The 72,089-nt window shown below is 37.3% G+C and overlaps 1 protein-coding gene and 2 non-coding genes across 3 annotated transcripts; 2 read left to right on the top strand and 1 right to left on the bottom strand.

The window, feature by feature from the left end:
* The first annotated feature begins 32,161 nt into the window (after positions 1-32,161).
* LOC141624605 (small nucleolar RNA R71) lies at positions 32,162-32,268 on the top strand. Its single transcript, XR_012534410.1, has one exon. It is a non-coding gene; the product is annotated as a small nucleolar RNA R71 (small nucleolar RNA).
* Positions 32,269-38,082: 5,814 nt separating this feature from the next.
* LOC141617635 (rhamnogalacturonan I rhamnosyltransferase 1-like) lies at positions 38,083-53,131 on the top strand. Its single transcript, XM_074434808.1, has 5 exons — positions 38,083-38,394; positions 51,933-52,034; positions 52,171-52,256; positions 52,347-52,515; positions 52,608-53,131. Exons 1-5 carry the CDS (start codon positions 38,083-38,085, stop codon positions 52,899-52,901), a joined length of 963 nt encoding a protein of 320 aa, XP_074290909.1. The 3' UTR covers positions 52,902-53,131.
* Positions 53,132-66,644: 13,513 nt separating this feature from the next.
* On the bottom strand, positions 66,645-66,751 carry LOC141624583 (small nucleolar RNA R71). The gene has a single exon (XR_012534388.1). It is a non-coding gene; the product is annotated as a small nucleolar RNA R71 (small nucleolar RNA).
* Between the last annotated feature and the right edge of the window lie 5,338 nt (positions 66,752-72,089).

Here is a 72,089-nt window from a genome sequence, read left to right as displayed (position 1 = left end):
CCTCCATTGCTGTGACTTTGGCACGCCACTTTTTAGTCAGGCTCCTAAGAACCTTCCTTTCAATGTCCTCGGTACTGAACTTCCTACCTAGGTTTTTCAGTTTGTTTATAATGCTCGAAAACCTTGCGGACATACTATCCAACTACTCATTAGGCTCCATTATGAAAAGCTCATATTTTTGCATTAGCAAATCTATACGGTGCTTCCTAACAATGGAAATACATTTATAAGCTAGTTCAAGCCCATCCCATATCTCCTTAGCCGTTGAACACGAAGAGAACCTATCAAACTCTGTAGAGGTCATGCCGTTTTACAAAATACTTATTGCTTTAGAGTTCTTTTCGGCTTTCTTGTAGTCGGCCTCGACATAGTCGTCTTCCTTCTTCTCATAGGTAGTGCCTTCCTCGGATGCGACTAAAATTTTGTGCGGTCCGTTTTGGATAATCCTCCAGCACTCCCAATCATGACCTTTCACAAAGTGAGTCATCATGTTTTTCCATAACTCGTAATTCTTCCCATCAAAGACGGGACACTTGAGGTATTTGGAGTCCATTTATCACGTGATAGGCAGCGGAATATAAAACGATAAGATAAATAAGAAAAAGATAGATCAGCCTCTTTGTGGTTAGGAAATCAAGAGCACGAGGCTCTGATACCAATTGAAGAGTCTATTGATCCGAAATACTCAAGAGGGGGGGGGGGGTGAATTGAGGATTTAGAACTTTGAAAACTTTTTCGATTGTATGAATATAATTAATTACTTAAAGTTTATTGATTAAACTTTAAGTAATTAACTAATGATCAAGTAAGAACAAATTAAACAAACGAACGAAAGAAGGAGACACACACGGTTTTTGAAGTGGTTCAGTTTCACAAATCGAAACCTACGTCCACAATTCTCGATTAATAAATTTAGTACCTTTCTACGGATTACAAATTTACTAACCCAACTCGTACAACTAACTCTACGTGTAACTCAATGATTACCGTTAAATACTCGAGTGACTAACTTACGCTAATAAGAAAGCACTAATGATTCTTGCAAAGGTTCACGTTAATGAACAAGTAAGAAACCTATTGAGCACTATTATCTTATAACGATAACTTAACAAATGAATATACGAGTTTTAAAATACACGACCTTTTTAAAATAGCAAATCGGTTTTCTGCTTGAAATACACGGTTTTGCTCTTTGAAAATAAAATCAATTTTATGCTTAAGGTCTCTAATTTTAAATGTTGCAAAAGCAAAGTATTTATAGGAAGGAAAGAGCAAGGCTATTCGGTTTCATGAAACCCTAATGGCCGAAAATAAAAGATATGTAAACAAATCATATCTTCTATTATTTCTTTCCTTAAAGCCTAGATAATAAAGAATATTCCAAAAGATAGAATACAATTTATTCTATTATTATCTTTTCCATAAATTCTAAGATATGATAAGATTTTCTATAACAAGAATATCTTTTATCATAAACAACCATATCAAGTAAGATATAAAAGATATGTAAAGATATTCCTTACAGAATAAAATCTTTACAAAATATACCTTAGGTCACACGAGATTTCACGGTCATATGCCTCGTGACTCGTGTAAACCCTAGCTCAATATTGGGTTAGAATTTAGGTTTTAAGAGTAGCTAGATAAAAACCCTAATTAGTAGCATGGTCCAACTCATAAGTTGACCCAAAACAAATACTAACCAGCGTTTAACATAAGACCAAACTTCGCATTAAACCGTGCTTCATTTAATAAATACTTTTACTAAACATTTAAAATAAACTTAAACAATTTTCAAAAACAATTTTGAAATAATGTATGTCATGTAAAATAAACTCAGCCTCTCAATGTTATAGTAGAAGAGCTATAACATTGAGCTCTTTTACTAGTAATGTTATAGCTGCAAAGCTATAACTTTACCAATACAAGAAATTCACTCTTAGTTACCATTACGAGATAATCACCTATACTATTCTAATCTTCATAGGAGATCTTCGAGTATAGGCTACTTCATCATCCAAGCTTGATTAATCTTTAGACGGACTTCGTCTTCTCATATTACTTGAATGAATCTTCAGATAATTTGATCTTCAATTGAGGCTTGACCACCTTATACTTCCACCACAATTCTCTTTGTTGCTTGTAATAAATAAGTCTAATCTAAAAGACTTAAACAAACGATTACGCGCAACGAGTATATATAAATTATAAAGCACCTTGACATCATCAAAACATAAACATATACTATATGGTTCAACATTGAACAACAAAAGTATGACCCCAACAACTCGGGTTGTTTACGATTTTTGGACCCATTAGTTGCTTTCACAAAAGCAAACCCGTTATCGAAAGCTATTTTCTGAGCCCGACCAAACGCGTCATTCCGACTTGCAAAGCTTGTTTCCATCACAAATAAATGGTTGTAATTAACACCGTCACCACCAAATTCCTCAAGTGAATCCTGTTAATACGTCAATTTAACAATGATTAGGTGCTAAAATACGTAAAACGGCCTTGATATACCAAAAAAGTAAATAAAAAGACGAAAACTAAATTTCAAAATCCGATCCATGAAACGACATTGGGTATCAACGTCCAGCACCGGCCCAGACATTGATAGTCAACGTCCAGGCCAAGGACAGACGTTGAGTCCACATGCCTAGGCCCAATATGGACAAGCATACTCAACGTCCAGCCCAACCTAGACGGCAATACTCATTGTCCTTCCCCTATATAGACGTCTAGAATCGTTGTCCAACCCCAACTCAGATGCCTATAGTCAATGTCTCATGCCCAAGAGACGTGCACATTCGTCGTCTAAGCCAAGCCAAGACGTCGGATTTCATCGTGCCCGTCCATTATGGACGTTGAGTTTGTTCATCGAAGTCCATTATGGACGTTGTGTTTCAACGTCTAATACATACGACAAAAAAATTTATAATTTGATTCATTTAAGCCAATTTAAAAGTCCACATTCATAAGGTAATTCGATTATAATTCGATTTATACTAGGCAACAAACTAATACTAGGCAATATCCAATTCAAATGAAAAAAATTACAATTCCAAAGATTATTAAGTAGTTAATTAGTTAACTTACCGATGATTCGTCACTAGCCGTTGATTTAGATGATTCGTTGTTTGACATTGAATCCGATTAACAAAGTCTTGAATTTTTTTTTGTTTTTTTTTTTTTAAGTTTGTTGTTTGGGAGGATTTGGGAGAGCATAGAGTAGAGAAAGAGTGAGCAAGGGTAGTGATGATCTTTTTTAAAAAAAAAACGTCGACGATTCCTTACAAAATATTGACGATGTTTCGCAACCCCGATGATAAATATTCTGGCCTTGTCTTGAATTTAATCCTACCTTCGTACTATACCGTAAGACCATCCCCAAGCAAGGTCAATTGCTAGGTCATGACCTTGCTTGGTCACACTAATCACCAATTAACCAAAAAATTATGGTGACCTTTGGAGAGAAGAGGTCAATTTGTGACCTTTGGTGGAGCAAATTGACCCAACTCATGACCTATATGTGGCGATATGTGATTGGTTGACAATATTAATAATTAATAAAAAAAATATATATGAAAAAGTGATATAATGTGGAGAGATGTAATTGGTTGGAAAGTGAAAAATGATTGGCTTGATGACCTAGGTCGTCACCTTCTGCTTGGGAGGGTGAAAGTAGGTCAAGATAAATAAAGTGGGATTAAGAGTGAAACAGAGTCGCGACCTAATTAACGCGACCTTTGCTTGGAGATGGTCTAATATTTAGAATTCTTACAAATCTAAGGAAAGATAAAAGGGTCATTCAGCATTTAATACGTAGTTAAGCTATTGCACTAGGTCACCGTTTACTTCTATTGAGCTGTAGAAGATGGACCGGACCCATCCTATGGGACTTGGATCCTCTCCAGTACCCTCAAAGTACTGGAGGGTCCAGATACTTTATTCGGACCAGATTGCTTTGCCACTAAAAATCCAATGGTCCATATTATTCAACTTTGTTTATTAAAAAAAATGAAAAAGGAATACCCACACCATCTCTAATCTCTTCTCTTCCTTCCAACTTCCTAAGTCATCAATGCTGATCGAACACAAATAGCTACTATCACAATTCACAAATACCCACCCCCTGAGGTCCACAGGAATATCATCCTACCGTCACCCCATCCGTACCGTCACTATTCACCACCAAAATCGTCACCTTTTCCCGAACCGGCATCTCTTTCGTAACCTCACCGGCCTTTTCCTTTGGCGTAATTGTCACTACTCACCACCAAAACAGTAGCTGAGCACGTCAAAGCAGCCTTAAATTTCCATTTTGTTTCGTCTCCTTTAAAGCTAAGCTAAAAGACCAAATGGCGCGATTTGATAAGAGAGATGATCATGGTGTTTTTTCTTTTCTTTTTGTGATAAAATCAGAGATTATAATTTTTTTCCTTTTTTTGTGAAAAAAGAGATTATAATGTTGGATTATGGAGTGACGGAAAGGCGGAAATGACAGCTTAAGAGAATAAAATAAGAAAATAATGAAGAAGATGACTATGGAGGATCTGAGAAATAACAACATGAAATAGGAATGAATCTTTACCCTTGATTTTTTCTTTATCAAGGTGTCTGAAGATAGACGAGGTACTGGACCTCCAGTTCCTTGTAAGAACTAGAGAGGAGCTGGACTCCATCCTATGATTGGCTTTCTATTAAATTCCCCTCAGCTACGCTGTCATCATTTTTCTGAGACCATTTTTCATTCAGGTTTTCTATAGATCAATTCATGTGAAAGTGCAATTAGGCCCTATTCTTTTGGACTTAAAGTCACTTAGTTTAAGTTCACTTCAGATCATATAAGTTTAGTTTATTTCAATTCAGATCCTATAAGTTCAGTTCAGATCCTATAAGTTCAGTTCAGTTCAAATTCTATAATTTCAGTTCAGTTTAGACCCTATAAATTTACTTCAGATCCTATAAGTTCTATTCAGTTCAGTTCAGATCCTATAAGTTTAGCTCAAATCCTATACGTCACTTAATTTAAGTTCACTTCAGATCCTATAAGTTCAGTTCAGTTCAGTTCAGATCCTATAAGTTCAGTTCAGTTCAGATCTTATAAGTTCGGTTCAGATCTTATAAGTTCAATTTAGTTCAGATCCTATAAGTTCAGTTCAGTTCAGATAAGATCAGTTTCAGTCCAAAAGAACAAGGCCTTACTAATCAGATGGTCTTACTTAAAACTGGCCATTTTAATCAGAAGCAATAAGACGGGACTTTGTAACCATTTTACAGTTAAATGTCATCACAATTAAAGCAAGTTACCATAAGCTGTAACACTGCTTGTACCATTGTTGTCACATTTAACCATAAAATGGTCAAATATGCCCATCTGAAACTTCAAATGAAAAGTGACTGTCTGAAACAAGAATTTGCGCTTCCTAATTGATAGAAGTTCTAACGCGTTGTATTTTTCACCATTGTATTTTTCTCTTCATTTTCTCTCTTAACTAGTATAACCCCCATGAAAATTCATGTGTATGTTTTTAACTGTTTTAAATAAATTTGGTTGATAAATTTGTGAAATGAAAAGAAAACGGTAAGTATTTAATTATTATTTGGTAATTTTGACAAAAAGAACCAAACTTCATTCATGCTTACGAAAATAACTCAACATTTTACTATTTGTTTTTAAATATATTTTGTTATTATATGGATGTCAAATCTTAGTAGTATATAGGTTGTATTATCTTATGGAAATTGTTGGACCATATAGGTATATGAATAAGTTTTGATAATGACAAGTGTGTGCTTTGTTTTATATATACTCTTGCTCGTAATCGTTTGTTTAGTCTTTATTAGATTGACTTAAAGTTTACAAGTTTAGCAAGTAATGTTATAGCAACCCTGGCTATAACATTGAAGATTTTTGAAGCGTCATTCAAGTGATGTTATCGTAGTCTGAGCTATAACATTGAAGATTCTTAAAGCGACATAGTGACTGTAACAAGTTTCATGTATGATGACCACTCAAGCAAAAGACTCGATCAAGTCTATAACAAAGCTCAAGATGAAGAGCTTTTGATCATGACAAAGAGACGTATCTACTACTGAAAATCTCCAGGAAGATTAGTTAGTGTAGGATGTCTTCTAATAACGGTACTTTAAGAAGCAATATTGGGAAGGTAAAGTTATAGCTATTTCACCTATAACTTTACATACCAAGCTTAAGGTTATAGTTGCTTTTACTATAACTTTGAGTAGCAATTTTATGGCACAATTTTAATAGTTTTAAAATTATTTTCAAAAGGTCAAATTCTTCAAATGTGTTTCAAAGTCATGTGTGTATATAATAGAGATGAAATATGGGTTGTTATAATGAATAATTTACATTTCCTTATTGGTTAATAAAACGGCTTATGAGTCGTCATGCTACCTAGGGCTTGCTAAATTATTTGACCTAATTTAACCCTAATCCAAGAAGTGGATTTTCAACCTAGTTGGACACGGCCTAGGGTTTCGGCCGCACGGTCTCGAGCTGTTGTGGGTTCGTGTGTCCTCTAGTGCAAGTAACCTATCTAATTAAATCTAATAATATTTTTACAAGATATTCTCATATCTTAAATAAATATTTGATTTAATTTGTTTATTTATCCAAAAATCATAGATGTTAAATTAAGGTAAGATAAGATTTACTTTTATCTTATTTACCTAATTTAAATTATCTTATGGATTAAATTAAGGAAGAGATAAGATTTATTTCTTGCGAAATAATCTACCTTTCTCACGGCACCTATTAGGGTTTCGGTCCAAACCCTAATCTTCTTCTCTACTATAAATACACATGATGGTTTTTCATTTAAGACAAGCTTTTCAAGGTATATAATTCCTTGCAAACAAATTTAGTTTATTTCAAGTATTTTTATTGTTTTGCATTTGAAAATCTTTACGAAAAGTCGTGCTCTTTAAATTGTGTATTGTTCTTAAGGTTACATTATAAGATAATAGTACTTCATATTGTTTCTTACTCGTTCAATTGTGTGAACACTTAGAAGAACAATCAGGTGCTTTCTTAGTAACTTAAGATAGTCAAAATCGAATATCTAGTGATATTAAAATTGAGTTATAACTAGAGTTAGTTATACGAGTTGGGTTTATAATTTTGTAATCCGGAGAAAGGTACTAAAATTATTAATCGAGAATAATGGACTTAGGCTTCAACGTGTGAAGCTGAACCACTTCAAAACCGTGTGTCTTTTCAGTTTTCGTTTTTGTTCATTTCATTACGTTCTTAATCACTTAATTGATTAGTTAAAGTTTAATCAATAAACTTTAAGTAATTAATTACTTTGATATAAAATAAAAAGTGGCATAAGTTTTTTAAATACTCAATTCACCCCCCCCCCCCTCTCGACTATTTCGACTGTGATAGACTCTTCAATTGGTATTAGAGCCTCGTGCTCTTTATTGCCTAAACGCAAAGAGGCGGATCCGTCTATCTTTTTATCTTTTTATTTTATTTTATTTCCGCTACCTTACACGTGTGAAATGGATTCCAAGTATCTTAAGTGTCCTATCTTTGATGAGAAGAATTATGGATTTTGGAAAAATATGATGACACACTATATAATAGGACATGATTGGGAGTGCTGGACGATTATTAAGAATGGACCATACAAAATTTTGATCGCATCTTCGGAAGGCACTACCTATGAGAAAAAGGAAGAAGACTATATTGAGGCTGATTACAAGAAGGCTGAGAAAAACTCGAAAGCGATAAACCTGTTACAAAACGGCATGACATCGACTGAATTCGATCGTTTTTCTTCTTGCACTTCAGCCAAGAAAATATGGGATGGTCTTGAGTTGGCCTATGAAGGAACGTCGGCTGTTAGGAAATATCGTATTGACTTGCTGATTCAAAAATATGAACTTTTAAAAATGGAAAAGAATGAATCACTCGATAGCATGTCAGCACGATTCTCTACTATAGTCAATGACCTTAAAAATCTTGGCAAAACTTTTAACTCCGAGGATATTACTAGAAAAGTACTTAGGAGTTTAACCAAGAAATGGCGTCCCAAGGTCACGGTTATGGAAGAAGTAAGAGATCTCACTTCTCTACCTTATGCAGAACTTATTGGTGCTCTCATGGCTCATGAACTCGTCTTGGAAGACGATGAGGCCGAGGCCAGTAACAGTAAGAGAATGGCTCTACAAGCTTCTGCTAAGGAAGAAGAAGATGTTGAAATAGAGGACGAAATGGTTTTGTTTGCTAAACGATTTAATAAACGCATTTTCAAAAATAAGCAAGCAAAATCGTTCAACAACAACAACAAGTCCTATAATAAGAAAACTTCTGAGTCTAAGACTACGTTTGCTAATAGAGGATGCTTCAAGTGCGGAGAATCCAGTCATATGATTAAGGATTGTCCCACATGGTAGAAAATTAAAGAGAAAGCAAAATGTAAGAAGACCAAGAAGGAGTTCAAGCAAGTAATGATAGCATCGTGCTTGGGAGATCTCGACACTGAGGACGATTAAGGATCTGAAGAAGAAGAAGAAGTTGCTAACCTATGTCTAAGCAACGTAAGCCTTGACCTATTCTCAGACAATGACAAAGATAGCGTGGACTCCTATTGCTGATTTCTAGGACATTCCGATTCAGAAGAAGAAGAAGAGGTAAGCTATCTTCAACTTAAGAAAGGTGTTAAGAAATTGCCTAGGAATGCCTTAATTGAATATTTTGAGCAATCTCTTGATAAGTGTCACGAACAAGCGATGGAATTGAAAGACTTGAAAGAACAAATTCTCAATATTGCTGAAGAGAATCATCTCCTTAAAGCAAAGGCCTAAAAGCTCAAATCTAAAGTTATAGCTAATACGGCTACAACTTCAGATGTGACAAATGCTGAGAAGAAGGCTCTAGAGTCTAAAGTTATAGCTAATAAAGCTATAACCTCAGACCTGAAACTCAACATTAAGCATCTTCAAGCCAAAGTTACAGCCAATGAAGCTATAACCTTGGAATTGAGGAAAGCCAAAGTGCTTCTTGAGTCAAAGGCTACGGCTATAGAAGCCGTGATCTCAGATCAAAAGAAGGAAATTGAATCTCTAACTCAGCAATTAAAGGAATCTAAAATCGTTCTATCAAATACTAAAAGAACGCATACCTAGATGGTACGAGTTCTTAATGACAGATTCCAAATCTTTTGTGACATTTATGAAGAGACTCACCCTCCCAAGGTCGTAGAGTCAGATCATTCCAAATGCAACAAAGAGATACAATCCTTAAAAGAATTACTCTTGCATGCTAGAAAGGTTCACAAAAAATGGGAAGGTAGCACACGTGTTCTAAATTTTCTAACTGAGCAATCAGATAATAACATAAAAATGGGATTATGGCACGAGTGCTATGGTCGTAGAGATCACTCTAAATGCAAATCAACCCCTTCCGAACGAGATTTCAGAAGGAGAAAATATTCAAATCTGCCAGAATATTTGATTTGTAATTACTGTGGCCATACTGGACATGTCCAAGAAAATTGTGTCAAATATACTTAGGATTTAAGAAAAGGAGTCAACTTTGTTAAAGCTTCTGACACTGTTTTCGAGGAAAATGATCTTACCCCATCAGAACCAAGTACAAGTGAAGAACTAAACAATGATCACCGTTGGTTATATGATATGAGCTTTGACTTTAAGAAGGATACAAAACCAAAATAGATATCTAAACCTAAAGAGCCCTTCAAATCCCAAGCTTCCCCAAAACAACCTGAAAGACCACATCATGAGAAACCCAGAACTCAACCAAAGACGGTTCCCAGACAAACCCATTCGCCACCAAAACATAAGGTTTTAAAAAGGGTTTGGGTTAGAAAAGATTTAGTTTTTAAAGTGACTAACGTCAAAGGACCCAACTTAGCTTGGGTACCTAAAAACTGTATCTAATTATTTTGCAGGTTGTGGTGAAAAAAAATAACCTATGGTACCTTGAGAGTGGATGCTCAAGGCACATGACTGGAGATGTAAATTTATTTCTTTCACTTGAACCCTTCGACGGAGGTAAGGTCACATTTGGTGATAATAAGAAGGGCAAGGTTATCGGTGTTGGTTAAGTCAGAATATCCTCTTCTCATGCTATTAGTGATGTTTATCTTGTTAGTGGTCTCAAGCACAATTTACTGAGTATCTCTCAATTATGCGACAAAGGAAATAAAGTTGTCTTTCATTCAGATTATTGTCGAATAATAATTGAACGAACAAGTAGTGTTGTGCTTGAAGGACATCGTAGAAGGAATGTTTATATGGTTGATCTAAATGATATTCCTACTAATTCATTCACTTTCATAAAAGCAACAAGAGATGATTCGTGTCTTTGCCACAAAAGGTTTGCTCACATAAATTCAACAACGTTGAATAAGCTAAAGAGATGGGATTTGGTTGAAGGACTTCCCCCAATCAAATTCGATCAAAAAATATTATGTGACTCATGTGCTTGATGCAAACATGTGAGATCAGCATTCAAACCCAGGAGAATGGTAAGTACCAATGAACCACTAGAAATCGTGCATTGGATCTATGTGGCCCAATGAAGGTAAAAAGTAGAGGTGGATCCAGGTATGTCTTTGTTTTAGTTGATGGTTACTCTAGATATGTTTGGCCAATCTTTCTCAGCTCAAAAGATGAAACTTTCGAAGAGTTTGCAGTTCTAATGAAGCTTGCCCAAAATAAATATAAATCCAAATTAGTATCTATTCGTACAGATCAAGGCACTGAATTTGATAACCATGCTTTTAAAGAATATTGTAGGGAGAATGGTGTTGGGCATAACTTCTCGGCATCACAAACCCCACAACAAAACGGTGTTGTTGAGCGTATGAATAGAACATTGGAGGATATGGCACGCACGATGTTGTTATGTAGCGGCCTACCTCGAAATTTCTGGGCCGAAGCTATTAGTACTGCATGCTATGTTCATAATTGAGCTTTGATTAGACCCATTCTCAGGAAGACTCCTTATGAGCTTCTTAGGGGACTGGTCGTGTTCCCTCATGGGGTTTAGTTTTCAGTACTTGTCGTTAGGAGCACCTAGACCAAAACACAATTTATAACTTCACCAACAACTCAACAATTAGTAAAGAGGCAAGTAAAGGTCGGATCCCAAGGGACGGGAATTGAGATGCGATTTCTATTGCAACTAGTGGTGTCAAAGGGTGTCACAATTGGGGTTTGAAGTAGAAGATCACTAAACTAAATAGCAATAAAAGTAAACAAGCAAGATGAATAAAAAGGGATGTAAACAGTTGATAAAAAGCACTAGGGTGTCATGGGATCATAGGGGATTCATGGGAATTGATCATACAAACATATTCTCAAGTTATAAGCAAGCAATTATTGTTGTGATGGATCGAGTTGGTTATTATCTTACAATCCTAGGAAAGTTTTGGTCCCGGAGCCGAATCGATTAGATTGTACAACACCTACAAGTCGACTAAATCTTCCCTACTCAACAATATGCATGGTCTAATGAGACTCTAGTTGGTTTATGTCTTACAAGTCTCATTGAAAAGGTAAGTGATGGGTAAAAAATGCAAGGATTCATATGCTCGCATTTCATCAAACATAACATGTGCATAAGTTGAGATCACAACAAGCAAGCAAATAAACTATGAAAACATATTAAATTAAGCATGAATCATCCCCCATGTTGGTTTCCCCTAATTACCCATTAACCCTAGCTAAGGAAACTACTCACTCATTATCATGTTGAACATGCTAGCAAGGTTGTCAATCATACCAACAAAGTAAAACATGATGAATAAATGAAAGTGATTAACAATAATTAAAAAGGGATTAAGAGAATTATACCTACTAATGATTCCAATAATAAAGCAAAGAATAAAAGAAGTACTTGATGCTTAATTGGAAGGTTGTCAATCTCCCAATAATAACCCAAATAATCTTCAATTACCCAAAATAAAGGATGAACAAGAGAGAGATTAAGGAAATAAAACTTGTATTAAAACTTGATTAAATGTTGATTACAAGATTAAAGAGAGATTTGATTGATATTAACTACTCTAAAGATTGCTAAGAAGAACATGCTCTCCTAATTAGACTAATGGGGTATTTATAGTGGGGATTAGGTACATAAATTAGGGTTTACTAAGGGCTTAAATGACGATTAAGTCCTTGAGGAATCGCCGGTCTCTAGGGAGACTCCGGTCTCTTTTCCGCCGATCTTAGAAAAAGATGTGCATCCTTCCTTAAAGCTTGTAAAAGACGAAATGGAACTGCCTAATAACATAGCCGATATGAGACAATTAGGACCATTAAAGAGGTGACAAAGACTAGGACCATTATTTAAATTAACCTAATAACATAGCCGATATGAGACAATTAGCGGGTCTCACTCCGCCCCTTCAACTCACAACAAGACAACCTTGAGGTAGGATGCCTTCTTGCAAGGCAAGGTGGGTCTTGCCAAAATGGCAACACATCCAAACATTAAGCACACAAAATCAAGTAGTGGATGCATCTACAAAAGAATAGCCACTTTCCTCATCTAAGTGGTGGAAATTATCTACAAGGGAAGCAATTCAAGGGTACACATTCCTTCATAGATGCAATTTCTTCAAACTACTAAGCCTAGAAGGATACCAATAAATCACCTCCAAGTTGTGTCAAGCTAGGGTACCTTTGTCCTCAATCGTTAAATGCTTTTGTCAAGAGTAGACTCCCTATGGTGTTAGAAACACTGGAGGATCGCGGAATTGCCCCTCTTGCCTAGACAAGAAGAAGGGTCGTCCCCTCTCTACCATGCACAAAAATGGATACGATGGATAAAGGGATCAATAGAATTTGAGTTTCACTTTGGGAGTTTGCTTTTGTTGTTGTTTTTCCCCCCAATTTCTTGTGGCATATAACATTTGAGAACACTTTCTTGCCATTTCTTTTTGATTTTTGGCATTTCAACACTTGACAACTTTCAACTTTTCTTTGCATTTTTTTTGAACATTTTCAAAGTCACCCCATATGTAGTGAGGGTGGCTTATATTTGAAGCTTTAGGAGTCTATTTTTGCTCCTCTTTTCATTTGATGCATTTTTGCAAACTTTCTTTCACTTTTCATTTCATTGAACTCAAATTGATTTTTTTTTGTGCCCATTCCCTTTGATGACAAAAATGTGGTAGAACATGGATGATGGATGGATGCATGGTTTTAAGGGTCACCTTGGAATAAACGGTAGCCAAGGAGTTATCACACCACAAGGTACTCTTGACTAGGCCTTAATCCATGGGTCAAAGGATACTAGCATGACACATCTTAGGGTGTTTTACAAGTATTCTAACAAGCAAAGTCTTAAGAAGAAAAAACATCTACTAGGGCCTATATACACTTCTCAAGCTTCCCAAGTAGACGGTTTCGCAAAATTTTTCTAACATGCAAACTACATGCCATGATGCAACTAGCATATAAACATCCTAATGCAAATGATTCTACCAACTAATATGACATATAAACAAAATGCAAGTCCTAAGTTCACATTATTATACCGCATCAATCAAAATAAGGCCACATAGTCATTAACATAAAGAGAAAAAAGGAGATTGGAAAGATCATACCATGCGGTCTTCAATATCCTCATGTCTCGGATGTGGCGTAGTCGATCAATATGAACAAGGATAAAACAAACACAATATATACAACAATATGTACATGACTACACTACAAAGGAAATGAACTTGTTTTTGGATTTTCAAATTTTTCAAATTTTTATGGTTTTTCGAAATTTTTTGTTTTTTTTGGATTTTTGAATAAAAGCTAAGTTAGAATTCCCCATCCCCACACTAATATGGGCATTGTCCTCAATGGCCAAAATGATGGGAAATTATGCAAACATGATGCATGAATTCTACACTAAATGCAAGCTATACTAATCTATACTACATGATGCATGGGTTTTTGTTTATGACGGAGAGCGTAATTTAGATTACCTCCCGTTGCGTATGCATGTACTTCCCCAAACCGAGATAGACATTATTTCTAATGTCCTAAAGTTGGGGGTGGTTCATGCACACAAGATGCAATGCATGAAACTAAATTTGTCATTTTGGATTTTCAAAAGTGGGAACAATGAAATAAGAACACCTCAATGGGGCCGAGGTGTTAATCCTCTTTGTTGCTAGGACCCTCCAACCATGATCAAGATAGAATAAATAAAACAAAGAAAGAAGTAGACAAACCTCAAGAGGGTAGGAGCCTCCAAAGCTTGCTAGTCTTCCATTATATCATCATTGTCATCATCTTCCTCAATAGAAGTGGACTCATCACCACTTCCCTCTTCACTTCCTTGCTCACTTCCTTCATCATCTTCTTCTTCATTAGTCTCTTCCTCTTCATTTACCTCTTCATCAATGCTTTCATCAACAACCTCATCACCGACAACTTCATCGTCACCCGGAATCTCACCCCTAGATGCACTTGGAAAGAAGACTTCCCTATCCGCCCAACTAGCCAAAGGACATGAAGGATCAAGTAGTCCTTGCCTAGATAAATGAAGGAGGGGTGGATATTGGGCTAAGTATGCATCTTCCCGATCCTTACAAGCTTGTTTGTGCATCTCTTGCATAAGTAGAGTCATGTAGTCATTGCTTGCTTTAACACCTTCGGGTTTGAACTCTTGATACTTGAATGGATAGGGTGGTGTGAAAATGGAGGAGGAGGGCATTTCAATTTCACCCCTTTGTTGACGGATGATGTATTCGGCTTCTTTTGAGAGGGGAAGAAGGTAGTCGGTCCGATGGACACTCAAACGACATATCTTGGAAGGCAAAGTAAAAGATCTAGATTCATTGGTGAGCCACCCATATTTGGTGTCAAGAGGGTTATGAGTGACCCACTTGTACTTGTTAATCATGGCATCGATGTCAATGAGATGACCCCCCTTTTTCGCCACATACTTGCTATCCTTGTTGAAATTCGGATCAAAGTACTTAGCCAAAAGAGTGACTAGACCTCCATTTACAATAAAAGTGGTGCCTTGCTTTCTACAATCAACATTGAGCCATATTTCCACCAAAAGCCTTAGAGAATTGTAAGGCTTGGTGAATTCTCTTCCAATATTTAAGACCGACTCAAGTAGAACACAATCGAGCTTGGTAAAGTGGTTAGTGTCTTTTCTTGCAATGATAGTATTCCCGATGACCTTGTGCCACACTCTAATGCCCGGATGGTGGACTAATAGAGCGCGACTAGCATGATAGTTCTCAAATTTCCTCCCGGAAATCGCCTCCCAAAGAAAAGCGGGGTCATACTTTTCGGGATTCTTGTAATAACTAGGTGAATCACTAAGACCAAATACTTTACCCAATTCATCAAAGGCGATTCGCCTACTCACATTAGCAAGGCGGAACTCGATGTTTTCTCTAGTCTCTACCTTAGTAACTTTCAAAGAACTCAAGAATTCTAAGGTAAGGGAGGGGTATGTCAATTCTCTTGTAGCAAACAATTTTCCCAACCCCATAGCTTCAAAGAAGGCTTTTGTTTGTTCAAGGACACCCAATTTGTTCAAGGCATCTTCACAAATGAATTTGGTGGGTAGAAAGGATTTCCTAGCATACTTGGCAAATGTATCCCTATGGGAGTTAGAAATGAAAATTACCTCCGGATAGTTTAATTGAGCAATTTCCGGAGTTGTTGATGTTGTTGCTTCCAAGGGAGGTTGTTGTTGTTGAACTTCCAAGTTTTAACTAGCTACCACCATAGCCAATGAGGCTTTCTTTGCTTGAAGACATTTTTGTCTTGTTGAGAGTGCCTTTGCCTTAGGTGCCTTTGTTGATCCTTTTGTCCTTGCCATTGATGATTATACCAAGAACAGAGTGAAAATCTTCAATTTCCAAGTATACCCAAATCGATTTTAAGATGAAAGGCTTTGCCTTTATAATTTCAAAAATCGACTCAAAGGTTGAAGATTTTGGTGCTTGGTTTGATTTTTGTTGGAAGAGGAGTGATTAATTGTTATTAAAAGGAAGTTTGGATTTGATTTTGTTGAATTTGGTTGAGGAAATCTTTTTTTGGTGATGGAGAGGATGAGGGTTTTGAGTTTTGGGGTTTATGGGTAGTGTTTTGAATGAATAAATGAAGAAATGAATGTGGGAGGGGGTATTTAAAATATCCGAAAAATTTTAAACTGCAGGGGAAGACGGGTGTCTTTCCTTCGGGACGCTCGGATTCTGCCTTGTTTTGGGTTCAGGATTCTCGCCTAAAGACGGGCGTCTTTCAGCAAAGACGCTCGGATTCTTTGATTGCAGGACGAGCGTCTTCCTCTGAAGACGGGCGGATTCTTAGACAGCAAGCTTTCTTATTTTTCACAGCCAAAAAGACGGGCGTCTTCTTGCAAAGACGGGCGTATTTCTGAAGACGAGCGTCTTCTCCACCAGGACGCTCGGATTCTTCGACAGTCCCAATATTTCAAATTCTCGGTTAAAATGGACGGGCGGATTCTGGCAAAGACGGGCGTATTTCCTGAAGACGAGCGGATTCCCTTGAAGACGCTCGGATTCTCCCTAATTTACCCGGATTCAGTTCCATCCGTGCACTTGCATATCCCGTGTCATTTTTCATTCTTCAAATCCCGTGTTCTTCATTGTAGGGGAACTACTAAGGCATGAATAGCCTAGGCAATTGCTATCCCCACACTAAGCTAAAGCACTACACATCAATTAAATCATTAGTCCCTCCCTCACTTCTCTCAAAAATGATAATTACCTTGATCAAAGCATAAAAATCCAAAAATGACAAAAATGCAATGTAAGAATTAAAATGCAAGTTAGAGAGTTAGAAATATTTACAAATGGTGGTTTAGGGAGGACTCCACCAAACTCTCATCCTTAGTGAGATGTTATGGGGGCATGTCCAAGGTGTTGTAGATGTTGCTCAACACCTTGAAGAAGTAGTCAAAAGCTTGTTCATTATCTTGATAAAGATCTTCAATAGACCTTTGCCCTTGTTGTCGGTCTTTATCGATAGCATTACCAATATAGGGATTGAAAATCCCTTCAAACTCATCGTCCCAAATACCACAAACTTCATCTACTTGATCACTAAAGATCTCTTGAGTTGATAGAGACAACTCTCCCATTTCCTTATCTTGGCCAATGAGGCCATCCTCTTCATTGCTTGACTTTGGTGAGCTTTTCAAGCTCTCTTTGTTACAATTCACTTGCTCTTTGAATGGAGCATTGTAGATACCCAGTATCTGCACCTTCCAAAAACCACCCGATGATGATCGGACTATAACGTTTTTTTGATATGCGTGCGTGGATTGGCTATACATGAGACGTTTTAATGCACTACTCGAATATGAAAAATGATTTCGAAAAGTTTTCTAACTTCATTTGCATTAAAATAACACTATTTAGAGTTAAAACCGCCTTCGGACCCAAAACCGACTCAGAAACCCGCAACTCGAGTCAACCTGAGTCAACCCAAATCTCGAATGTCAAAAATAATGCCATGAATGTCTTTATCATGTCATTTCCATTCAAATGACCCTATTTAGAGTCAAAACCGACACCGAGCCAAAAACCGACTCGAAATTCAAATCCCGACTCACACGGGTCAAACCCGAGTCAAAGACACAAAATACCTACCCCAAATATCACCCAAGAGTAAGCTTACACGGCTAAGCAAACCTGAATGACCACAAATCACAACCAACAAAACATTGGTTAGAACAAATGCAAAATCCAAATTTGCGAAAGGGACAACACACCCTATTGAGTCACAGAGTGGCTCGCGCCTAAAGCAGGTGCCTGCTTAGTTTCTACGCAAACTCAACCGACCTACCATCCCACATTTCTCTATAAATACCCACCATCACACACCATAATATTCGCGCGAGAGTCCGCCCCCTCACATCTCCCATAAACTTCTATACTCGACTTCCTAAGTCAACAAATCGACACGTGTTTACGACCTACCGATCGTAAACACAAGCCTTACACATATTGTTTGGTACCAACGCCGTAGATTCGACCGACCCATTCGACCAACTCAACTAATCAATCAACATGTTTTAATTAACATATTTTCAACATATTTTCAAAACAAAATCCTTTTTTAAGGCACTCTTTTTAAACTTCTTGATCGTGAGTAGTCGCTACGAGAAAACTTTTCTCTAAAGTCGTCTATGTCGCAAACATCATACACGTAAGTTTGAGGGTGTAAACAACTCACTTTAATTCATGTCTTTACTGTTTTGATGAGTCCATATGCATGAACAATGCATAACACGATTCAAATATAGGTTAGACGAGCCAAAACCGAGTTTTGGACCGAGACAGAAGCCCTTTGATATGCAAAGTGGCTCGCGCCTCATGTAGGTGTCCATGCCAGAACTCAACCGTGTTTGTTCTCATCTTTCCTCTTTATTTCATTTCTTATTTGTAATCGGTTTTTACCATTTCAAATGTTTTAATTCATTTTTATGATAAACATATTTTGACCATTACAAAAATCATCCTTGGTTCTTTATACCATGACGGTTTATTCCGTGACTCGATGATATTATTGGTTAATTACATTTTAATGGGTATTTTAACACCCTTTTATTTTATTTACCATTTTTCTCATTTGTTTACATTTGTAAATATATTAGTCATAATTCATAATCATCCTTGGTTCCTTATACCATGTCGGTTTAATCCGAGTACGATGACAAACTTTACTAATTACAAATAATTGAACTTAACATAATTAGTTCAAATCAAACATTTTCCTTTTACCATTTTATTATGCTTTTCAAAACATGCAAATCCGACAACGAATATTACTAACACAATAGTAATTATTTCGAGTCATGCAAAAAACATTTGCAAATCATTCATCACAAATACGGTTTTAAATAACCTTTTCAAAAACCAGGAGACGCCCTCTTGGCTCGCCTCATGGCTCGCGCCCCAAGTGGCCGTCTGTTCTCATACTTCAAAACCAGGGCAGCGCCCTTACATCGCCAATAGGTTCGCGCCTATAATGGCTGCCTGGCGCTGTTCTGCCTCGTTTTTAGCACTTGTCTAGGACGATCCTGATTACGGTTAATCCGAATACATGACGGATCAGATTGACAAGCTTACGTTTTTACACTTTGTCATTTGACATCCTTTTTCAAATAAATGGATCGTGTTAAGCATTATAACCCGAATTTGGTAAATGGATGTTTAATTTCCGTTTTCACATGCAAATCAATCTAAATCCAACTTGACATCTTATGCTTGATATTTGGATTAACAAACCGACTTAGAAAGCTCACATGTTAGGTTAAACTTTTGGATGCGCATTCATGCATTTTAACCGTTCTATCAACTCTTGCACTTAAACAACCACGATCGATCAGTAGAGGCCGCTAACGCGGGCGGGATTGGGTGTCCGATTAAAGGGCTTCCCAATACGTACCCTCACCCCTTACTCAGAACCTTTGGATAGTGGATGGCCTTATCCAGGGCGCACGAGAGTCATTTTAGGCATAGAATGCTAAAAGGGGGACGACTCCTTATCTTTAGTATCTATGTCAAACACCGCTTTTTGCCTTGATTGACCTAGGTATAAAGTGGATTCGAACGGGTTCCAAGCATCCCACAAATGCTTGGTGGCGACTCCGAACATCTCTACATCGATTCGCGGCCCTTGCCGAGACGATACCGACCGATCTAAAGCGATCCGGACGAAAGCATTTTACGCCGCCGAGCGTGGCTTTCAAAGAGACCTCTGCACGTCCACAGATTGGCCTGGCGTGCAGGTGGCCCGCGACCGCGGACCGGCTTGCGGCTCAAATCCGCAGACCGAGACGTGGCCCATGTCCACAGTTTGGCGACTCTGCTAGGGACAACTAGGACACTTGTGTCTTTGTGATCCTTAGAGGTGAAACTCGAACGAAGTCGTGGTTAAAGTGCATTAATTGATATTACGGTCATAAGTCGGGTTCCTTGTCTGGGCCCACAACCTAACCCTTTTCGACCAATTGGCTCGTCTCGTCGGTGTGAGTTTTCTCATCCCCGCGATTCGAATCCCGATTGAGTCAAGCATACCATTGACGTTACACATTTCTGTTTCCTCAAAGAGCTTTCGACACTTTCGAGCCCGAGGCTAGGGCACCCTCCTTACACATTTTCTTTGGAGTGGTATCCCTCTCGCAAATCGGGGTTTGATTGCTTGGTGTGTAACCCACCCTTCTAAGCCAAAACCCGTGTCAGCATTATGCATAATATAATGAAACTCTGAGTGCTTCTGTGCTAATTGATCATAAGTCCTTCCGTGTCATTTTCAAACTTTCAAAATCACCTTTTTGCGCCGTTATAATGGCCGTTTCAAAACTCGGTCTTTCGCCGACCGTTGCATTTCAAATGACACGCTTTTCTAGGCCGTCATAATGACGATTTTCAAACCCAATTTTCTATAACCATTTAACACGCCTTTCTAGGCCGTCGTAATGACGATTTTTCAAACCCGATTTTGTATAACCATTTCAACACACCTTTTAAAGCCGTCATAATGACGACTTTCAAACCCGGTTTTCTACAACCATTTCAACACATCTTTTTAGGCCGTCGTAATGACAATTTTCAAACGCGGTTTTCTATAACCCTTTCAAAACGCCTTTCTAGGCCGTCGTAATGACGATTTTAAAACTCAGTTTTTATAACCATTTCAACACGCCTTTCTAGGCCGTCATAACGACGGTTTTCAAACCCGGTTTTTATAACCATTTCAACACGCCTTTCTAAGCCGTCGTAATGACGATTTTCAAAACCCGGTTTTTACAACCGTTTCTAAGCACCTTTTTATGCCGTTATAATGGCCATATCAAAACCCGGTTTTCTATGACCATTTCAAATGCACCTTTTTATACCGTTGTAATGACGATTTCAAACCTTGGTTTTCACAAACCATTTGAAAATCCCCTTTTACGTCGTCATAATGGCCGTTTCAAAACTCGGTCTGCCGCAAACCGTTGCATTCTCAAAGCGCCTTTTTATGCCGTCATAATGACAAAGTCTACCCCCGAGTTTTCAAAATTCGAAATCAGTTTTCAAACAAAAACGTTTTTTTTCAAACCGTCCTAATGACGATATCAACCCGTACAACTTTCCAAAATTTCAAATGTCGTTTTCGAAATCAAATTTGGCTTTTCTAAGCCGTCGTAATGACGATTTCAATTCTCACAATTTTCGATTTGCATACCGTCTTTCAAAGGTTAAAATGGTTTTCTAACCCGTCGTAATGACGAATTCAATCCTCACAATTTCCAATTCCAAATCATTTGAAAACGAATTTAACCGTTTTCAAATTCCAATTCAAAATCAAGTCATTTGAAAGCCAATTTAACCGCTTTCAAATTCCAATCCAATATCAAATCATTTGAAAATGAATTTAACCGTTTTCAAATTCCAATTCAAATCAAATCATTTGAAGGCCAATTTAACCGCTTTCAAATTTCGATCAAAAATCAAATCATTTGAAGGTCAATTTAACCGCTTTCAAACTCCAACCAAAAATCAAATCATTTGAAAGCCAATTTAGTCTTTTTCAAATTTCATTCGAAATCAAATCATTTGAAAACGAATTTAACCGTTTTCAAATTCCAATTCAAATCAAATCATTTGGAGGCCAATTTAACCGCTTTCAAATTTCATTCAAAAATCAAATCATTTGAAGGTCAATTTAACCGCTTTCAAATTTCAAATCATTTGAAGGCCAATTTAACCACTTACAAATTTCATTCAAAAATCAAGTCATTTGAAAGCCAATTTAACCGTTTTCAAATTTCAAATTCAAAATCAAATTTTTGAAAACAAATTTAAACGTTTTCAAATTTCAAATTCAAAATCAAATCTTTGAAAACAAATTTGACCGTTTTCAGATTTCAAATCAAATTTCAAACCATTTGAAAACAAATCTAACCGTTTTCAAATTTTAATTCAAAATTAAATCTTTGAAAACGAATTTAACCGTTTTCAGATTTCAAATCCAATTTCAAATCACCTGAAAACAAATCTAACCGTTTTCAAATTTCAACTTCAAAATAAAATCTTTGAAAACAAATTCAACCGTTTTCAAACTTTAATTCAAAATCAAATCTTTGAAAACCAATTTAACCGTTTTCAAATTTCAATCCAAAATCAAATCTTTGAAAACCAATTTAACCGTTTTCAAATTTTCAACCCAATTCTAAATCCTTTGAAAACAAATTTAACCGTTTTCATGGCGATTGTGATGACGATTCCAAATTCTTCGATTCTCGATTTTCTAATCCGTGATTCAGAATTTCAAAAACCGTCTTTGGAAACAACACTTTGTTTTCACAGCCGCCGCAATTTTAACTCAAACTGTCTTTTGAAAACAAACCTAAGACAACCCTTTCAACGGGCCGACCTTTCGGAAATCCCTACTCTTCGGAAACCGTCCATAAAACGACAAATGAATCTTTTTAAAAATTTCTATTTTCGAAAATTTCAGTCCACCTTTCTGATTCAGCCTTGAGTCGATTAGAGTCCAGTCGATTTCAAGTCAAGTCGTCTAGCTAACGTCGAGTCTCTGTAGAAGTTAGTACCTACCTACTGGTCTGGGTCGTGTCGCCTAATTGTCGAGACATCTCCAATTATGGCGTTAGGAGAGTCAAAACCTCTCGGGTATTAAACCCATCTTTCGCCTACATTACGGGTCAAAGGTCAAGCATGTGTACATGTCTCGTCTAATGACGTCATGCCATCAACGCACATCTAAACTGTGTCAAGAGTCGTCTGTCTGGGAATCACTATGCCAAAGTTGACACTCGAGTCTAAGTTCAATGTCATGCGCCAAGAGTTCAAACACGAGAGGTCATTCACGATCTTTAATGAACTTATAACTTAGTAACACCATTGCGTCTTCACGACGTATTTGTCTTTTATACATACGTGTCGTACTTGCCTTTGTTTGTGCGATTCCTTTCCAAGACAAGTTATAACGCCTATCGTTATGTCAATAGGAATCCCTCAGGTGTCGTCAATCGCCAACCAGAAACACAAGAAGCTGATCAATCTGCATCCGCCATGACTTCCGCTGAAATCAACAACATGGTCCTTCGACTCCTAGCTACCGTGGAAAACTTGAGCACTCGTCTCTCCCAAGTTGAGGACAAACTGGTAACCGGGAATTTTCCCTCTTCTGAATTTGAGCAAAGGGTTAAGCTCCTTGAAAGCCGGCTACTTGCCATCGACAGAACCAAAACCAGACGACTTCATAGGTCCTTCCCTGATTTGGGTATCCCTATGCCACAGCCTTGGAAAGGCTAATATCACAAGGAAAACTCAAACCAATTGGTCCAACACCCGACCCTCTTCCAAACAAGCGAGGACGTAGATGGGACCGAAACCTGTTTTGTCAATATCACCAGGGTCTTGGACACGATACTGAAATGTGTCTCCCCCTAAAATGTGTCATACTTGATATGATTGAAAATGGCGAATTACCACAACCGCCCTCAACAAACAACAAAAATAACCATCCAGAAAACCTTATTGGACACAGTCAGGAACCTTCCTTACACTGCTCTCATCTCATCTCTCCTGACGATGAGAAAGTTCATGCAATTGACGAAGATGGCCTACAAAGCGCTATAATGATGCTCTCCATCTCCATCAACAACATATTCTCAAAGCTTCAAGTTGCTATCGATGACTTGAATACCCGGGTAGCTAATTTGGAGAAAAGGTTGGGTAGTACTGAAAATGAACCTAACCACCAAGGAGAAAACCAACCCTCTATTCACCAACCAACAGCTATTGAAAATGAGGAGTCATCCTATGGTTCCCACATCCACGAACCTACCAACAAAGAACATGAAATTGCCTTACCAAAAAACCCTTCAAAATACCAAGCAACATCCCCAAAACTTCCCATTGACAATGACCAAATCCTGCTTCCGCCCAGGATTGACAAAAACAAAAACAAAAACAAAACTCACAAACATCCCAAAAAACACCAATGTGGGAACCATGGGAAAACATCAAAGGGTATTCACAGATCTGGGAATAACATATGGCACTGCTCTGGAGATACTTGCTTCAGAAGGAATGCTCCAACCCATTGGTCCGACTCCAAACAAACCTGAATACAAAAGAGGTCGGTCATGGAACGGAAAGGCCTATTGCCAATACCATCAAGGCAAGGGCCATGACACCGAAACCTGTTTCAAACTCAAGCATGCCATTCAAGATATGATTGAAGCTGGCAAAATCATAATTGCACCTCTGAGTCAGGACAATCTGCCTGAATGTCTCAAGTCAAAAAGCAAGGTTGAACGTTCTCAAAGGACATTCACCAACCTCAACACAACCTATGCGGCAACGCTTCAAAAACTCCTGACTGAAGGGAAGGTCCAACCAATCGGGCCCACCCTGGACCCGTCTGAATGCAAGAAAAGCCGTTTCTGTGACGGCAATTCCTATTGCCAATATCATCAGGGAAAAGGTCATGATACGGAAACATGCTTCAAACTGAAACATGCTATTCATGATATGATCGACAATCATGAACTGATAGATTCATCCCTATGCCAACCAAGTGATGAAGATAACCCTCATGAACATCTCTTTCTGCAAGGAGATAAAAGCCTCATGGACTGTTGTCCTCATATCATCCCCAACAACGAGAGTGAAGTGCTCAAGTGGGTCAATGCTCAAGATCAAACATTCAAGCCGCTGGATGCTGCGAAAGAAACCTTCGAGGAGGAACATGATGATTAGGAGTTCGTATCTACGATTAAGTCCGAGTCTTAGGCTTTCTCATATCTATCCTTGTGTCTGTCCTTTTATTCCTAAGTGACAAACTGGGGGCTGTCCCCATGAGTCACATGTATTCATTGAGTCTGTGCTAACATCTTATTTATCTAAATAAAAGCACAATTTCCAGCTATCATATATTCTCCTCTTTACCATTTCCCGTTGACAACGAGAATTGATTTGAGAATTGACTTAAAACGAACAACATGTTCCAATTTAATGTGAGTACACTCGAGTGACGTTCCGTACCGAGTAAGCAGAGGACTCGAAACTCCGTGTCCATTCTCTTTACCTATTCCATGTCTGGCAATAGAAACCTTTCACTAGCACCCTATTTAGGACGAGCTTTTATCAAAGGGATTATACGACAAGCCTAGATAACAAACCAGGACATCTCCTTGTTCATGTTCAATGACGGAAGGCAAGCCCATTCCCCACAAAAAACATCCCATCACCAATTATCAACCTCTCACCAACGGGTACATCCCCGTCTGCACCTTTACCTGCCTCGTACGAAGGACGGCAAAGAACCAATAATTCAAAAGCCAAAGCTCACAGCCAAATCAAAAGCCAAGGCTGAAGCCAAATGAAAAAAAAAAGAATAGTGAAATTCAAATTCGCTATCTCTCACAAATTCCAAACGACGGAATCAAAAACCGTCCGTTCAAACAAAAATGAAATAGCGAAATTCAAATTCGCTACTTTCACAAATTCCAAACGACGGAATCAAAAACCGTCCTTTCAAACAAAATGAGATAGCGAAATTCAAATTCGTTACCTTCACAAATTCCAAACGACGGAATCAAAAACCGTCCTTTCAAACAAAAATGAGATAGCGAAATTCAAATTTCCGCTTTCACAAATTCCAAACGACGGATTTAAGAACCCGTTATCTTCAAATCAAAAAACGAAATAGTGAAATTCAAATTCACTATTTTCCGACAATTTCAACTGACGAAATTCAAAACCGTCACTTTTCAAAAAAATGAAATAGCGAAATTCAAATTCGTTATTTTCCCACAATTTCACTTTTCAAACTTCGGACCAACAAGTCCGACACCAACATCCAAAGTCCAGGACCAACAAGTCCAAAGTCCAGGACCCATGAGTCCAACACCCAAATACAAAGTCCAGGACCAACAAGTCCAAAGCCCAGGACCCATGAGTCCAAAACACCAAGTCCAGGACAAATAAGTCCAAAGCCCGGGACCCATGAGTCCAAAACACCAAGTCCAGGACAAATAAGTCCAAAGCCCGGGACCCATAAGTCCAAAACACCAAGTCCAGGACCAACAAGTCCAAAGCCCAGGACCCATGAGTCCAAAACACCAAGTCCAGGACCAACAAGTCCAAAGCCCGGGACCAACGAGTCCAACACATCAAATCCCGGACCCACAAGTCCAAAACACCGAACACTAAAACCTCGACCAAAACTCCTTCACCCCTAAGTCCTTCTAGAGACTGTTGCAGGGAGACCTATCTAGGCTTCTGAGGATTCCCCCTCAAGCTCGTAATATCACACCTTAACCTTTAAGGTCCAGACATGGAAATCTGATCCCATGTTATTTACCAACCATTTCGTGCTCAGGCCACATCAAGCCGGAGACCCCATTCCGCACCACACTACAAGCCGTTACCCATCGGCCTAAAACACCACAAAATCCTTGCTCCAGATTTTTATCTGTTAAGCCAACCCATTATTACCAAGCTCCACATTCCCTAATGTTGAAGCCATTTCTCACCACAATCCCCACGGAGTCCTCGAATGCTTTGCTATCGAGAACGGGACATACCTAATCTACCCTTAGAGTCCACTTTTTAGTGTACTCAAATGATAAGGAACATTTTCACAAATTACACCTCATCGATTCATGATCAAGAGGTATTTATCTGTCAACTCCAGATTTTTATCTGTCAAACAAACCATTATTACCAAGCTCCACATTCCATAATGTCGAAGCCATTTTCACCCTGACCCAAATACAGAGTCCTCGAATGCTTTGCTGCCGAGAACGGGACATACTCAATCTACCCTTAGGGTCCACTTTTTAGTGTGCTCACATGATAAGGAACATTTTCAAAAATTACACCTCTTCGATTTATGATCAAGGAGGAATTATCTCAAATCAATTTTTCGAGTCACCAAACGGCTTTTACCGTCGTGACGTACACACTTAAAGGTCCTAACATCTCGCTTAGGCACACACGCATTCTGAACTAAGATCTGGTTTGATTTCACTTCACGTGAATACGTAGGCAGTCCTTCGAGGACACAACCATACACCTCAAAATCACTTCAAGGTCCTAACAACTCGCTTAGGCACACATGCAGAACTACGATCTGGTTTGATTTCGCAAACACGCGAATACGTAGGCAGTCCTATTACAAGGGCACAACCACACCCCCACACACATTCAATTTTCAAACCTTCAATTTGCAACCCATTGCACACACACAGCTCAGAACTACGATCTGGTTTGATTTCGCACACACGCGAATACGTTGGCAGTCCCCCAACAAGGACACAACCGCACACCCATTTCAATCTTAACCATCACCATCAATCTTCAAAAGCCGCCCACCCAGCCCAAAAATTAATCGTATACCTCTTTACTGGGGGCTTCTTCCTTAAGACGTCGCCCATTCCTTGTTCTCAAGTTCCCACCTTCTCACTCTGGGGGCTTCTCTTTCAAGACGCCACCCATCCTTTATCCTCAAACATCTTTTGAGTCTCAACTACAGTCCAAAATAAAAACCGCCCATAGCCTAGGGCTCGGTTCGGACGATGACGAGGTCTTGGTTCCACTCTCCGAATCATCATACCTCAAGAAGGGATCTCAAACAAGCAAACGTAGGCAAAGGTGTCTGGCGAAGATAATCAATTCTTATTCCCCAGCCGAGCGGATCTTCTACTCCGATGATTTGATACGCGCTGTCACCGTATCTTGGCTAGGAGTTGCACTTACATGAGCAAAGTCTGTCAGGGTCATCCCCGTGTCGTGTCAATACCGACTTTATATCACGTTCACGACCGTCTGTTTGTCAGTCTGTCAGTATGCGTCCCTGTGAGTCAAATGTCACAACGGTCACGTGTCTCCAATCTATCAAATCACATATCTACGAGTAACAAGGCTCGCCTTTAAGCTTCAAACCTTTCAAAACTTCTATCTCCCTTTACGTGAGATATTACATGCTAGTTGCTTATATGTTAACTGCTCACATGCTTATGTGCTTATATGCTTGCATTCAACGTGCTTGTCTATTCCACTGCGGATTTGTGTGGTCACTAACCATGCAGGTAATCTTGAGAAGACAAACTCACTCCAACTGAGTATTGGGTTCTTCCCAACAAACGGCGACCCATCAAGTCCAAGGGCTTTAACCCCGTCGATTACATGGCATGCACTACCTCCCAGTGAGCAGCAACTCATATCCCCGGCGAGTCCTGAGAAGTTTCTAACTCCCCAGCGAGTGCCGATTTTCAAATGGATGTCACACATGCTATTTCCCACAGTCGATATTTCGACCACCATGGCTGGCGAGCCTTTGTCCGTAAACAAGATACAACTCAAGGACGTATCCTGAAGATGCCTCGGGTACAACTCCTTTTCACAAGCTGGCGAGCCTTTGTCCGCAAACAAGGTACAACTCAAGGACGTATACCGAAGATGCCTCGGGTACGACTCCTTATCACAGCTGGCGAGCCTTTGCACGCACACAAGATACGACTCAAGGACGTATCCCGAAGATGCCTCGGGTACGACTCCTTATCACAGCTGGCGAGCCTTTGCACGCACACAAGATAGGACTCAAGGACATATCCCGAAGATGCCTCAGGTATGACTCCTTCCTATGGCTGGCGAGCCTCAAAACGAACCGCCTTCAACACCGGCTGGCGAGCCTTTGCGCGCAAAAGATTCAAAGATGTATCCTGAAGATGCCTCAGGTATGATTCCTTCTTATGGTTGGCGAGCCTTTATACGTAGTCTAATGAACTTTAAACGACCCGAATCGGAAGTCGACAGACTCTAAAATGTTCCCGACGGCAGGTCCTTGACTCGAATCCTCGAGTCGCCTCGACGTCGCCCTTCCCGATGGCAGGTCCTTGGCTCAAACCTTTTTGAGTCGCCTCGACGTCGCAATGGTCTTCAGGTTGTAATCTTCGATTGACCTGGAGATCATACTTTGACTTTCGCCCTGTCCAAGCCTCAGTCAAAGTGGGGGCTCTGTAGATACCCAGTATCTGCACCTTCCAAAAACCACCCGATGATGATCGGACTATAACGTGTTTTTGATATGCGTGCGTGGATTGGCTATACATGAGACGGTTTAATGCACTACTCGAATATGAAAAATGATTTCGAAAAGTTTTCTAACTTCATTTTCATTAAAATAACACTATTTAGAGTTAAAACCGCCTTCGGACCCAAAACCGACTCAAAAACCCGCAACTCGAGTCAACCTGAGTCAACCCAAATCTCGAATGTCAAAAATAATACCATGAATGTCTTTATCATGTCATTTCCATTCAAATGACCCTATTTAGAGTCAAAACCGACACCGAGCCAAAAACCGACTCGAAATTCAAATCCCGACTCACACGGGTCAAACCCGAGTCAAAGACACAAAATACCTACCCCAAATATCACCCAAGAGTAAGCTTACACGGCTAAGCAAACCTCAATGACCACAAATCACAACCAACAAAACATTGGTTAGAACAAATGCAAAATCCAAATTTGCGAAAGGGACAACACACCCTATTGAGTCACAGGGTGGCTCGCGCCTAAAGCAGGTGCCTGCTTAGTTTCTACGCAAACTCAACCGACCTACTATCCCACATTTCTCTATAAATACCCATCATCACACACCATAATATTCATGCAAGAGTCCGCCCCCACACATCTCCCTTAAACTTCTATACTCGACTTCCTAAGTCAACAAATCGGCACGTGTTTACGACCTACCGATCGTAAACACAAGCCTTACACATATTGTTTGGTACCGTCGCCGTACATTCGACCGACCCATTCGACCAACTCAACTAATCAATCAACATGTTTTAATTAACATATTTTCAACATATTTTCAAAACAAAATCCTTTTTTAAGGCACTCTTTTTAAACTTCTTGATCGTGAGTAGTCGCTACGAGAAAACTTGTCTCTAAAGTCGTCTATGTCGCAAACATCATACACGTAAGTTTGAGGGTGTAAACAACTCACTTTAATTCATGTCTTTACTGTTTTGATGAGTCCATATGCATGAACAATGCATAACACGATTCAAATATAGGTTAGACGAGCCAAAACCGAGTTTTGGACCGAGACAGAAGCCCTTTGATATGCAAAGTGGCTCGCGCCTCATGTAGGTGTCCAGGCCAGAACTCAACCGTGTTTGTTCTCATCTTTCCTCTTTATTTCATTTCTTATTTGTAATCGGTTTTTACCATTTCAAATGTTTTAATTCATTTTTATGATAAACATATTTTTACCATTACAAAAATCATCCTTGGTTCTTTATACCATGACAGTTTATTCCGTGACTCGATGATATTATTGGTTAATTACATTTGAATGGGTATTTTAACACCCTTTTATATTATTTACCATTTTTCTCATTTGTTTACATTTGTAAATATATTAGTCATAATTCATAATCATCCTTGGTTCTTTATACCATGTCGGTTTAATCCGAGTACGATGACAAACTTGACTAATTACAAATAATTGAACTTAACATAATTAGTTCAAATCAAACATTTTCTTTTTACCATTTTATTATGCTTTCAAAACATGCAAATCCGACAACGAATATTACTAACACAATAGTAATTATTTCGAGTCATGCAAACAACATTTGCAAATCATTCATCACAAATACGGTTTTAAATAACCTTTTCAAAAACCAGGAGATGCCCTCTTGGCTCGCCTCATGGCTCGCGCCCCAAGTGGCCGTCTGTTCTGATACTTCAAAACCAGGGCAGAGCCCTTACATCACTAATAGGCTCGCGCCTATACTGGCTGCCTGGCGCTGTTCTGCCTCGTTTTTAGCACTTGTCTAAGACGATCCCGATTACGGTTAATCCGAATACATGACGGATCAGATTGACAAGCTTACGTTTTTACACTTTGTCATTTGACATCCTTTTTCAAATAAATGGATCGTGTTAAGCATTATAACCCGAATTTGGTAAATGGATGTTTAATTTCCGTTTTCACATGCAAATCAATCTAAATTCAACTTGACATCTTATGCTTGATATTTGGATTAACGAACCGACTTAGAAAGCTCACATGTTAGGTTAAACTTTTGGATGCGCATTCATGCATTTTAACCGTTCTATCAACTCTTGCACTTAAACAACCACGATCGATCAGTAGAGGCCGCTAACGCGGGCGAGATTGGGTGTCCGATTAAAGGGCTTCCCAATACGTACCCTCACCCCTTACTCAGAACCTTTGGATAGTGGATGGCCTTATCCAGGGCGCACGAGAGTCATTTTAGGCATAGAATGCTAAAAGGGGGACGACTCCTTATCTTTAGTATCTATGTCAAACACCGCTTTTTGCCTTGATTGAGTTAGGTATAAAGTGGATTCGAACGGGTTCCAAGCATCCCACAAATGCTTGGTGGCGACTCCAAACATCTCTACATCGTTTCGCGGCCCTTGCCGAGACGATACCGACCGATCTAAAGCGATCCGGTCGAAAGCATTTTACGCCGCCGAGCATGGCTTTCAAAGAGACCTCTGCACGTCCACAGATTGGCCTGGCGTGCAGGTGGCCCGCGACCGCGGACCGGCTTGCGGCTCAAATCCGCAGACCGAGACGTGGCCCATTTTGGCTTTTATATGAGAGATTTGGATGGAATTTGGTGTTTTCATTGTAATAGTTTGAATAAGGGGTGCCACTCTTGTATGCTTGGAAAGCATTCACTTGTTCATTTGTTCCCCTACATTCACTTTGGTCATGTCCCAAAGTTCCACAGTTCTCACATATCCCACTTGGGATTGATGAAGATGCCGTCATGGCATTAACATGATGCTTTGGTGATTTTGAGGCTTCTTCAAGTCTAGCCATAGCTTTTTCAAACTTCAAATTGATGGTATCAATGTGAGCACTAAGTTGAGCACCCAATTGAGTAATGGAGTCCACTTCATGCTTTCCTCCTCTAGTAGCTTTGCGAGGTCTACTATATTGTGAGTTATGGACTGCCATTTCCTCAATTTTATTCCAAGTTTGATTGTCATCAACTTCGGTGAACATTCCATTTGATCCCATGTTGAGAATGTTCCTTTAATCTTCATAAAGACCGTTCCAAAATTGTTGTACCAAGAACCACTCGCTAAGTCCATGATGAGGACATGAGCGACAAATTCCCTTGAATCGCTCCCAAGCTTCATACAAGGATTCTTCATCTCTTTGCTTAAAGCCCGTAATTTGAGCTCTTAGCATGTTAGTATTTCCCGGTGGATAGAACTTTTTCTAGAAAGCTAGAGCCAACTTTTTCCAAGAATCAATTCCGAGAGTAGCCTTCAAGGCCTTTCAACCATTGTTTCGCGGTGCCAATTAGAGAAAAAGGAAATAACACCCATCGAATTTGGTCTTGAGTTACACCGGTTTGAGAAATCGCATCACAATAGTCACAAAAAGTCTCCATATGAGAATGAGGGTCTTCACTAGGCATCCCCCCAAATTGGCTTCTTTCGACTAATTGGATAAATGCGGAATTGGCAATAAAATTTCCGGTTAAGTGTTGTGGTGTGGGAGTACCATTGGGTAGGTTCTCCTCGGTGGGTATGGAATGTGATGAAAACTTAGGCATCGTGGGTTGATTTTGTGTTGGGTTCTCCTCACCTTCTCTTGCAAAAGGGTTGATGAACTCAATAGTATTTGGTTGAATATCTACAACCTCACCAATACCTCTCAAAGTTCTCCTAGCAAGTCTTCTATTGGTTGTCAAAGTACTTTCAATTTCGTGATCAAAGGGTAACAAGTTACCTTGTGATCTTCTAGACATGCAAAATATCAAACAACTCGAAAATAATTAGAACAAACCTTGAGGAGTTTTACTTCCCCAAGGCAAAGAAAGACACAACTAATAAAAATACAAGAAAATCTAAATCAAGTTAACACCGTCCCCGGCAACGGCGCCATTTTTGGTCGTGTTCCCTCGTGGGGTTTAGTTTTCAGTACTTGTCGTTAGGAGCACCTAGACCAAAACACAATTTATAACTTCACCAACAACTCTACAATTAGTAAAGAGGCAAGTAAAGATTGGATCCCAAGGGACGGGAATTGAGATGAGATTTCTATTGCAACTAGTGGTGTCTAAGGGTGTCACAATTGGGGTTTGAAGTAGAAGATCACTAAACTAAATAGCAATGAAAGTAAACAAGCAAGATGAATAAAAAAGGATGTAAATAATTGATAAAAATCACTAGGGTGTCATGGGATCATAGGGGATTCATGGGAATTGATCACACAAACATATTCTCAAGTTATAAGCAAGCAATTATTGTTGTGATGGATCGAGTTGGTTTATATCTTACAATCCTAGGAAAGTTTGGGTCCCGGAGCCGAATCGATTAGATTGTACAACACCTACAAGTCGACTTAATCTTCCCTACTCATTAATATGCATGGTCTAATGAGACTCGAGTTGGTTTATGTCTTACAAGTCTCATTGAAAAGATAGGTGATGGTTGTAAATGCAAGGATTCACAGGCTTAGCATTTCATCAAACATAACATGTGCATAAGTTGAGATCACAACAAGCAAGCAAATAAACTATGAAAGCATATTAATCTAAGCATGAATTATTCCCCATGTTGGTTTCCCCTAATTACCCATTAACCCTAGCTAAGGAAACTACTCACTCATTATCATGTTGAACATGCTAGCAAGGTTGTAAATCATACCAACAAAGTAAAACATGATGAATAAATGAAAGTGATTAACAATAATTAAAAAGGGATTAAGAGAATTATACCTACTAATGATTCCAATAATAAAGCAAAGAATAAAAGAAGTACTTGATGCTTGATTGGAAGGTTGTCAATATCCCAATAATAACCCAAATAATCTTCAATTACCCAAAATAAAGGATGAACAAGAGAGAGATTAAGGAAATAAAACTTGTATTAAAACTTGATTAAATGTTGATTACAAGATTAAAGAGAGATTTAATTGATATTAACTACTCTAAAGATTACTAAGAAGAACATGCTCTTCTAATTAGACTAATGGGGTATTTATAGTGGGGATTAGGTACATAAATTAGGGTTTACTAAGGACTTAAATGACGATTAAGTCCTTGAGGAATCGCCGGTCTCTAGGGAGACTCCGGTCTCTTTTTCGCCGGTCTTAGAAAAAGATGTGCATCCTTCCTTGAAGCTTGTAGAAGACGAAATGGAACTGCCTGGGAATCCGGGCGTCTTTAGCACGGGACGGGCGGATTTGGGAGCTTCTGGACGGGCGTCCAGAGGGTGAAGACGGGCGTCTTCTGCAGGTTCTGCCCGGGCGTCTTGTGGAGGAAGACGCTCGGATTGTGGTGGTGGACGGGCGTCTTCAGGGCAATCCGCACGGATTGTCAGGCAGTTTCTTTCCTTCTTCTTTTCTTCCTTTTTCTTCATAAGATCCTTGAGGATTTCCTCGGGGATGCAAGGATCTTTTCTCATCATTGCCCATCTACTATAGTATGTACAAAGGCCTTCTAATCTTGTCTCTCCTTGATGCTTGGTCAATGAATTCAATCATTTTAGCCTCATTTTGCCATGAAAATGCAAGGTTTGCACTCCTTTCCTACCAAGGACACAAAACCTCAAAGAATATGCTAAACAAAGAACTAAAGACAATAAATGACCCAAATATGCACTAAAAAGCTTGGGAACAAGGCTAATTCGGGGACTAAATATGCTTTAATTATGGTCACATCAGGGACGTAAACCCAATATATCACATATACGTTGCTTCGGGAGTAAGTGTTTTGTCCATAATAATGGTAAAAATAGATTAAGCAAATTTGATCCCAGAAGTGACGAAGCTGTGTTTGTCGGTTATTCTAATCATAGTAAAGCATATAAGGTTTTTAATAAGAGAACCTTATGCATCGAAGAAAGTATTCATGTTGTTTTTGATGAGAATAATATGTTTGATAAAGCTGAATAGGATGAGGAAGAAGACTTGAACGAACCTGATTTCCGACTATCCAGGGATAATCTTCCAGAATTGGGTGAAGAAGATAAAGAAATTGAGGGCACAAATGATGAACAAGGAAGCCCTTCGAATGATAAAGGAAAGAGAACTGAGAATATAGTTTATGATACTATAACCTCTTCTCAATCCAAGTAAATGGAAACTGAAGTTATAGCTGATGATGCTATAACATTAAATCCAAAACAAAGAACAAGATCCAGAGTTATACCTGATTTAGTTATAACCCCAGGATTGGATTCAGGGGGAACAAGGGTTAAACCCCAATCATTTGAAGAAGGCGAGACTAGTTCAAATAATGAGGTGCCTCCTGTCTCTAAGAAATGGAAATATAAGGATCTCATCCAATGGAAACCATCCTAGAAAGTCTAAATGAAGGAGTTCGAACTCGTAGAAAGCTTAACAACTTCTGTTCCTTTTACTCATTCGTATCAACTATTGAGCCAACAAATATCAAGGAAGCACTTGCAGAACCTGATTAGATTGTTGCTATGCAAGAAGAGCTCCAACAGCTCGAACGAAACAAAGTTTGGCATTTGGTTCCTAGACCTAAAGACCGAACTGTTATTGGTACAAGATGGGTTTTTAGAAACAAGTTGGACGATACATGAGTTATTGTACGAAATAAGGCTAGATTGGTTGTACAAGGGTACAATCAACAAGAAGGAATTGATTATGATGAAACCTTCGCTCCTGTAGCCAGACTTGAGGCTATTAGACTACAGAGCTTTTGCTGCTCATAAAGGAATTAAACTGTATCAAATGGACGTTAAGACAACATTTCTTAACGGTTATTTGAATGAGGATGTTTTTGTTGAGCAACCTCTAGGATTCGTCGATAGCAAGTTTCAAAACCATGTTTTCAAATTAGATAAAGCTTTGTATGGTTTGAAACAAGCTCCCAGGTCGTGGTACGACAGATTGTCAAAATATCTTCTTGAAAGTGATTTTAAAAGAGGATTTGTCGACAAAACCCTATTCTTGAAAACTGAAAATTCTGATCTATTAGTTGTACAAATTTATGTTGATGATATTATCTTTGGTTCACCTAATAATCGTCTATGTAAGTATTTTTCAGAATTGATGACCTCAGAATTCGAGATGAGCATGATGAGAGAACTCAAGTTCTTCCTTAGACTCCAAATTCAACAAATTACTGAAGGAATTATGATACACCAACAAAAATACTTCAAGGAGCTAATCAAGAAATTCGTTATGGAAAATTCTAATTCTAAGCCAACTCCCATGGGTACAGATAAGAAGTTGACTTTGGATGAAAACGGTAAGTCTGTAGATGAGACGACTTATCGAGGTATAATTGGCTCACTTCTTTATTTAACTGCAAGTCGTCCCGATATAATGTTTAGTGTATGCGTTTGTGCTCGATTTCAATCGTGCCCTAAAGAATCGCATATGATTGCAGTTAAGAGAATCTTGAAGTATTTAATTGTTACATCTAAATTATATCTATGGTATCCTCTTGAGTGTAATTTCGATCTCATAGGATATTCAAATGCAGATTATGCAGGATGTTCACTTGACAGAAAAAGTACCTCCGGCATAGCTAAATTTGTTGGACCGTGTATTATTACATAAGGTCAAAGAAGCAAAATTCCGTTGCGTTATCTACAGCTGAAGCCGAATACATTGCCGCTGGGTTGGTATGTTCTCAACTTTTATGGCTTAAGCAACAGTTATGTGATTACGGTGTTAATGTTGGTTGTATACCTCTTTTATGTGATAGCACGGGTGCTATAATCATATTTAAGAACCCTGCGCAGCACTCACGAACTAAGCATATAGACATTAGACACCATTTTCTACGTGATCATGTAGATAAGGGCAGCATAAGACTGGAATTTTGTAGTACAGAAAAACAATGGGCTGACATTTTTACCAAAGCATTGGCTAGAGAACGTTTTGAGATTTTACGGTTGGAAATTGGTTTAATTGGTGGCAACTAAACTTGTCACAAATATTTTATTTTCCGTATGACTGACTAGATTTGACGAGATTGTATGACTGTGTCCATATTTTTTGTTGCAAGTTTATTTGTGTTAAATTTTATATTATATTACGAGAATATTCCGTCTGCTAGTCATGTATATCTTATGTTTTATTACGAACCATAAAGTCGGTAACAAATTATATCTTTTATATCCCTTTACCGAAATCTCCTACTATAATTCTATCTTTTGCCAAATTTTATCTTACCTTATCTCACAAAAGTTTTACCCTAACAATATTTCCTAAGCCTTTTTGTATAATTTGGTAAGTAAACAAAACAAAAAAAATTCTTTCAAAATCTTTGCCTAATCCTACACGCCACCCTACTCCACTTTCCTAATCCTATACAAACTTAAACTTACCATATTGCAATTTGCTAAACCCATAAATACCCCACCTTCCATACGTCCCAATTACCACACAACTCCCTAAAATTTACCTCTCTCAAACCTTTTCCATACTCAACCTCACAAATCAATCATCATCATGACACAACCTTCAACTCGCCTCCACTCTCCCTCTACTCGGTCCACAACTCGGACCGGGTCATCCAAACCAACATGCAACAAACCCTTTAATACCACCAACACACCATCACCTCAACCAAATCCTAAGCCTACCAATCCCGATCATAACCGGGTTGATCCTAATCTAGAGGGCAAACGACGGAAGCTTAATAAGGGTAAGAAGAAGGTCGGCGGTTTCGAGGGTTCGGTTGAAGAAACCGAGGTAGTGGTCAATCAAGATGGTTCTGAAAGAGTTATGTTTCGTGAATATATGCCGAATGCAACTATGACGGGTCTTGATAAAGTTCGAATTACCGCGGATGAAAGGACTTGGGTAAACCATGTTATATGATACGGTATTCATGGAGGACGGTCCTATTCCGAAAAGTGGTATACAAAAATTGAAGCTTTACAATATTTCAAAGATTTCTTAACTTATCAAGAGTGGAAAAAGATTAGCTCTTTCATCGGTCCCGTCTATCCGATTGAGGTAATCCAATTTTATTCTTCGGTTTCTATGAGGAAGAATGTGTTGCATGTAATGGTAAATGAGTATGAAGTCACCATCTCCCGTGACGATTTTCGTACTCTGTTTTCCGTCCCTGATGATGGGATAGAAATCAATCCGAGTGCGGAATGGGGGGATGTGACGGAGAAAGAGAAGCTTCAGATTAAACGGTCTTTTGATGATGGTGCTACGGGGTCTAGTAATATGTTAGCGGGACCGTTTACTCCTAAGTTGAAGTTCTTTTTAAATTTTCTTTGGAATACGGTTGTCACGAGGAGAGGTGGTCATGATAAGTTATCAAGCTATGAGATGATTTTGGTCTCAAAGTGGCTCGAAGGAACTAAGGTTAGTCTTCCCCGACTTGTTTTTCATCGTATTATCCAAACAAGTATTTCCGTCACCGAGGAAAAATTTTACACTACCTTGGACTTACCTTTTGGGATGTGGATGTTAGGTTCATATACCTATTATTAGACTCCTCTAATAGTGAACAAATTAATGGTTCATAATTTATTCTTTAGACCTAGTGCATGCATAACAAAATGAAGGATTTATAAGAAAAACAATGTTCCTTACAATGTATTTGGTTCGAAATATTGGGCACAAGTAAGGTCACCTTCCTTCACTTGTTCTTGAGCTTATAATGATGGATGATCCTCCAAGATCCCAAGTATAGAAATCCTCCTTAGATTGCACCCAAGACTTACCCTTAAACTAGTATACTAATTAACTAGATTATTATACTAGTATCCTTAAAATGTTTCTAATATAGTTATTACTACTACACTAGTAATGATATATTGATATTAGAAATGATGAACAATTTCTTTTGAATCTCTCAAAACTTGTTGTAAAAATGGTAGAGAGAAATATGAGCAATGCTTGCATGTCTGTCGAATGAATTGTGTTCTAAAAATATATGAACAACCAAGCTCACAAAGTGAGCATGCCTCACGGTTTTGAGAGGAGCAAACCGTGCATGAGGAGGGACAAGGGGAATCCATGCTTTTCCCTTTTGTTTTACACAATGCATATGTCTAAAGCATTGTAGTATGGGTATGAGGTTTTGTATAAAACCTATGAATTATTTTATCATAAAATAAATCATTACCATACCAATATGTCCCTCCACACGGTCCATTCAACATAAAAGGACTACCATTTTATTTTGTCAATTTGTCATTTGTCACACAATATGTCACATGTAGCACTTTACATGTTATTAATTAATTTTAATGCATATTTATCCCATAAATATCATTTTACGAATTAATTAAATTACATACAATAAATTGACTAGTGATACTTGATCACATAAATAAAATGGGTCACAAAATTATAATTCACAACATCTTGTAATTATAATTAACCATTCATTCTTATCTCTATTGTTTCTCAAACAACATGCTATTTTAGTAATAAAGCCTTTTATTACTAAAAAGAATCTTATTTAATCCCATTACAATAAGATATTAATTTCTCTCTCACAAGTAAATTGTTCACTTTTAAGGAATTGATTACCTCGTATCGTCATACAATTAATCAATTTATCCATTAAGGGAATTGTCCTTTAGGTGTGACCTTAAGGGATCAATCGACCACCACCGTCACACGACAAAGAATGTCAAACTCTAGTCGCCCAATCATTACCGATTAATGACGGTCATCATCGTATAAATAATCATCCCTCATGTATTCTTTATTGAGATTTAATAATGATATTTAAATCTTGTGATCGCACTATTGTTGAGGACACATTTCCCAACAATCTCCCACTTGTCCTCGACAAATGTGCGTCACCAATTCTCTTGTCCTATTACAATCTCCCACTCAATGCAAGGTGTCTTGCAGGTCGTACTTACATTTGATCATATCTTGAGTGGTTTTCTCGATCTGGAGATTAACTGTCTGACCGGAATTATCTATCATAGATACCTTCCGAGCGTGGCCACGCATTTCTAGTTAACTACTCCTCGAGTGGCCTTGAGATTTCAAACAACCCTGACAAGGGGTGGACAATTCCTATCGCCCTATTCCCTTTGTTCACCCACATCCATCATAACCCAAAATATACCCAGTTTGACCTCATTTACGAAATCGTAGAGTATAAATCAAAGCTAATCAGAAGTTGTGCCAACTTGGGCGAATAGTCTCTAGTCAAAAGAATTGACTCATAAGAATACTATAGTAGCTCTTGCCACGACCAGGCTTTATGAATTACCAGAACTCTATAAGCGGTCACTGCCCGACAGAATGTCCCATACATCTGCCTATGTGATCGACTAGTCATCCCATATGACTCTATGGCACTTGAACTTGCCATCAATCGCATCACACTCTAGTCACTTCGAGACGTCACCTCATATAAGTAACTAGGGGCTAATACCATGTTAATCCAGTTCACTTTAATGGGGTTCAATTTGTCTCCACAACCCATTTGGATAGAACAAGGTTATATATTAACGAGTTTGTATAAATAAACTCAAACGACAAATGCGATTATCATATATGAACCAAAAACTCATATTTTTCTTTCATATCTCATAATCTAATACAAATTTGGCATACGCCTTAGACCCATGGATACTACATGATGGTCATGCTTTGTTTGCGATAAAGGTTTGGTTAATGGATCTGCTATGTTGTCATCCGTTCCAACCTTACAAATCGCTATTTCCTTTCTTTCAACATAATCCCTAATTACATGGAATTTTCTAAGTACGTGTCTAGATTTATTGCTAGACTTGGGTTCTTTAGCTTGAAAGATCGCCCCACTATTGTCACAGAAGATCGTGATAGGATCTTTGGCGGTGGGAACTACCTTTAGCCCTTCCATGAATTGCCTAATCCACACGGCTTCCTTAGCAGCCTCTGATGCTGCAACGTACTCAGCCTCCGTAGTAGAATCCGCAATCACAGCTTCTTTGAAGCTTCTCCAGCTAATTGCACCACCATTGAGCATATATATAAATCCAGCCTGGGATTTCATATCATCTCTATCTGTTTGAAAACTCGAGTCTGTGTAACCCTTAACACACAACTCGGGGTCACCTCCAAACACTAAGATAGAATCCTTAGTTCTTCGCAAGTACTTAAGGATGTTCTTCACAGCTATCCAGTGACTCTCACCTGGATTCTTTTGATATCTACTAGTCATGCTTAAAGCATACGAGACATCTGGACGAGTGCATATCATGGCATACATGATTGATCCAACAAATGGAAGCATAAGGAATCAACTTCATGCGTTCAACATCTTCGGGTTTGGAAGGAGATTGAGACTCGCTCAAAATGATTCCACTACCCATAGGAATCAAGCCTCTCTTGGACTTTTCCATGCTGAAACGTCGAAGAATCTTTTCAATGTAAGATTCTTGACTTAATGCCAATATCCTTTTGGTTCTATCTCTATAGATCCGGATACCCAGTATGCGTTGTGCCTCTCCTAAATCCTTCATTTGGAAATAATTTCCCAAATACTCCTTGACAGAGGATAACATTGGAATATCATTTCCAATAAGTAGTATGTCATCCACATACAGTATTAGGAACACAACATTGCTCCCACTAAACTTCATGTATAAACATGGTTCCTCAACACTTCGAGTGAAACCATTCTCTCTTATAACATGATCGAATCGATGATTCCAGCTTCTAGATGCTTGCTTAAGACCATAAATGGATCTCTTAAGTTTGCATACTTTGTTAGGATTTTTCAGATCTATAAAACCTTCAGGTTGTAACATGTACACCTCCTCTTCTAAATGCCCATTTAGAAAAGCGGTCTTTACATCCATTTGCCATATTTCATAGTCATGAAATGCAGCAATCGCTAACAATATCCGAATGGATCTTAGCATGGCTACTGGAGCAAAGGTTTCATCATAGTGAAGACCCTGAACTTGGGTAAAACCCTTTGCAACAAGCCTAGCCTTGTAGACATCATCATGTCCTTCTATGCCATTCTTTATTTTGAATATCCATTTGCATTGAAGAGGTCTCACTCCTTCAGGCAAATCCACCAAGTTCCAGACTTGATTTTCATGCATAGAACTTATTTCGGATTCCATGGCTTGAAGCCATAAAGCCTGAATTAGGACTAGAGATCGCAGCTTTGTAGGTAGAGGGTTCGTCGCTTTCCAGAAGCAATACATCAAGACTCCCATCCTCTTCGATAAGTCCCACGTATCTATCAGGATGGCGAATTTCTCGACCCGACCTTCTTAATTGAGGTATGACTTCCGAATTAGATGACGAGGGAACGTCTTCACGTGCCTCTCCATATGTCTCTACTTCGGTTTGTGTCTCTTGAACTTCATCAAGTTCAAAATTTCTCCCACTCTGTCTCTTAGAAATAAATTCCCTTTCTAAGAAGACAGCCTCGCAAGACACAAACACTTTGTTTTCTTGAGGTTTGTAGAAGTAGTAACCTCGTGAGGTTAAGGGGTAACCTACAAAGATGCACTTTTCGGATCTTGGGGCAAGCTTGTTGTCGTTCTTAGTTTTGACGTAAGCATCACATCCCCAAATCCTCATATAGGATATATTTGGGATCTTCCCAGTCCACATCTCACATGGAGTCTTTTCGGTGGACTTTGTGGGACTATTGTTCAAAGATCGAATTGCGGTTTGAATCGCAAATCCCCAAAACGAGTTCGGTAACTCGGTTTGACTCATCATGGATCGAACCATATCAAGTAGGGTTCGATTCCTCCTTTCGGCAACACCATTAAGTTGTGGTGTTCCAGGTGGAGTAAGTTGTGATATAATACCACAACCTTTCAAGTGTGAATCAAATTCAAGGCTAAGATATTCTCCACCACGATCGGATCGTAGTGCCTTAATCCTTTTGTTCAATTGGTTCTCTACTTCGTTTTGAAATTCCTTGAATTTCTCAAACGCTTCACTCTTATGCTTCATTAAATAGATATACCCATATCTACTCAAGTCATCGGTGAAGGTTATAAAGTAGTCATAATTACCACGAGCGGTGATACTCATTGGTCCACATACATCGGTGTGTATGAGTCCCAATAGTTCACTAGCTCGTGTCCCTTTACCACTAAAAGGATTACGAGTCATTTTGCCAAGAAGGCAATATTCGCATGTACCATATGATTGAAAATCAAATGGTTTAATCACATTAGTCGAAATTAATCTTTTGATGCGATTCTCGTTTATGTGACCTAATCGACAATGCCAAATGAACGCTTCACTTGGGTCACTTGATTTGAGTTTCTTTGATTGAATGTTATAAATATCGTTAGTTGGATTTGAGGTCTCTAAAATGTAAATGCCATTGATAGAGGAAGCTTGGCCTATAACCAAGTCGTTCCTTGAAATAGTACAACGATTGTTCTTAATGACAAAACAAAAACCGTCTATGTCCAAGATAGCGATAGAAATAATGTTTTTAGAGAGTGTAGGCACATAAAAACAATTATGTAAATACAACTCAAATCCATTTGGCAAAGCTAGAACATAAGTTCCTTTGGATTCGGCCGCTACTCGAGCTCCATTTCCAAGGCGTAGATCCACATCTCCCTTGCTAAGCCTCTCCACATCTCTTAAACCCTGTAAATGATTACAAAGGTGAGAACCACAACCGGTATCCAGTACCCATGTCGTAGTGGAAGTATAATTTATATCAATAACATAAATTTCTTTAGGAATTTTATCTTTTGGAGTGATAACTCCTTCCCTTATATTTCGCAAATATACGGGACAATTCCTAAGCCAATGTCCCATGTCATGACAATAATGACATTTATCATCAACTTTGGCTCCTCGACCATTGTTGATTTTTCTCCCTTTTCTTCCCTTCCTTTTGAACCGCTTCCCATTAGTAGCAAGAACCTGCTTGCTTGAACTCCCACTTACTTCGGCATCCTTCTCTTTCAAAGATAGGGACCTCATAGACTTAGTGACATGGTCTACCCGAGACGCATTCACATAAGGCCTAGTAATAGTAGGAGGTATGGAGGAAGTGATGAAATTGAGATTTCCATCGGAACCGATCCCAAAATGAATCTCTCTAGTAGTATCGAGTTGGTGGTTGGAGCAAATTTCGTCGAATAAGTTGTGACATGACTCAATGGTAATTGGTGTTGTTGCTTGTGATGGATCCATTGTGATATAAATCAACTACAATTTTGGAGGTAAAGGAAATATTAACATTTGTCTCTTTAAATCATACTTGTAAACAAGATATGAACATTTATATAGTGACCTCTACCCAACTATGATAAATGATTCCAAGACCCAAATTCATATCGACTTGGGCACGGTGGGGCCGATTCATCCTTTGTCAATATAACTCGGTGGATTAACGTTTAATCGATTCTACTTTTAGAACTCTTGGTCGATGATATTTACATTAATTTTCATCTCTAGCCCAAAACACATTCGACAAGGGCACGGTGTGGCCGATACATCCCTTATCAAAAACTTTTGTTGAGTTCAACCCAAATTTCGAATAAATGTGTCCATGATCCAAATCCACATTAACTTGGGCACGGTGTGGCCGATACATCCCTTATCAACATGAATTCGGTGGATAGACATTCATCACCCACTTCCCCTACGTAACAAGGTTTGTACCCCGGTGTGGCCGAGCGCACTCCCTCATGAAATAGGTTTTCATGGTTTCTACTATTTGGTAAGGCTATGTCTCAATTGTTTATTTTAGCGAGAGGTCATGTCAATTTATTATCTATCACGTTTTAAGTGAACTAAAGCGGTGAACTACGATAATTATAATTGACACGGTCGATAAACTCGATATGATATGCATGTGTTGTTATGGCGATTTGGCAATGCATGCAACATATTAAAAGAAATGCAATGCAATGAATAAAATTCCTAGTATGGCCTTCCTAAAAATAGAAAAACAAATAATCTATTACATATTCGGAAACCAACTCCATTGGTCCCTTGAATCTTCAATCGGCACGCTTCCCAAGACACCGTCTTTGTCGGATCACCCTTCCGAATGACACCGTCTTTGAAGATGCTCCATAATTACAAATAATAATAAAAATACAAAGCTATTCCTATTATACATTTGTAAAATGGAAAAACTAATGAAATAAATAATTAAAAGTGATACGAGATCACATTAAATTACAAACGAATCAATATTCCCTTTCATTACGGGTAATATTAATTAAAACTAAGGCCATACTAAGATAAAATTACATAATTCAAAATTATATAATAAAATACATTCAACAATTGAAATATGCAGCATTATAATATGTACCTATCATGCAAAATCGTGTGCCAAATCGCCTATTTTAACTTACGTCTTACATATAACCCTAGGTTTCATGGAAATGCGTGATAATAACCTTTTAAAATCACTAATTAACACTTAAATCACATCTAAGTTCAAGTTAATTATCCTAACACATTTTAGGACTCAAAAATCAGTCTTCACTAAATTTTTGACCATAATTCAACTTGATTTAATTTTATGCTCATTTTTGACCTTAAAAACTCAATATTTATGAAATAAATCCAAATTAAATCATAAAAGTTTCAAAATTTGCATTTTAAATTTTTGAACATTCTGGAATAATTCCATGACCCTCATAATGTCAAAAAACATGGTTAAAAATTTCGAATTAATTTTGAGAAAATATAGTTGCATTTTATCGGTTTTATCTCATAAAATACATAAAGTACTCGAAAATTACTCAAATAATTTTTACAACTTTAGTTCTGATAAGTGGGATATTTATGCAACTTAAAATAATTTTCTCAAGCCATTATATACGTTTTAGCTAATTTTTGCTAAAATAGTCACTATTTATGCCATTTTTACTCAAAAATCCATAAATCATGCTAAAGAAGATATCTTAATCTAGAAATTTACATACACTCTGTAAATCTTGCATGTGACATCATATTAAAAGATCATGGCTTAATTCGAGATTTAACTATTTTTAACCATTTTACCTCTTTTAATCCATTTTTATCTCATAAAAATCATAAAACATGCAAAATTAATCACATTAACTCGTCCTTTTACACACAACTTGTAAAATATGCATGTGAGGTCATATAATTTTTCCAAGGTCAGAATCGAAATATAACTATTTTTAGCATTTTAATTCCCATTTTAGTCATAAAAATGTAATAAAATGACCAAAAATCCTTAAAAATGAGCATTAATTTCCGTGAATCATAAAAATGACCTAAAACATTTTAGGACCAGAATATATAACATGCATAATTATTTCGTGGCTTATTCTTATAAATCACAAATTTTTAGTTTTATATGTTAACCTTTAACTCGGAAAAACAATAACCGATTATGCATGCAACATCCTTATGCTCTGATACCACTTGTTAGGTTCATATACCTATTATTAGACTCCTCTAATAGTGAACAAATTAATGGTTCATAATTTATTCTTTAGACCTAGTGCATGCATAACAAAATGAAGGATTTATAAGAAAAACAATGTTCCTTACAATGTATTTGGTTCGAAATATTGGGCACAAGTAAGGTCACCTTCCTTCACTTGTTCTTGAGCTTATAATGATGGATGATCCTCCAAGATCCCAAGTATAGAAATCCTCCTTAGATTGCACCCAAGACTTACCCTTAAACTAGTATACTAATTAACTAGATTATTATACTAGTATCCTTAAAATGTTTCTAATATAGTTATTACTACTACACTAGTAATGATATATTGATATTAGAAATGATGAACAATTTCTTTTGAATCTCTCAAAACTTGTTGTAAAAATGGTAGAGAGAAATATGAGCAATGCTTGCATGTCTGTCGAATGAATTGTGTTCTAAAAATATATGAACAACCAAGCTCACAAAGTGAGCATGCCTCACGGTTTTGAGAGGAGCAAACCGTGCATGAGGAGGGACAAGGGGAATCCATGCTTTTCCCTTTTGTTTTACACAATGCATATGTCTAAAGCATTGTAGTATGGGTATGAGGTTTTGTATAAAACCTATGAATTATTTTATCATAAAATAAATCATTACCATACCAATATGTCCCTCCACACGGTCCATTCAACATAAAAGGACTACCATTTTATTTTGTCAATTTGTCATTTGTCACACAATATGTCACATGTAGCACTTTACATGTTATTAATTAATTTTAATGCATATTTATCCCATAAATATCATTTTACGAATTAATTAAATTACATACAATAAATTGACTAGTGATACTTGATCACATAAATAAAATGGGTCACAAAATTATAATTCACAACATCTTGTAATTATAATTAACCATTCATTCTTATCTCTATTGTTTCTCAAACAACATGCTATTTTAGTAATAAAGCCTTTTATTACTAAAAAGAATCTTATTTAATCCCATTACAATAAGATATTAATTTCTCTCTCACAAGTAAATTGTTCACTTTTAAGGAATTGATTACCTCGTATCGTCATACAATTAATCAATTTATCCATTAAGGGAATTGTCCTTTAGGTGTGACCTTAAGGGATCAATCGACCACCACCACCGTCACACGACAAGAATGTCAAACTCTAGTCGACCAATCATTACCGATTAATGACGGTCAGTCGACTGTATAAATAATCATCCCTCATGTATTCTTTATTGAGATTTAATAATGATATTTAAATCTTGTGATCGCACTATTGTTGAGGACACATTTCCCAACAGTGGATTTCTCGACTCTTGGAATATAAAGGGGTTGTCGGTCCTACTAGCTATGGGGTCATGTTCAAGGATAGGATGTGTGACACTCATCTAAAATTCATGAAAATTGGTGCGATTGGACCTGACTTGGTCTTCTTGGCTAAGGGTAATGTGGTAAAAAAATCTTCGGATGTGATGTTGGTTGTGGAACAAAAATTGGACTCGTTTATGACGAGTATTTGTGAAAAATTAGATGTTCAAAACAAGTTAATTGCGGAATTGGTCTCGGGTTAGGGAAAGGAAAAGGATGGGGCTTCGGTTTCGAATGGTTCAAGTAATGCCGAGGTCCTAGCTTATTTGCATGGGATGGAAAATCGTGTGAAGCAATGGCTCGTGATGCGGCTAGAGCGGCTAGGGAATGTGTTCGTCATTCCGGGTCATTAGCTAATTTGGCTAGTCAAGGAGGGGCTCTTTGGCTTGAAGGGAAGGCTATGCATGAGGATATGGGGCTTATTTTCGAAGCTACTAAGGCCTTGTCTTTAAAAGTGCTCAATTTTGAGACGTGCCTCACGGCACAAGCTAACCATGTACGGTCTTGCTTTGATCGTCTTGACTCTCTTGATTTTAGGACTCGTGCCAGTTATGTGAACCCGAATGACGTGAAACGCGACTATCCCTAAACTCGCCCAAATCCTTTCCTTGCTCCTTTTATTATTAGACTTTATATTTTGGATATGTGTTTAATTCGGCCCATTTTGGCTAACTTTTCTATTCGACCCATTAGGCATTAAACTTATTAATCATTCGGCCTATTGGCATTAGACTACTTGGTTTGTAGTAGACATATCTTATATTTTGCATGCTTATCGTGGATTACTTTCTCGTTTTATAATCTCTCTTTGCATGATTAATACATATCTCGATCTATATTATTCTAGTTGTTTCATGTCTTTTCTCGTCTTTTGGATGATGTCAAGAGGGGGAAGAAAATTATCGTGACTTAAGTATTTTTCTAAGCTTGCTCCTTGCCAGAACCTTTAATCTCTTAAGGTCCTTAGATGCTATACTTTGTATATAAGTGGTTTGTTCTTGCGTTCAACTGACTATGACTTTATAGTATTATGTTGAGGGGGAACTTACACTTAGTCACAAATCGTAAGAGCCTTGTCATCATCAAAAAGGGGGAATTTGTTGGACCATATAGGTATATGATTAAGTTTTGATAATGACAAGTGTGTGCTTTGTTTTATATATACTCTTGCTCGTAATCGTTTGTTTAGTCTTTATTAGATTGACTTAAAGTTTGCAAGTTTAGCAAGTAATGTTATAGCAACCCTGGCTATAACATTGAAGATTTGTGAAGTATCATTCAAGTGATGTTATAGTAGCCTGAGCTATAACATTGAGGATTCTTAAAGCGTCATAGTGACTGTAACAAGTTTCAAGTATGATGATCACTCAAGCGAAAGACTCGATCAAGTCTATAACATAGCTCAAGATGAAGAGCTTTTGATCAAGACAAAGAGACGTATCTACTACTGAAAATCTCCATGAAGATTAGTTAGTGTAGGACGTCTTCTAATAACGGTACTTTAAGAAGCAATATTGGGAAGGTAAAGTTATAGCTATTTCACCTATAACTTTACATACCAAGCTTAAGGTTATAGTTGTTTTTACTATAACTTTGAGTAGCAATTTTATGGCATGATTTTAATAGTTTTAAAATCATTTTCAAAAGGTCAAATTATTTAAATGTGTTTCAAAGTCATGTGTGTATATAATTGAGATGAAATATGGGTTGTTATAATGAATAATTTACATTTCCTTATTGGTTAATAAAACGGCTTATGAGTCGTCATGCTACGTAGGGCTTGCTAAATTATTTGACCTAATTTAACCCTAATCTAAGAAGTGGATTTTCAACCTAGTTGGACACGGCCTAGGGTTTCGGCCAGACGGTCTCGAGCTGTTTTGGGTTCGTGTGTCCTCTAGTATTTTGACTGTGATAGACTCTTCAAAAACTGTGATAGACTCTTCAGAAACTCTACCATATTTGATCATATATATATATATATATATATATATATATATATATATATATATATATATATATATATATATATATATATATATAGAGAGAGAGAGAGAGAGAGAGAGAGAGAGAGAGGAGGATCTCGTGCGAACTTATGAACTAAGTAACAGCCGTTAGATTAAATATATCAATGGCCATCATTAAGTCCCTAACACAGTCAAATCTCACCCCACTGTACAACAAAAATGTCACGTGTAACTTCACTCATATTCCAAACAAACTGATGCCGACAATGAAACTCCGGCAACCACCAACGCCGACCGTTCGATAGCCGTTGTTAGAATTCTACGCCGGATTTCCACCGGAGTTTTAACTGTTCTCCTTATCTCCCCCGCCATATCCTCACTCCTCTAAAGCCTTTCCCCTCTACCATGTTGTCGGAGATTGTCACCACCTTGTCGTAATCCCACCTGCTTTCCTTCTCTTTCGCTTTCTCCCTCATCTGAACGACTAAGGAATTACCGTCGTCAAGCACCATTCATCATCGACGGCGCCATTAGAGCGCATTTCAAGTTTTTTCTCCATCATCGCAGTTGACAAATCGTAGATCTACTGTAAACAAAATAATTTTTTGAAAACGTAATGGTTATAATGGACAAATCGGAAAATTTAGAGTCAAAATATGCCTTTGATGGCGAAAAATGATCATGATGGTGGTCAGGGCGGTGGTGTCTCAGAGTTGGGGTGGCTAGTGGTACCGAAACATTGGTGTCGGTCACAAAGTGGTGTTGGTTGTGGTGCTGGCAAGGTTGCTGCTTGTGGATGAAAGAGAATGTGGATGTCGCTGGCGCTATTTGAGATGTGTCGTGATATCTTCGCTGCCGTCGGAGTTGTTCACTAATGTTTTCGGCGCCATCTGAGGTAGCCGTTGTGTGTAATTGATGACTCTTTGGTGTTTTATTGGTGGTGGTGTCAGTAGTGGAGGGGGTGGCGGGGCAGGGTGGTGGTTGTGGCGGTGGTGGTAAGGGCAGCAACGGTGGTAATGTATACATAGATTACCACCCCAAATATATACAGTATAACTACTAGATACATGTTATACTACTAATAGATACATGTGTATCCAATAGTTATACCATATGTATCTGGAGGTACTAACTTGTATATCCGGAAATATTATACTATGTATGTGAGTAGTTCGCAGTGTACTTTAGTTCGCACAGGACCCCGCCCCTATAAAGTCCTATGCGAACTAAAGTATGGTGCGAACCGTACGAACTACCTATCACAGGCTCACTACTTTTATCGTCCACTCAAAAGCCCAACCTCTCATACTAACTTTCAAAACCAAATCATATGTTCAATACACCTACTCAAATCCTAACTTTCCATCACCTCAGCCACTACCAGCTGCCGCCGGCCACCACCATGCTAGCGACGAATATCAGATCGGACAGTGTTATCTGTTTCCTTCTCTTCCCCTTTTCCCACTCCTCTAAAACATAAACCTCGACCTGCTGTCGTCGCCGCACGACGACGACGAGCATCGTGACGCCGGTACAATACCGCCGCATAATCCTCACTGGCGCACCAGCGTTTCTCCTCCATAGTCGGTGGTTTACGACCTCCTCCTCAGCCCAAATTTTTCTCCTCATCGTCGTACCTCGTCGCTAAATTAGAAGCCGCACCACTACCAGTCCCTTAATCTGACGCTATTGTGGGCGCTTTACGACCACCTACCACGAATCTCCGATGGTAATGTTTCAAACTCTAGCATCAGTTTGTAGATCTTGTTTTTTGGATTTCCATTTTTTAATAACATTTTATCAACCAGTCTTAGTGTAAAACCGTTGTATGATAGTACAACATAGGGAGTAGGTATTAGCGTTGTGGTATGCTGCATAACGGTTTTATTTGAGTTTTTGTGTTAGTCAATAGATTAAATATTTGGTCCAAAAGTAGAGACATTTCAGCATTATAGATTGTGTGGTTTTCCCTTGATTGTTTGTTATACAATAATGTAGCTTTTTTTTTTGTTGGTGTTAATTATGGTTGTTCAAGAATTTATGTTGTTATTAGAGGCAGTGTTAGTTTAAGGTGTGCTAATGATATGTCTTACCTAGAATGAGTAGTTAGTTTGTCATTTTGTGTACTTTTTGCAATTAGTTTGTTTTGCGAAAGGGGAGCAATTTTCGGCCTGATTACCTGACATATACGATTCATGTGTTGATTTAGGAGTTTATAAGAACAATGGTTATCTCATGGTATCATGCAATGGCGGTCTTAATCAAATGCGAGCAGCTGTAAGTTGGTTACGTTTACATATTTTGTTGATAAAAAATGGTCCAACTTTGCGTAACCAGCTTGTCTTGCGAAATTACTGTGAGACGGTCTTACCTAAATTTCCGCTTTTGTTTGGTGACTGTTATATTTTCACAGATATGTGACATGGTCGTCGTAGCAAGACATCTAAATGTCACTATAATTGTCCCAGAGTTGGATAAAACATCATTCTGGAATGACCCTAGATAACTTGATTTCGCTTTCTTTAGAATTTTTGCGGAAATAAGGAGTATCTTGAACTTGTTACAAGTTTATTGTTTTCGATTGTTGGACAGTGAGTTCCATGATATTTTTGATCTTGACCATTTCATCACATCATTGAGAGATGAGGTTCGGATACTGAAAGAGCTGCCTTTGAAGTTGAAGCTACGGAATGAATTTAAGCCGATGTATTCTTTGCCTCCTGTTAGTTGGTCAAACTTATCTTATTACCAAAACCAGGTTAGTTCAATTTCACCTAATTAGTAGTTTGCTAGAATTTCGTGCAATAAGTTAACTTTTGTATGCATAAGAGTAATGGGTTGCCTATTGAGATTCTTCCACTGATTCTGAAGAATAAGGTTGTACAATTGAATAAAACCAATACTCGACTGGCAAATAATGGGTTGCCTATTGAGATTCAAAAGTTACGGTGTAAGGTAAATTATGATGCATTGAAGTTTACTCCCCAAATTGAAGAGTTAGGGAAAAGGGTAGTTAAGATCCTTAGGCAGAGGGGTCCCTTCTTGATGCTTCATCTTAGATATGAAATGGACATGTTATCTTTCTCTGGCTGTACTCAAGGCTGTACCAAGGATGAGGCCGACAAACTGACAAGAATGAGGTAATGATGCTCTTAGGGAGTCACTTGCTTTATAGGTGTTTAAAGCTTGAACTGATGCATATTTTTAGTCATAAATTCATATATATGTCACATATTAAAATTTGTACTTTATTTTTCTATCGCTTTTGGTAGGGGTGGTTGTGGGGATGGTCGGTTGGATCATGGATGTATAATTTATGTATCTTGGAGTATTGATTTGTGTATCTAGCTGTATTGATTTGTGTATCACCTTGATATATATCACAGGAGTCCTTTGAGAATTCTAAACATTAGTTGAAAATCAGTGCCGAACCTTCTCCTACCCATTGAGACAATCTGAACCAGTACAAGATCATGCGAAAAGCTTAAGATATGCAACAACAACAACAATAAGTAAATTTGTTTTGTTTGGGTTGTGGATAAACTGTGACATCAATTCAAATGAAGGTAGAAACAATAGAATAAGCAAGCTAGGGGTGTAAAATGGAGGCAATGAGGATGAGAGTAATCTTCGCCACCATCATGGTAATCTTCGCCGCTTTCGCCATCCAAAACACCTCTGCTGTCAATGCGCTTGCCCCTGCTCCTGCTTCCTACGCAACCAACTTTGTCCCTGCTGCCGCTGCTTCCCTTGTTGCCCTCGCTTTCAGATTCCTCTTTTGAATTATTTTTTTAAATCTTTTGATTTAATTATTATTTGGTGTAAAGTCTTTTTTATTCTCCCTTTGTGGTTAAGAATGGCGGATTGATTGGGCGTGAATTTTAATTTCAATTATTATTGTTCTTACTGATATTCTTTCTATGTAATATAATTATTTTGGGATTCACATTTTATCATTGTCTCTGATTTAATATTTTGTCTTGTGATTATTTGTTCACAAGTTCTACGGTAATATCGTCTTTTCATATAACTATACTTTGAAATTACACCCATTGAATTGCTAATTTTTGTTTAGTAGAATGGTAGAAGTATCAATTATTCTCGTCTCATTTTTTAGTAGAATGGTAGAGGTATCAATTACTCTCGTCTCATTTACAAAAATGAGACGATAAACTATTGATCGGGACAAAAGGCGTAAAGTCCCACGATACATACAATATCATACCCAAAAATGTATCTAGTAACTTAAAAGAATGTATCTAGCAAGTTAAATGTATATATCTAATAATTTAAAGAAATGTATATAGCTAACTAAGTGTATATATATATATATATATATATATATATATATATATATATATATATATATATATATATATATATATATATATATTGGATTTGGTGATTTTGGTTATGGTGAGTTGTGAGTTGGGGAATCTCGGCACTGGCTAGATTATATTAGAGATGAGTGGTGAAGATCAAATCTTTACATGTTATATAAAACCATTTTCATTTACTTATTTTCTCTTTTTTCTAATGTTACTTTTTTTTTTCCTTTAATTTTTTTTCTCTTTTTTTTTACCTCGTGTTATTATGCTTTTTTTTACCACTTTAATTTTTGTTTTCTCTTATGTTTTTCTTTAATTTACTCATTATGTTACCTTTTTTTCTTTTTCTTTTTGTACCGGATTTTTTTTACGTGAAATTTTTTTTACTCTTATTTTTTTTACCTCGTGTTATTATGCTATTATTGTGCTTTTTTTTTACCTGGATTTTTTTACGACTTTGATTTTTTTCTCTCTTTTTTTTTACCACATGTTATTGTGCTATTATTGTTATTCCGCTGTTATTGTGATGTTATTCTGCTGTTACATTGATTTTTTTTACGACTTTGATTTTTTTCTCTTTTTTTTTTTACCATATGTTATTGTGTTGTTATTGTTATTCCGCTGTTATTGTGATGTTATTCTGCTGTTACTGTGAATTTTTTTTACGACTTTGATTTTTTTTTTCTTTTTGTTTTTACCACGTGTTATTGTGCTGTTATTGTTATTCCGCTGCTATTGTGCTGTTATTCTACTGTTATTCTGCTATTATTTTGATGTTATTCTGGTGTCACTTTGATTTTTGTTACTACTTTAATTTTTTTACTATTTTTTTACCACGTGTTATTGTGCTGTTAGTCTGATGGTATTGTTATTCTGGTGTTATTGTGATGCTATTCCGGTGTCTTTTTGATTTTTTTACTACTTTGGTTTTTTTACTCTTCTTTTTTTCTCGTGTTATTGTGCTGTTATTGTAGTGTTATTGTGGTGTTATTGGAGTGTTATCCGTGTATTATTGGAGTATTATTCTAGTGTTATAGTGTTTTATTGTAGTGTTATTATCTTGTGCAACTTCAATTTTCAATAGATGCAGGATAGACTAATTAATGCGCATATAGTTTCACAATAGAGATTGGAAAATATATATAATGAATTGAAACATAGAAGTATTTCAGATCCTTAATTATAAAGGATTGAAAAAACGTATCGAATAACAATAGACAATACAACCCAAGCTAGACGGGTGAAAATTAGAAATCCCCACAACTTGTAAGCAAACAACGACAAAAATTAATCTGGCATTGAGAATAACTCACATGTACAATAAGAGGTATAACCTCCGTAATTCAAATTAGTTAAACAAGCTCACACAAGAATCCAAACAAACAAAAAGCAATAAGTCAGAGTTTGATTTCTGCTAAAGCATTGACATGGAATACATCACATGCTTGAATGTTTGGCGTCGTCCTTACTGCAATTTCATTGACACCAATTTCAACATCGTCGCATAAACCCGACTACATTAACAACCACAAACAGTACGGTCATCAACATTGATCCAATTCCAGCCGCATTTGATGTCGGTGTCCAGTCCGTTACCTTTTCGCGCACCATTGAACTGCCAGGAGCCTCAACTGACTTGGGGTCATCCCGACTCCACACGTTCTACTTGATTCCGAATCCGACACTCGACTCACCTGAGTCCCGCATCACCGTAAGAACCACCACGAGCGGAGCAGCAGCTACCATTGAGCCGCAACACCGTGTTACCACCAGAATAGCGACCAATCCATGATTGGTTCTTTCAAAAACTCATTCCCTTAGACGGAGAAAAAATTAATATAGAAATTAATAAATACAGAAACATGATGCTGCAGAATAGGAAACTTCGAGATTCCTGAATCAGTACAACATGTCAAAAATTGAATAAATCAAAAAGATAAAACTCGGTATTTGTTTGTGCGAAGAAGCTTTCTTGATAAATTGTGTTTATGTGAGTCGTCTTCAATTTCCTTGAACAATTATTGATAACTTTCATTGGAATGTGTTTTTAGGAAAAAGATTTGGGATTGTGATTTCAGATAATTAATAGAAGAGAGAAAAAGAAAAAGTAAACAGTGAGGCCCAGGTGACTGCTTAAAAAGTCGCGCGTATTATTTATTGTTAGTTTCTTCGTGTAATCTTAGCCGTAAGATCTTTTTTATCTAGTGGTCCAGATTTCTAAACACACAAACTCACAACTCACCATAAGAACCAAACTCACGAGATCCCGCCTATATATATATATATATATATATATATATATATATCAAATGAGTCCCTCCCTCAAGTGTGAGTCCATAAGTTCACTTTAGAGCCATTGAATGAGGGAGATGGAGGGCTGAGATTGTAAGCAAAAAAAAAAGGAGATTAATGTCTAATTAAACACTCCCCCTCTCTACTTTACTAATTCACATTAATCAAATATTACTCCACTATATAACATTTATTTTTCCACTCACTTCTCACTCATTCACACAATTTATTTTTCTACTCCCTCTCTAAAACCCAAATTATTTCAAAACCCAAATAAATAAAAACCCTAAATCTTCCACCACCCACTCCCACCATCACCATCCCACCCGACACCACCACCCACAACCCACAACCCACCACCCGACGGCCCACCAGATCTGCCGCCTTCTACCACCTCTGTCACCCCACCCGCACACCCACCCTCCTCTCCAGCCGGCTCCACCCCCACGCACCCACCACCCCCATGCACCCACAACACCACTCCCTTCCACCTCGCACCAACGACACCACCAACCAATGTCTTCCCCCCCGCTGTCTTCTCCTCCTTTTTCGATTTTCAGTGCTGCCATTTTTTTTTATAGTTTAGTGGGCTGGGTTGGCTGGTGGTGGTGTTATTGTTTTGTTTTTTCTTTTTCTTTTTCTTTTTTTCTCTTCTTTTTCCTCCTTTTTCGATTTTCAGATCTGGCTAGGATGGGTGGTGTTTTATTGTTTCCTTGTTGCCTTTTTTTTTTTATATAGTTTAGTGGGCTGGGGTGGCTGGTGGTGTTGTTATTGTTTTGTTTTTTCTTTTTCTTTTTTTCTCTTCTTTTTCCTCCTTTTTCGATTTTCAGACCTGGCAATTTTTTTTTTATGTATAATTAGTGGCCTGGGAATCTGGGATGGGTGGTGTTTTATTGTTTTCTTTTTTCTTTTTTTTTTCTCCTTTCTCTTCTTGCTTTCACGATCAGTTTTTTTTTTTTCGTGTGTATATGTATATTATATAACTTTTTTCCGGTAGTAAATGTTTTTTTTATTTTTTTTCAGATTTTGTTTATATTTTTTTGTCTTGTTACATGCATTTTTTTTGGGTGTTAGTATGACATTAGGTATATTTTTTAAATTTTAGATATAAGTTTTTGAAACTAAATTTGATTTTTTAAAATTTTAGATCTCACATAATATCATTTTTTTCTTTGTTAAAGTTACATTTTTCTCTATTATTAAAGTTACACTTTTCTCCAATAAAATTACACTTTTTTCTAATAAAATTACATCTTTCTATGTTAAAGTTACATTTTTCTCTATTGTTAAAGTTATATTTTTTCCCATTAAAATTACACTTTTTTCCATTAAAATTACACTTTTTTCCACTAAAATTACACTTCTATAAAATTATATTAAAAGGGTAACTTTAAAAGGCCACGTAGACAAAGCCACATAGGCGAAGAAAAAGCCACGCGTGCATTAATTAATGCCACATCTATAAATCTATATAATCTATACTATATAGTTAAAAGACAACTTAATATATTTAATTTTTTGCCATGTAAGATTATCATAATTAAATTCTATTAATTTATATTGTTAATATTAAGGCTACTTTAATAAATTTATTAAAATTCATTATAAAGTTTAGTAATATTTTTGTTTGGAAACCATAAGATCATGATTTAAATTATAAAAATAAATCAAGAATTTAGTCTCATCATTTAAATCATTCAATTTATTCTCCTTAACCATAAATATAGTAGCTAAAAGGTCTTATATAGTAAATAAAAAATATAATAATTTGGATTATAAAGTTACTAATATCTACAAATTTATAAATATAATTAAAAGGAAAACCAAAATATCTATCATCATCAACATGTCATATTTTAACTATATAGTTAAGAGGCAACTTAATACATTTAATTTTTTGCCATGTAGGATTATCATAATTAAATTCTATTAATTTATATTGTTAGTATTAATGCTACTTTAATAAATTTATTAAAACTCATTATAAGGTTTACTAATATTTATTTGTGTGTGGAAACCATAAGATCATGATTTAAATAATAAAAATAAATTAAGAATTTACTCTCATCATTTAAATCATTCAATTTGTTCATCTAACTCCTCTTTAACCATAAAGATAGTAGCTAAAAGGTTTTATTTATGGTAAATAAAAAATCTAATAATTTGGATTATAAAGTTACTAATATCTACAAATTTATAAATATAATTAAAAGGAAAATCAAAATATCTATCATAATCAATATGTCATATTTTAATTACATACAGTGGCGTCTAAGACCCCGTACAATCACGGGCGGAGGAACCGGGCCTCCGGCTTTGGACACAGAATTTATAAGCTTTATCGATAAATTTTAATACAAACATCGAAGCATAGTACACTTGTACTTTCATATTTGGGGCCTCATTTTTTTACGGTGCACTGGGCCTCCGTTTGTTTCAAGACGCCCCTGATTACATATACAAGATAACTTTTTTAATGACTTTCATGCGAAGTGGAGTTTGTAAGAAAAAAAAATTAATAATAATAATAATAATAACAATAATAATAATAATAATAATAATAATAATAATAATAATAATAATAATAATAATAATAATAATAATAATAATAATAATAATAATAATAATAATAATAATAATAATAATAATAACAATAATAATAATAATAATAATAATAATAATAATAATAATAATAAAGCAAATCTTTTACATACCATTTCTCATTTTCCCATACTTAAGTTTATATTAAACTTCATAATAATGAAATATGGATGCTCAAAAGTCATGAACTTGATCTTTATTTATACCTATATTAAATTTGATAATAATGAAAAAATAATATTTAATAGCCATAAAACGCATTCTCAATTGTTTATATATTTTTTATGAAAGGCAAAATTTGTAAGCAAAAAATTTCTTATCTCTATCGTTAGTAGAATGGTTTGTGCGTGTCACCGATATTATTAATTAATTTTTTTTATTTTTTATTGGAAGTTTCATTGGGTTATAAAGTGTTCATCACATTTTCAATTTCGCGTATGTGTTTGTTTTGTTCTCATTTAGGTGCTCTCAAGATTATTTATTGTGTTAAACTCTTCCAAGGTAAATATACTTACATCTCTACGATTTGATTATTATTCCCTCTTTTTTTCATTACTTACGGTGAAACTAAGTTAATAACGATAATATTGCATAAAACAAATTCCACTATTATTGTGTTACTTTTTTTTAATAGGTATGATTTATTGAAGAAAGAAGATTATAAGGAGAAGAGAAATACTAAGATTGCTTAAACAACTATATTTTAATTTTGTGAGCATTTATTATATATATTTTGAAATATCACAAAAACTCCGGAGAGACGGTCTCTCAATAGCGTTATTGAGACACCTCTCACATGATGTGGTGAGGACCCACTGAATTTCTTTTTTCCCTATTATGTCTCCCACTAAATTAGTGCGTGGGAGACTGTCTTTCATGAGACCTACTGTTGAAATATATGGCTAAAAGGTGGAAATTTAAGGGGATGACATAGGATTTTTTGTATAATATTGTTTAATAGGTGAATTATTCGGCAATAATGATCCAATTGTTTTTCAAGTTGTTGCTGCTTTAAAATTTTTAGTTCCGCAATTTATTATTATATTAGCTTCAATTTTATGGGGGTATGAAATGTTAGTTTTGTGATAACATTTCTAATTGTGTGTTTTATGTTATTTTCAGAATTGTTGAATTTGTGAGGGTGCTCTATCTTTGGAGATCTTTGTTTGATAATATAATTTTGTTTAATTTGATTATATGAATACTTATATTATTAATTCATTTTATCTTGCATTGAGTTACTTTAGTTTTGATAGGGGTATCTTAGTATATCTAATGTATAAAATTTTAATTTCTGATAAAATGTTGTATAAAAGACTAATTGAATTTATATAACCCTTAAAACATGAAACCCGTAAATTGAATTGATCGTAGTATGTTATTGTATTAAATCACTAAAGTATTACACTAGAAACAGAACAATCCGTGAATTTCACGGGTCACAAAACTAGTTTATCTATTAAAATTACACTTTTTTCTGTTAAATTTATGTTTTTCTCTGTTATTGAAGTTACACTTTTCTCCATTAAAATTATACTTTTCTCCATTAAAATTACACTTTTTTCTATTAAAATTACACTTTTTTCTATTAAAGTTACACTTTTTCTGTTAAAGATACACTTTTATCTATTAAAATTACATTTTTATCTATTAAAATTACACTTTTATCTATTAAAATTACACTTTTTTTCTATTAAAATTACACTTTTTTCTGTTAAAATTATACTTTTTTCTGCTAGAATAACTCTTTTTCTGCTAAAATTACACTTTTTCTGTTAGAATTACACTTACTTCTATTTGACTAATGTTACACTCTCAATGGGCTTGGTCATATTCTCATTGGCCTTATGGACTAATGTTACACTCTCAATGGACTAAAATTACATTCTCAGTGGACTGAAAATATACTTTTCTTGACTAAAATTACATTTTACTGGACTAAAATTACATTCTCCAGGACTAAAATAACAATTTCATTGGACTGAAATTACACTTACATGGACTAAAATAACACTTTTTGTTGTTAAGATAACACTCGTAAAATGCTAAAATTACAATAACTTGTGATAAAATTACAAAAATTCAAAATATTATTCGTCAAAATCACTCGGAAAAGATTGAAGTTAAACTTGTAAAACGCAAAATTCTCGTAAATATTCCTTAAAATTACACTTTTTTGCTGTTAGAATTATACTCGTAAAATCCTAAAATGTCGAAAACTTGTCTCGAAAAAAAAAATGAAAAAACCGAACCAGGAAAAATGTTAACAAAATTTTCACAAACTTTGAAGTATAAGACAAAAGGTAGTGTTAATTGTGTATGATAATGAATTAGTGAAAGTATTACTAAACTAGAGAGAGAAGTAAATTAATTAGTGTTAAGTGTGTTTCTTACTTTGAATCTCAACCTTCCACCATGCATGGTCCAAGGGTTGTGCAAAGGACTTATGGACTCAAAGTATATGAAGGGACTCATTTGAACTTTACACTCGTATATATATATATATATATATATATATATATATATATATATATATATATATATATATATATATATATATATATATATATATAATTTAAACAAATAAGTGTATCTAGCTAGGTAAAGAAGTGTATCTAGTAAGGTAAAATAGTGTATTTAGCTAGGTAAATGAGTGTATCTAGCAAGATAAATAAGTGTATCTAGCCAAGGTAAATAAGTGTATCTAACAAGGTAAATAAGTGTATCTAGCAAGGTAAATAAGTGTATCTAGCAAGGTATAAGAGTGTATTTAGCAAGGTAAATGAGTGTATTTAGCAAGGTATAAGAGTGTATTTAGCAAGGTAAATGAGTGTATTTAGCAAGGTAAATGAGTATGTCTAGCTTGCTAGAGATGTGTATCTAGCAAGGTAAAAAAGTGTATCTAGCAAGGTAAAAGAGTGTATGTAGCTTGTTAGAGGAGTGTATCTAGCAAGGTAAAAAAAATGTATCTAGCTTGCTAGAGATGTGTATCTAACAAAGTAAATAAGTGTATCTAGCAAAGTAAAAGAGTGTATGTAGCTTGTTAGAGGAGTGTATCTAGCAAGGTAAAAAAGTGTATCTAACTTGCTAGAGATATATATCTAGCAAGGTAAATAAGTGTATCTAGCAATATTTAATGTTGAAACCTATGACCGACCAAAAAAAATGTTGAAACCTATGTTACATTGCATTTTATCCTTCTCAGATGAAATGTATCCTTATACATCAGACCTGATATCCTATGTTACATTGCATTTTAATAAATACTTCCTCCGTCCTAATTATTTGTTGAAACGGGGTGAGTACTCCTTATAAAATTAAAAAGGTAGAGTGGAACCTGCTGAGGAGAGAGTATCCTTATACAAACCAATATATTGGATACATTTACATTGTACTTTACTGTAGATACACAAACCTAGCTACTGGCTACAACCTAATACCCACTACCACAACTACCATTAGATGCCCCACACCACCACCATCATAGACGCCTCGCCTCCACAATCTTTAATGTCGTCGATTAGTTGACGTCGAACGAACATCGCCGCTCTCACAGACAATAAAGTGACGGCACGCCGAGCAACACCGCACTCACTACGCCGACCACTAGTGCCACTCCCACCACAATGCCATCACTCCATCTATTAACTACCAATCAACACTTCGCCAACCACAACATCAACGTTACCCTTACCACCACCACTCACCTCAGTACCCCACCACCGAGACAACGGTAACATTAATCCGACCACCTCTGGTTTTCCCCAAAGAAACATCAGTCGCTGGAGCTCAACTCCGACGCCGCGCGCTTCCCTCAGTCACACCTCTCTTCGTCATCCTATGTCGTTGTCCTTTCACCGATCCAAACCCCACGAAATAAAAATCCCCAAATTATAACCGACAACCAGTCTGCTACGCCAATTCGAAATCTAACCTAAATCAACAAAAAAAACGAAGCACGAATTCGGAAAACTAACTGCTCCGGCAATGTTGTTGGACAAAATAGAGCCAAAAATGAATTTCGTCGACCTTGTTTAAGGTTCGTTGTCAGCATAGGGGATCAATACAAAGAAGGGCAACGGTTGTAGTGGGCGAATTGGAGTGTCATCAGAGGTGGTCGTTTGAGTGACCGGCATCAGGGTGGTCGGCGAGAGCAACTGGTGTCCGGTGATGGTGGGTTTAGAAAAGAATGAGGGAGCTAGGTAGATAGGCTTAAGGTTGGGTTTGCAGTTTGAGATGTTTTGACTTTTAGTAGGGGGAGAGTGTATAGAATTGATGTCAGCCGTTGATACGTTCCTTGTCAACTTGAGATCTTACAGTTCTTGCTTAGTTCGTAGGTTCGCACCGAACTTTGAGTTTGCACGAGATCCTATTTCTATATATATATATATATATATATATATATATATATATATATATATATATATAGGCAGGATAAGGTGAGAACGAACACTCGGTGAAAACGGTGAGAACGATTCACTAACCTTTTATTGAATAACAAAAACCAACTACACAATTCAACGCCATCAAACTAACTGACCCATTTGTTATGTTCACATTCCAAATTACCCCTTTGACGCCCAACCTCACTTATCCCCAATATTCGTGTTGCTTTCGCCGATTACCGGAGCCAACCGGCGACATTCTCATATGACCACCGTGCTTTCAATTCCCTCTGTGGTGGTCCTGTCTCTCGGGTATCTCCGCGCACACCTGAAGATACCCACTTTCACGCCTCTCATAACTCCACTCTCTCGTTGCTATAGCTCCGGCAAGAATTCCGTTCGGTCCAAAAGTGTACCGTACAATGGCGTCCAAAGAAATTGAATTAAAATGAATGAATGCCATTTGAGATCTCCTCCTCGTCATCACCTTTATTTTCTCCCTCCAACCATCTTCTATCGGAAATCAATTCACATCTCTGATCGAATTTTTTCTCGTGTCAAACCTGCTCATCTGAAGCACGTCAATTCTTAATGACTACAGGTATTGTGTGTATCTGGTTGTTGTCGACTACATGTATCTACACTATTGTTTTATGTATCTAATCACTACTTTGATGTATCTACCATCAATACACAAAATTAGTTTATAGGTACACTAAAATTGGTTTGAGATACTTTATTATAGAAACCAGATACATTAATATGGATCTGGGTTCATGATGTGACCAATATTTGAGCATATTTAGTCCCCGAATTAGCCTCGTTCCTATGCTTTTTAGTGCATATTTGGGTCATTTACTATCTTTAGTCCTTTGTTTTGCATATTCTTTGAGGTTTTGTTCCCTTGGTAGGAGAGGAGTGCAAACCTTGCATTTTCGTGGCAAAATAGAGCTAAATTGATCGAATATAATGACCAAGCATCAAAGTAAAGACAAGACTAGAAGGCCTTTGTAAATAATGTAGTAGATGGGCAATGATGAAAAAGATCCTTGCATCCCCGACAAAATCCCGGAGGATTGTTGGAAGAAGAGAAGAAGGAAAGAAGAAAAAGCTCACTGGACTGGAATCCGCTCATCCCAGCATCAGGCCGCTCGTCCAAGAGCCAAAATCCGAGCGTCCCAGCACCAGGCCGCTCGTCCAAGAGCTCCAGAATCCGCTCGTCGCACACACCAAGCCGCTCGTCCACCACTTCCACAATCCGCTCGTCCCGACCCTTTGGACGCTCGAATTGTTCTCCAGTGCAGTCCGGCTTCTTCTTGTTCTACTCGGGATGCGCATATTTTCGAAAGACTAGCAAAAAGGAGACTCGCATCTTTCTTCGAGAGGAGCATTTCCTCAACTTTTCTAAAGGACTTAATCGTCATTTAAGCCCTTAGTAACCCTAATTTGTGCACCTAATCCCCATTATAAATACCCCATTATACTAATTAGATTATCATGTTCTTCTTATCAATCTTTAGTGTAGTCTATATTATTCTAATCTCTCTTTAATCTTGTAATCAACTTTTAATCAAGTATTAATACAAATCTCATTTCCTTAATTTCTCTATTGTTCATCCTTTATTTTGGGTAATTGAAGATTATTTGGGTTTATTTGAAGGATTGACAACCTTCCAATCATTCATCAAGTACTTCTATTATTCTTTGCTTATTATTTTGGAATCATCATTAGGTATAATTCTCTTAATCCCTTTTTAATTATTGTTAATCATCTTTACTTATTCATCATGTTTTGCTTTGTTGATATGATTGACAACCTTGTTAACATGTTAAACTTGATAATGAGTGAGTAGTTTCCTTAACTAAGGTTAATGGGGAATTAGGAGAAACCAACATGGGGAATAATTCATGCTTAATCTAATATGTTCACATAATTTATTTGCTTGCTTGTTGTGATCTCAACTTATGCACATGTTATGTTTGATGAAATGCGAGCCTATGAATCCTTGCATTTTTTACCCATCACTTACCTTTTCAATGAGACTTGTAAGACATAAACCAACTCGAGTCTCATTAGAGCATGCATATAGTTGAGTAGGGAGGATTAAGTCGACTTGTAGGTGTTGTACAATCTAATCGATTCGGCTACGGGACCCAAACCTTCCTAGGATTGTAAGATATAAACCAACTTGATCCTATCACAACAATAATTGCTTGCTTATAATTTGAGAATATGTTTGTATGATCAATTCCCATGAATCCCCTATGAACCCATGAAACCCTAGTGATTTTAATCAATTGTTTACATCTCATTTTAGTCATCTTTCTTGTTTACTTTTATTGTTATTTAGTTTAGTGTTCTTCTTATCTCAACCCAAATTGTGACACCCCTAGACACCACTACTTGCAATCGAAAATCTTACATCAATACCCGTCCCTTGGGATCCGACCTTTACTTGCCTCTTTACTAGTAGTAGAGTTGTTTGTGAAGTTATAAATATTGTTTTGGTCTAGGTGCTCCTAATGACAAGTAACCGAAATCTAAGCTCAAAGCGGACCGACCAAAAATGGCGCCGTTGCCGGGGACGGTGTTAACTTGATTTGATTTTCTTTGATTGTTATTAGTTGTGTCTTTCTTTGCCTTGGGGAAGTACAACTCCTCAAGGTTTGTTCTAATTGTTTTCGAGTTGTTTGATATTTTGCATGTTTTGAAGATCACAAGGTAACTTGTTACCCATTGATCACGAAATTGAAAGGACTTTGACAACCAATAGAGGACTTGCTAGAAATACTTTGAGAGGTATTGGTGAGGTTGTAGATATTCAACCAAATACTATTGAGTTCATCAACCCTTTTGCAAGAGAAGGTGAGGATAAACCAACACAAAATCAACCACAAAATCAACCCACAATGCCTAAGTTTCATCACATTCTATACCAACCGAGGAGAACCTACCCAATGGTACTCCCACACCACAACACTTAACCGGAAAATTTATAGCAAAATCCGCATTTATCCAATTAGTCGAAAGAAGCCAATTTGGGGGGATGCCTAGTGAAGACCCTCATTTTCACATGGAGACTTTTTGTGACTATTGTGATGCGATTTCACAAACCGGAGTGATTCAAGACCAAATTCGATGGGTCTTATTTCCTTTTTCTCTAATTGGTACCATGAAACAATGGTTAAAGAGCCTTGATAAGGCTACTATTGGAATTGACTCATGGAAGAAGTTGGCTCTAGCTTTCTACAAAAAGTTCTACCCCCCGGAAAAGATTAACATGCTAAGAGCTCAAATCACGGGTTTTAAGCAAAGGGACGAAGAATCTTTGTATGAAGCTTGGGAGCGATTCAAAGGAACTTGCCGCTCATGTCCTCGTCATGGACTTAGCGAGTGGTTCTTGGTACAACAATTTTGGAATGGTCTTTATGAAGACTCCCGAAACATTCTCAACATGGGATCAAATGGTATGTTCACCGAAGTTGACGATAATCAAACTTGGAACAAGATTGAGGAAATAGCGGTCCATAATTCACAATATAGTAGACCTCGCAAGGCTACTAGAGGAGGAAAGTATGAAGTGGACTCTATTACTCAATTGGGTGCTCAACTTAGTGCTCATATTGATACCATCAACTTGAAGTTTGAAAAGGCTATGGCTAAGCTTGAAGAAGCCTCAAAATCACCAAAGCAACATGTTAATGCCATGGTAACATCTTCATCGATTCCAAGTGGAATATGTGACAATTGTGGAACTTTGGGACATGACCAAAGTGAATGTAGGGGAACAAGTGAGCAAGTGAATGCTTTTCAAGCATACAAAAGTGGTACCCCTTATTCCAACTATTACAATGAAAACACCAAATTCCATCCAAATCTCTCATACAAAAGTCAAAATGTTCAAAACCCTCAACTGACATACACCCCACCTCCAATGAGAAACCAAAATCAAAGACCCTTTTACAACCAAAACCATACCAAAATCAAACTCTATACAATCAACAAAATGACCAAGGTTTTGATGTTCAAAAAGCAGTCCTCCAAATGCAAAAGAATCAACAAGAATTTTTCACTCAAATGCAAAAAGATAGCCAAGCAAAAGACATCACCATCAACAACATCCTAACCCACACAAAAATGTTGGAAACTCAAATGACCCAACTAGCATCTTCAAGTTCTCAAAGACAAAAGGGGCAATTACCACCTCAAAGTAATCCCCCAAGACATGAAACTGTTAGTGCCATCCACTTGAGGAGTGGTACACGATATGAAGGGCCAAAGAAGAAAGTTGAAGTTGAAGTTGTAGAGGCTAGTGACAAGGAAAGAGTTGTGTAAAACTCTAGAGAAGAAGAACCCACCAATCAAGAAGTTTCAAAGAAAAATGAAGAAAAGGCCAAAGAGAAGGACCCCATTGTGATTAGACTTCCATTCTCGAGTCGTCAAGCTAAGCCTAAGTTTGATGACCAACTTAGAAAATTCATGGAAATTGTGAAGAATTTAGAAGTCTCAATTCCTTTCACGGAATTGATCAATCACGTTCCGGCCTATGCAAAGTACATGAAGGACATCCTTACAAAGAAGAAATCAATCCGGAAGCTTGATACTATTGCCTTCACTTAGGTGAGTAGTGCCATCCTTCAAGGGAGTTCACCTCTAAAGCTCAAGGATCCGGGAAGTTTCTCCATTCCATGCACTATTGGTGACACTACAATCAACAAAGCTTTATGTGACCTTGGGGAAAGTGTTAGTGTCATGCCATATTCGGTTAGCAAGAGGCTAGGAATGGGAGAACTCAAATGCACCAACATCACGCTTCAAATGGCGGATAGATCGACAAAGACACCTTTAAGGGTATGGAAAAATGTTCCCGTGAGAATTGGAAAATTCTTCACCCCGGTGGATTTCGTTACTGTTGACATGGAAGAAGACTCCAACATTCCTATTATCTTAGGAAGACCCTTCTTGCACACCGCGGGAGCGATGATCGATGTGAAGCATGGACAGCTCACCTTTGAAGTCGGAGATGAAACCATCATTTTTAATCTTGACAAGACCATGAGAGCTCCCCAATTGCATGAGCCATGTTTTATGGTTGATCACTATAGCCGGAAAGATGATAGGAAGAAGTTGGAATTTCAATGGAGAAAGAAAGTGGATGATGCCCCATCAAAAGAGCAAGGAAATTGCAACAATGAGAGCTTGAAAATCTCACCCATGACAAGTGAGGAGAAAGGCCTCATTGGCCAAGACAAGAAAGAAGGAGAGCTGTCTTTATCAACTCAAGACTTTTTTAGTGAGCAAGTAGACGAAGTATGCGGTCTTTGGGATGATGAGTTTGAAGGGATATTCAATCCCTATATTGGTAATGCTATGACCCAAGACCATCATGGAGAACAATAAGTACAAAGATCTATTGAGGATCTTTATCATGATAATGAGCAAGCTCTCGACTACTTCTTCAAGGTGTTGAGTAACATCAACAACACCTTGAACATGCCCCCTTGACATCTCACATTGGATGAGAGTTTGGCGGAGTCCTCCCTAAACCACCATTTGTAAATATTCTAACTCCCTAACTTGCATTTCAATTATTCTATTGCATTTTTGTCATTTTTGGATTTAAATTTTTGTGCCTTAATCAAGATATTCATCATTTTGAGAGAAGTGAGGGAGAGACTTATGAATTTATTGTTGTGCAGTGCTTAGACTTAGTATGGGGATAGCAATTGCCTAGGCTATTCATGCCTTTGTAGTGCCCCTACAATGAAGAACACAAGAATCGAAGAATGAAATGACACGGGTTACGAAGCACCCACGGATGGACGTGAATCCGTGTGGTCAAGGAAGAATCCAAGCGTTTGAGGGATAATCCGCTCGTCCTGAAGAAATTCGAGCGTCCAAACCATCAGACGCTCGTCTGGTGAAGCTGCAAAAAATAATATTTGGGTCTGACTATTAATCCGAGCGTCCCAGCCAGAAAGACGCTCGTCTCAGTCTGGACGGCTGTCCATCAAGAAAGACGCTCGCCTTTTTGCTGCCAATTCTGGGATTTCTCCCTGGAAAGGAAACCGAGCGTCCTAAGCAGAAGACGCTCGTCTCAGCTGAAGGAATCCGCTCGTCTTTCCTGCGGTCCGCTCGTCCTGTGGCGTCTTTTCCTGAACTTTTTTTTGAAGAACCCGAGCATCCCGACCCCTGGTCCGCTCGTCTCCCACTGCAAATTCAAAGTTAACGGACCATTTTAAAACCCTCCTCCCCCATTTATTCTCATTTATTCAAAATACAAACACTACCCAAAATCCCAAAACCCCAAAACCCTCATCCTCTCCATTAACAAAAACAAATTCCCACAACCAAATTCAACCAAATCAAATCCAAACTCCCTCACAACAAAAATTAATCTCCCCTTTTGCAATAACAAGTGATTCAAACACCAAAATCTTCAAGTTTTGAGTCGATTTTTAGGACACAAAGCAACATTCATTCATCCTAAATCGATTTGGGCATTACTAAAAATTGAAGATTTCAATCTTTCATTGGTGTAATTAAGCAAAGGAGAATGGCAAGAACAAAAGGTGGAAACAAGGCACCCCAAAAGAAGACACTTTCCAAAAGGCAATTAGCTCTTCAAGCAAAACAAGTATCAAAGGCATTGGTAGTCCATGTGGAAAGGTTGGAGGTTCAAGAACAAAGTCCCTCTATGGAAGCTACTACTTCAACTCCGGTCATTGAACAATTATCCAATTATCCGGAGGTAATTTTCACATCCGACTCTCATAGGGAGAAATTCATTCTCTTTGCTAATAAAACCATCATGCCTACTAAGTTTATTTGTGAAGATGCATTGCCAAAGTTGGGTGTCCATGAACAAACTAAGACCTTTTTCGAGTCTATGGGGTTAAGCAAATTGTTTACAATGTAAGAATTGACATATCCCTCCCTTACCTTGGAATTTTTGAGTTCTTTGAAAGTCACAAGGGTGGAGACTCGAACCGTCATTGAGTTTCGTATTGAAAATGTTGATAGTTGCTTATCTTATAATGAATTGGGTAAGATATTTGGCATTAGTGATAGTGAAAAATTTACAAAGATGACTACCAAGTATGACCCCGCTCCTCTTTGGATGGCAATTTTTGGAAGGATATTCACACGTTTTCATGATTGTCGTGCTCTTTTAGTCCACCATCCGGGTATTAGAGTATGGCATAAGGTCATTGTGAATACCTTGATAGCTAGAAATGGCACAAATCATCTTACCAAACTCAATTTTATTCTTCCTGAGTCGGCTTTGAACATTGAGAGAGAATTTACCAAGCCATACAATGCTTTACGACTTTTGGTTGATCGATGGCTTAATGTTGATTGTGACAAAGAAGGCACGGCCTTTATTACCAATGAGGGACTAGTTACCTATTTGGCTAAGCATTTTAACCGGGATTTCAACAAGAACAACACTTATGCACCGGTAAAAGGTGGCCATCTTATTGATTTGCCCACCATGATTCTAAAGTTTAAATGGGTCAAGAACGATACTCTTGACAACAAGTTTGGGTGGTTGACAAATGAAGCTAGATCCTTCACTTTGCCTAGCAAAATTTTCCGATTGAATGTTCACCGGCCGAACTACCTTCTCCCACTCTCCGAAGAGACCGAGTATATCATTCAACACCAAGGAGACGAAGTTGCCGAGCCCCCCTCCTCCATTATCACCCCACCTTACCCATTTGAGTACCACGAGTTCGCCCCAAAGATGCCAAGGCGGGAAATGATTACTTGACTCTACTCATGAGGGAAATGCATAAACAAGCTTACAATGATAGAGTTGATGCTTATAAGGCCCAATATCCGCCCCTTCTACATCTAGCTAGGCAAGGACTTCTTGATCCATATTGTCCTTTGACTAGTTGGGCGGAAAGGGAAGTATTCTTTCCTAGCACTTCTAGTGGTGGTAGACCGGGTGGAGAGGAAATGATTGTTGATGAGAGTGGTGACCAAGAAGGAGAAGAAGAAGAAGTTCAAGAAGAAGAGGAAAGTGAGGAAGAACAAGGAAGTGAAAGTGAGAGTGGACATGATTCCACATCTATGGAGGTTGATGATGCCTCAAGCGAGGAAGATGATGATAATGATGATACGATGGGTGAGGACTAGCAAAATTTTGAAGGCTCCTACATTCTTACACCTCCCTTATGGTTTGTCTACTTCTCTTTTTTTTTCTTTTATATTGATCATTTTATTGGAGTCCTAGCAACATTGGAGGACTAATACCTTGGCAACATTAAGGTGTTCATTTTTATTGCTCCCAACTTGAAAAATCCAAAATGACAAATTTTAGTTTAATGCATCGCATTCTATGTGCATGAACTCCCCCAAAATTCTTGACATTAGAAATAATGTTTATTTGGTTTGGGGAAGTCCATGCATATGCATTGGGAGCTAATCTAAATTATGCTCTCCGCCATAACAAAAACACATGCATCATGTAGTGTAGTTTAGTATAGTTCACATTTAGTTTAAAAATCATGCATTTTCATTGCATAATTTCCTATCGTATTGGCCATTGAGGACAATGCCCATACTAGTGCGGGGATGGGAAATTCTAACTTAACTTTTATACAAAATCCAAAAAAATCAAAAAAAAAAAAAAAAAAAAACGAAAAATCCAAAAAAATTGAAAAATTAAAAATCCAAAAACATGTTCATTTCCTTTGTAGTGTAGTCTTGTATATAT

Source organism: Silene latifolia, chromosome X (assembly GCF_048544455.1).
Source record: "Silene latifolia isolate original U9 population chromosome X, ASM4854445v1, whole genome shotgun sequence".
NCBI lineage: Eukaryota > Viridiplantae > Streptophyta > Magnoliopsida > Caryophyllales > Caryophyllaceae > Silene > Silene latifolia.
The sequence above is the reverse complement of the archived record's forward strand: the minus strand, read 5'-3'. Positions and strand labels throughout refer to the sequence as shown.

Coding starts and splice junctions, on each gene's coding strand:
- LOC141617635 (XM_074434808.1), top strand. CDS start 38,083: ATGGTAAATGAGTATGAAGTCACCATCTCCCGTGACGATTTTCGTACT. Junction 38,395..51,932: donor AGTGGCTCGAAGGAACTAAG/GTTAGTCTTCCC, acceptor TTTTCGGCCTGA/TTACCTGACATATACGATTC. Junction 52,516..52,607: donor TATCTTATTACCAAAACCAG/GTTAGTTCAATT, acceptor TTGCCTATTGAG/ATTCTTCCACTGATTCTGAA.